The sequence below is a fragment of the Ixodes scapularis genome, unplaced genomic scaffold (assembly GCF_016920785.2).
Source record: "Ixodes scapularis isolate PalLabHiFi unplaced genomic scaffold, ASM1692078v2 PGA_scaffold10__122_contigs__length_95168666, whole genome shotgun sequence".
NCBI lineage: Eukaryota > Metazoa > Arthropoda > Arachnida > Ixodida > Ixodidae > Ixodes > Ixodes scapularis.
Window position 1 is genome coordinate 66,619,502 of NW_024609836.1, and position 71,783 is coordinate 66,691,284.

Consider the following 71,783-nt stretch of genomic DNA (forward strand, 5'->3'; position numbering starts at 1 on the left):
GACAGCTAGCCTTTCCGTCTACGCCCTACCCTTCCAATCGGAGCTCGAGGCTTTGACGTTCCCGCGGTCTCTCGTGTCCTCCTCTCCCTCATTGTCTTTCCGTACCGTATAACTGATGACCACTTAAAAAATCAAAAGCAGAACGTCGAGTCTCCCAAGCATCTCATTATGAATCCGCTGCCATTGAGGATGCGGCATTCGGCAGATAAGACCGCTGGAGTATACAGGGAATGAGCTAAGAATCGGGAAGGTAATAAGCAGTTTCTTGCGTTTCGCAAGCTGCCAACGGCTACTGACAGTTGAAGGACGGCACGGCGCGGCGCGTCCTAAGCGTTTGATTATATCGCTGTGCACGCGATAAGATTGGGTCATTGGCCGATAAGCACGTTGAAGAACAAGTCAAAAACGCCAGAAACGCGAACACATGAAGCCACTCTCTGCTTTTCTGAAGATGTCAGTTACTGTATACTTAGTTTCAGCTTTAAAGGATTGTCGGGTCCATTGTCAATTTTCGTCTTTAAGAAAACAATTAAATCTTATTTTATCTGTGTTTAGGAACACCCTCCGCGCAAGATCCGAATTTTTCATTCTTCTTCACGCAGGAAATTGGATTTTAAACTCTGCCCAAAACGCGTTCTCAAAAAACGGCATTTTTGTTGGCAACATTGGCAACCGCGGAAGGCTCTGAGGTAATATCATATCATGTAAAGAATCTCGTTGGGGCGGCTCCCGACTGCTGTGCTCTAACTTTTTGTATTTTTTACGTTCAACCTTGTTGCTCTGTCAGACTAGATCTTCGGGGATTTAAGAAGTCTTTTGTTGTGCGGTTTGCTAAAACAACCCTCGGACTGCATACAAACGATATCCTGTCGCCGTGTGGAATAGAATCGAGTTGTCCGCGTGCGAATGGGGCCGCGACCTGTCAGGTTCCAAAATGGTCTTGATTTCGCCGCATAAACATATTTTGAAAATACAACTACTCCTCTAGCATCAATGTTTCATGATGTTGCAAGACATTTAAAAGGTCTAAACGTCTAAATTTATGATAGAGCTCACCTTTATTGGTATGCGCTTGAAAGATCATGCATGGCCACTGCCTGACTGACTTGCTTTTCTGCAGATTATATTGCCCATTGATTGGTGGGCCCCTTTATATTTTCTACTACAGAGATTTGTAAACGTCTTTAATTTTTTGTGCTGCTTGGTTCGTTCCATCGGATTCTAGCGTCGGCGCGTATAAACATTAAAAAAAAAAATTATGCGACAGAAAAGCGTTTTAAACAGGACCCGGGTTCGATACTCGGACCAGGCGGATTTTTTCGGTAGCGCACAAGTCACCTAGCTGTGTTTGGAGATTTGAGTTTGTCCTTTGTCCCTCTTGTTCCCCTTCTCCGTGGAATGTTTTCGTTAAATAGGTAAAGAGAAAAAAGTTATCATAAAATAAACTTACAAAGAAAAAAATGTTTAGAGCTATATTTACGGCGCGAACCGAATTTGTAGTTGGTGCCCGAATTGAGCTTTCGGAAAAGTTGCAAACAGCAGTCACATGACTGGTCACAATAGTCACGTGGTGCTTGCGCTGCTTCGACAACTTTATATATGCTCTAAGAGTTACTTATTGATCTTCGTTTCTTTTTATTTCTTTTTGTGTTGCCCTTTTTTCTTTAACAAAACATTTCGGTGTTTCAGAAACAACAAGTATAAGGAAATTGTCATTTCCGTTTTGTACCCATACGACTCAGTCCGGGAGCTCCGTTTCGCCGGCACCGCTGTCCGCAAGCACATCGCTGGCCTCCGAGCTTTCCGCGGGGAGGGTTGCCGTTCTTCGAGGTGTGTTTCGTAGGGTGAAGCCCGAGCAGTTTGATGCGGTCGAAAAGTCTACGCTTCAACTCCGGATTCCTAGCAGAAGACGCAGACTACCACTGCTACCCTCACCAGCACAGACATCCAAGCACACAGCGTGCTCTGAAGTTCAGCGGAAGTCGCACGAGGCCAACGAGGCTTCCGTACGTCTTTCAGCACAGCAGCCAAGCCAAACCAAGCTGCTTACTTCTCCTTCACTGTACCTTCACTCGGAGCGCACAGGCACTAGAGAGAAAAGTTCAAAGGAGGGCCGCTACACTCGCTTGACAAAAAATCGTCTCGAGCCATAGATATACCTCAAAATAAAAATAAATGTTTCGTTGCCTTTTTTTTTTTTTTAATGATATATTTTTGTTTTTTTATTTGGGTTGTTTATTTTTTTTATATTTATTTTATTATTTATAATAAGAATAGGGGGTATTCACTGCACACCATATAGCAGAGCGACTTTTAGAGCGCATGCTCAGAACAAGCTCACTAGGCTGCTAAGACCTCCAATCTCTATGATGCGGAATGCACGTTGCAAAAGGAATGTGGAAGCTCACCGTCAGCACGCGCTCAGCAGTCTCACACACTGCTATGGCCACCAGTGAATACTTCCTATGCACCTTTTTCCACAAAAGCGCAGCCATCTTGAATGTCGTCAGTTCTGGTATGCGTTAAACCATCGTTTTGGTCTCTTTACGCCGCTGAAAGGTGTTCAAGAAAAAATGCGTGATTTTCACACATTCTTGTTTCGCCTCACCTATATTTGTTTAGCTCATTCCAAGTTGAAACTTCTGATTATTTTTTGTCCCCATGCCAGATACGGAACCCACGTGACTGAAAACAAAAGGAAACGCTAAACGTCTATAGTTTCGTTTGTGCTCTTCTAAATATGATTCATGATGTCAAAATTACTGCATGTTTGCGGCTGAAGTTCGTGCTCTTTCCCTTCCATTTTGGGACGAACCCGGACTAAGTTGACAGTTTTTTGTTCTTCGAAAACCAAATCAATAAAATGCAGTTTATCGAACCAACAATCATCATCCGCTAAGCTATAACTTAGGCGTACTATGTGTCTTCCTTACGCCAAGATGCCTACACTTCTGAAAGCAACGATGCCGTTTATTATTCCAATGAATACATTTGAATTCGCATTATCAAAGTCGCATTTCGCTTCAACGTAACATTGCACATGCACAATTTTCATGAAAAGTATATCTACTCCCGACGTTTGCGGATGCGGATCGGACGCGGATAATGAAACTGTTAGCCGCGCAAGGTTCTAGAAAAGGCGACCTGAACACTCTTCGCATGCATGTTATTTTTAGCGCGATAGGCCGAAACTTATCGCGATGACGACTGATATTTTGATACGGAAGCAGTTTAATTATGCCCAGTTATTCGAGAATTCTCAATAAGCAGAGCACACGCCGTGAAGGACGAACAACAAACTCTTCTTTACGACGAAGCTCACGCCGTTTTCCCCTACGAGGTTTGCATGGGCGCGCCGTGTGCGCAGAAAAAAGAATCGAACGAAGACCGCGCGCATGTGCACCGACAGCAGCGCCACCACTCCGGCATGACGTCAGAGCCGAGCGTTCGTTGTATATGTCCTGGAAAAAAAGAAAAAAACGACGCAAAGTTGGATTCTTCATTCGAAGGTTTTTATTCCCAGTACCTCTTCGTTTTCTCGTTTGCAGCGGACGCAGAAGTACGCGTGAATCGGTGTTCATCAAGTTTGGGAAACACAGAGTTTCTCGCATTCAGCCTTGGACGGGAAATGGTTATTTGTATTACACATGTCGTCGTCATGCCTTAGTACGCACTGTTTTAAGTCAAAGTGCCAGTAGCTCTGGTTAGGTTCGAGGCAGACCTTCCTTGAACCCCCAGTTTTGCAGCGGTTGTCCAGTTTCCCTGGAACACGAACGTACCCAGAGCGTTAGTTCGTCAGCTATACTTGCGCAGGGGCGGGTCGACGTGAGAACGCCGGGTTCCGATTGGTGCTCTGATTGGCTGGACGGTGGGTACAGATCCTCGAGGAAGCCATTGCATCGAGTTCTACCCACTATCCTTTTAATCGGAGCAAATCGGAGTTCGGCGTTCTGACGTCAACCCCAACGCCCTGCAAAAAAAAAAAAAAAAAAAAAAGCATGCGACATAGCGTTTTCCGTAGACTTCGCAACACTCTACAAGTCCGAACTACAGTCAAGTGTATACGGCCTCATAAAGCCAATCAAGCAACACCAAAAATGCACCGTCATGGCGCTTGTCATTTTTGGGCGTTTTCTCCATCACCGGCTAAAACCCCCAGGCACAGCGACTGCGTCTGGATTCGACGCTTCGTCTTTTCCGTGATTGCTTTAGCCGGCGATAGCAAGCGTAGACAGACGACTAGCGCCCTGAAAAAAGTGATTAGTCACTGAGCTATGGACGAATGCGCGGGGTGCAGCCCATGCTCAGAAGGCTTTCCACAGCGGGGCAGGCAAAGATGGCATCGGCCAGAAGGCTACTTTTCCCTAGTACACACCCTAAAAAAAGTCTGTGCGCCTATTTTCCCGTGCAACACTCGGAGAACCAATCAGCGCAACTTACGGAGGGAGCTCACCGAATGACGATGCGGAAACATCTGTTTAGACCAAAAAACGCAGTCTGAGTTGTGACGTTAAGCAATGCGAGCGTGACGTTTTGCATTGCTTCATGTCACAACTCAGACTGCGTTTTTTGGTCTAAACATATGTTTCTGCATTGTCATTCGCTGAGCTGCCTCCGTAAGTTGCGCTGATTGGTTCTCCGACTGTTGTGCGGAAAGGCAGACGCACAGACTTCTTTTAGATGCGGAGCATCTCTTGCTCGGGCTATGTCCCGCGGCGTTGTAGTCCGCACTCACACTACGCATGCGCAACTCTCCTCGCTGCGCGTGCGTTCTCTCTCTCTCCAACAGCTGCGCGAAGTGCACGCAGCTACCAGCTGCGTGCACTTCGCGTGCGTTCGCTTCTACTCACACCGCGCGCGCAGGCGCAACTCTTCTCCTCTAGTTTCTTCTCCTTCAAGTTTGAATATAAGCAGCGGTAGCGCGCTGCGCGCGTTCAAGGGGAAGAAGTGGCCGAACAATAAAGAAAAAAAAAATAAGGAAGTGGCCGAGTGGGTTAACGCGTCTCAGCTCGGAGCGTGGAGCGAAAGCTTGCGCTGGGAACCTCCTGGGTTCGAGTCCCCGCCACCCCCGCCCGTTTCGATCTGGATGAGTTTCGTACCGGCACGCGTTCGTGTGATGACTACTGCGTGATGCACGTTAAGAATCCCAGGTTAGCGGTTGTACTGCACTGGCTAAATTTCTCATCTACAGCTAGGAGACCGATTACCCGTTGAGGCGCATCTCCATCAAGGCTGTATAAACATAAAGAGCAAACCAATTTCTGCGCGCGTTCAGTTCACCGCAGTTGGCTCCACTTCACTCCGTTCTTCCGATGAAGTGTGATGGAACGATGCTCCGCACCACCCCATGGTTCCCCTCGGGAAGATGGTGTTTTTATTTAGAGTGCATACAGTCGGCTGCGATTGGACAAGGCGAGAAACGCACTATATAGACCTGCAGCTTCATCGGAGAGTGCACCTACGGCGAAGTTATATGCCTGCACGGTGGCGATGCTTCAAGCTGCTCGGAGGACCTATAATCTTGTTGTCGTTATTTATTTTTTTTTGTTTGTTGTTGTTCTGGTTCTTCTAGTGGTTGCTGTTGCTTTTCTCACTCTCAAATAACTCATTTTTCGGCTAAGCGATGAACACCCGAAGCGGGAGAAAACAGCTCTAAAAAGACGCGGGACAAGAACACGAAAGACACAAACGCAGCGCTGATTAACGATTTCGTTTTTGTTTGTTTTTCATCAAGACATCACGGCATTACACAAGAAACAAAAACCGGATTCATGCGTCAGCGCTGTGCTTGTCTTTTATGTTCTTTTCCTGCGTATTTTTGCGCTCTTTTTTTTTCTATTACCAGTATGCACTGTCTAGCCCAACTTCAAACCCTATTACACTCGAAGCTGCACCTTCCGACGTAAAATATAACCAATATATTTATATTCAAATCTGGCTTCATAAACAAAAAAATATTCTCAAATGTGTGGTCCCAAAAGGAAAGAGTAATTAGTGTTTTAAATTCTAAAGCGAATGGTACAATAGAAAATGCACTCACGATATGGGTTCTCCGTGGTAGCTCTGCCAAAAACCACAACGACCGCCACTAGAAGGAGAGCGAAGAGAAAGAACGTCTTCATGGTTTGCTTCTTACGGGAGGAACTACGGATTGCGAAAAACAATCACGATTTATAGATAACAAATAGACATCCAGGGCAATGAGCAAGTACATAAATTGCTGCGCACAAACTGAAGGATTCCTCGAATTTGCTCGGAATAGACGCGATTTCCACGACATAGGTTTAATTAACTCACGCAGTGCTTAGAAATTTGTGGTTTTTACTGCCTCCCAATTATAACTATAATAAAACTATCAAAAGCTTCTCAGCCGCGCAGTCGAATTCGTTATCGTCGTGCCCCGCTCAAATAAAGAAGACTCGTATGTAACCACTAAAAATATGAATGATAAAATTCAACTCCCACAATATTGCTTTTACGCGTTGAGGTAATAAATTATGTACTTTGAGGTGGTTTCTTGCATTATATTACATTCTGTTTCATATTAACTGCAGCCAACCCTAAGACATAATGGCGCTAGTCGTCTTTTCTTCGTTTGTGTTTTTTTTCTTTTGCTTTTTTTTGCGTTTGTGATTTGTCGAGACGTTCCTGGCAAATGTACAAGGATGAGGAACACCCTCACGATGCACTTCTCACGCAGCTTCGTTCAATTCAGGGTATCAATTCGGCTGTGGTATTAGTCGCAGTGTAACGCAGTCACATCACGTGAATCGGTTTTATTCTAGGGTTACTAATGTAGACCAGTCACGCAAAGAAGAAAGGAGGAAAAAAGGTAGCAACGGCGCGTTTTCCTACCTTCTACTGACGCGCCCCCAAGCGGACACTAGAAGAAGGGAGGAACGAGATTGTTTTTTCCCTTCTCCAGGCAGACGGGAGAAACGTACCGCCCTCCGGCCACATCTTTTTTCGGTTTCGTTTCTTCAAGCATGTCGCGCGCGTTGTTTAATAAATTTTGCTGAGTTGATTGAGCTTCAGCGAAAGCGAAAGCTGTCTCTAATTCCGTCTGCCAGTCCAAACGCGCAGACCATTTCGGTTGCATTGATGTATTTTACCACTAATCTTAACATACGAGCAAACGAGGCCGCTAGAAATTACGACGTTCCAGAGCAGTGCCACCAGCGCTGGCAGTGCTAAGTACACTAGGCTAAGATGGCCGCCTCCGGATTGCGGAACGACGTGTCAACGATGACGACGTTGTGAAAACCGTGGAAACTGCTTCCAAGACGGCCACGTTTTACTGCCGGGGGCCTGGGTACCTTCTGTGCCGAGTTCCGTTCTGTTTATTCCAATTCCGAGTGGCAACCGGACATCAACGTGGTTTTACATTTTCTGCTTCTCAGCAACATAGCAGCACCGTCGCGATGCGGAAGACTCGACCGTCTTTTCCTGAGTCCCAGGTGAAGACGGTCAAAGGCTGAACCAATTAAATTCATTTCCAGTCTAATATTAACTCCGCTAACACACATACACAACACGTCATTGTTAACTGGTCGCTTTCCAGACAGAATGAAAGTAGCACGCGTTTGCGTTGTACATAAGGGTGGTGTACGGAATGACCTCAATGATTACAGGCCGATTTCTGTACTCCCTATTTTTTCGAAAATTTTAGAACAAACACTTAATAACTGCCTGACTACTTTTTTTCACAAAACATAACATAATCTCCAAACAGCAGTCTGGGTTTCAAAAAAGTAAATCGACGGAAATAGCACTCGTAAATATCAATGATAAAATTATTACAAATATTGAAAATAAACAGTTTACCATCTGAATATTTCTTGACTTCTGAAAAGCCTTTGATTTAATCAAACATCAAATACTACTGTCAAAGCTAAACATGTAGGTTGCAAGGGGCATAGCGAACAATTTAATTAATAGTTACTAAAGTTCTCGATTACAATTCACCATTTACAACGGCGTCAAATCAGATATCCGTCAAATAGCATATGGTGTCCCGCAAGGATCAATTTTAGGACCATTACTATTCCTTATTTACATCAATGATATCGTTAATATTTCGCATCGCTCAGAAATGATATTATTCGCAAACGACCCGAATGCATTTTTTTTTATTGTAACCTACAGTATATCGAAAGCACAGCTAATGATTGGTCCAATGGTTTATCAATGTGGCTAGTCACAAAAAGGCTTGAATTGAATATTTTAAAACTAGATATATTGTTTTTAGGGCAAGAAATAACATGCTTAACTACGACATAGTTATAAAGTTTAATTCCTACTAGTTAGAGAAGATTGAATCATTAAAGTTCCTCCGTGTATGGTTTCATGAACACCAGCACTGGACGACTTATAGGTCCAAATTGTCTATAACACTCTCCAGGGCAATTGGCACAATACGAAAATTAAGATATTTATAATCAACATGGCTTAAGTGCCAATTATACTATGCACTTGTTCACCCTCATTTACATTACTGCTCATTGGTTGGGGTACGACAACTGAAAATAACCTTGAAAGACTACTTGTGCTACAGGAAAAAGCGATCCGATCTATCGAGTGTTTAAGTTATAACGATCACACATATGTCTATTAAAAAAAAAAAAGAGACATCACTTGCTTACTATACAACAGTTAATAACGTTAGCCTTACTAAAGTCATCTTTCATTATCTCAAAACTGACACGGAGTAGTTTCACACCCAATTTCCCTTGAGAGAAACTCACTCAAACTTAATAGATCGATGTCACCAAGCGAACTGCGCAGGCGCGCGCATTCCGGAAGTGGTGCCGCCGCCATGCTACTTGTAGTCATCCCTTCCCGGCTACATACGGCTGCACGTACGTACATCATCATAGATTATCATTTGGCACGCCCCGGTATCACCTTGATTCTCTTGCATGTTTTTACTTCATAAGAATGTGTTGTTTGTGATGCCTTACTTTCCTCAGCGAGTGCAGAAAAGCAGTCTCAGTCGTCTTATCGCTTTAGAATCGGTTTGTAGTCTGCTTCATCGTCGTCTGCTTCTTCGTCTTCGTGAAGGCGTGAGCACACTGCCGTTCACGGGGTAATCCCACTGCGGCCGCGGAAAAAACAAAACAAAAAAACAACGGCGCCACTACTCGAGCATTCCGACTCCTCGGACGTCTCAATTACCTTGCAAACAAGTGAACATCTAGTGCAATAGCAAAGAACAAGAAAATTCGAGGGACCATCAGCTCGGTGTAGCACCACGGAACAGCATCAAATGTGATGAAAAACTGAGCTTGGTGGTGCTCAGTCTTGTGCATAACGTTTAATCAGCCATCAAGTAAGAGGAGCTAAATAGAATTTCTCGGTCAGCGATAGGTTTGTAAAAGTTGTTTCATTTTGGTTGACAGCATGTGCGACAGAGTACAGATGAACAGCGGGAGAAGCCTGCACACAAAGAACCGATCTACAGAAAGGCCATGCCTGACGCGCCATAATAATTGGCATCTATCAAAAAGAAGCAACCATGCCAGATACCTGAAAACTTGGGGTGGAGATGATTTTTCGTGCACAGTTTCTATTCAGTTTTATTTTGTTTGCGCAAGATCCGAACGCTAACAGTCGCCCGACGGGGGAAGCTTTTTTCCGCGGTCTCGACTGGTGCTAGTGCAGAATGGACCAGTAACACCAGCCTAATAGACCACCACAAAATGGATAAGGTTCATTTGTTACATTTTTAGCGGTAATTACGTGTTGCACTTCTAAATTGCATTATGTAATCTTTTCGCGTTGGTATGGAAAAAAAAAATGAAGGTTGCTTCCGAAAAAAAGCTGTTTTATATCAAGTGGTGCATATCGGGAATCGCTGCTCTTTTTTAGTGATTGTCCTGATCTTTTGAAGCACAGTCATACTTGAAACATGTCATGGCAATAACAGTTATAACCACCAAAATACACCGAGTAAGAAGTGTATTAAAAACGGCCTCCGCAAAGCAGTGCGGAGGTCCTATTTGAGATAGACCAACGAATAGGCTGCTACGGAGCAAATGGTCAGAAAGGTTCCAGCTTACGGAACACTTCGGCACGCTCTATGTCTCGTGCCCTGTAATCTTACATATTTTAGCTGACGTGCAATAATTAGATATAAATTATGAAGCAAATCGCGAAACAAATCGTAAAACGCTATTTTTCCTGCCGCTCTGTCCGACTCTGTCGACCTTTCTTTGCCATGCTTCTTTCTTGCGGGAAGACATAATATCCGAGGCCTTTTTGCCTGGTGCTGTTATTGCAGCTCCGTGGCATACAACATGTGAAGCCACCGATTGAAAGCCATGAGTCAACACCTGGCTAAAAGTCTCGTGCTAACCCGAGAATTTCCAAACGCCGGGCGTACAATGCGCGCCGACGCGGCCAGAAAACTGGGGAAAACTACAGGTACCAAAATGCACCGCGGCAGCGGTGGCGTCGCGCAACTCCTCGTGAGATCGGTCTATTGGCAACTCCGGCCAAAACTGAAAATGAAATAAATTACTGGTGTCGCTGTAGTGACAGAAAATACGACCCCAACCAAAACATTACGTCCGGTGGACGCCGCATTCTCAACTAATGCCGATAATAAAAATGCGACCCGCCGCGAGCCGCTGTTCCTTAGCGGGCGGCCAGCGGATTGCCGATCGCTAAAGCAACAATGGGCAGTGACGTCAGTATCGTTCTCTTTTTTTCCTCCATTCCGGACGTTGCGCGCAGTGCGCTTCTTTGAGCCGCTACCACCGCTTCTTCGGCTTGTGATTGGCGTGTTTAGCTGTTGCTTTCATCTGTAGCCCGTGTAGCTTCGGTATAGCCTTTTGTTTATTGCTTGTGAGGACTCCAAGACTCGTTTTAGCGAGTCTTGGAGTCCTCACAAGACCTCTTGTCTAGTTAGAGGACTAGACACAGTAACTTTGGTTGCTGTGTCTAGTCCTCTAACTAGACACAGTAACCAAAGTTACCTTTATCTATAAAAACTGTGCAGCTTTTCAAATGCGTCCCAGCTAGGGAACTGCGGCAGGGTGTTCCGGGCTTTGAAAGGACTCCCGATCGTTGAGGCGTTTGCTATGCGTCGCTGCAAAGACAACATATCACCGCCTCCATCAGCGTATCTCTAAAGAAGAGTGACTTTATTTTCCCGGAGTTTTCGCTTTTCGATATGATACGTAACGTGAACCGGTCAGCCTTTGGAATATTCCCCTCGCACTCGCTCCAAAACTCTCTTAACCCTCCGGGCCCTCCCTTCCTCTCTGCTTTCTTTCCCCTTCCCATCTTTCTACGGGGCCCACGGGGGCATTACGCCCGTGGGAAATGCACATCGCTGGCCTCTGGGCTTTCCGCGGGGAAGACTGCTGTTCTTCGAGGCGTGTTTTCGCAGGGTGAAGCCCGAGCCGTTTGATGCGGTCGAGAAGCGTACGCTTGAACTCCGGATTCCTGGCAAAAGACGCACACTACCAGTGCTAACCTCACCAGCACAGAAATCCAAGCACACAGCGTGCGCCGAAGTTGAACGGAAGTCGCACGAGGCCAACGAGGGTTGCGTACATTTTTCAGCCGAGCAGCCAAGCCAAACTCTTCGCATGCATGTTATTTTTAGCGCGAGAGGCCGAAACTTATTGCGATGACGACTGATATTTTGATACGAAAACAGTTAAATTATGCCCAGTTACTCGAGAATTCTCAATAAGCAGAGCACACGCCGTGAAGGACGAACAACAAAGTCTCCTTTACGACGAAGCTCACGCCGATTTCCCCTACCAGGTTTACATGGGCGCCTCGTGTGCGCAGAAAAAAGAATCGTACGAAGACCGTGCGCATGTGCACCGACAGTAGCGCCACCACTCAGGCATGACGTGAGAGCCGAGCGTTCGTCGTATATGTCCTGGAAAAAAAGAAAAAACGATGCAAAGTCGGATTCTTCATTCAAAGGTTTTTATTCCCAGTACCTCTTCGCTCTCTCGTTTGCAACGGACGCAAAAGTACGCGTGAATCGGTGTTCATCACGTTTGGTAAACGCAGATTTTCTCGCATTCAGCCTTGGACGGGAAATGGTTACGTGTATTACACATGTCGTCGTCCCGCCTTAGTACGCACTGTTTTAAGTCAAAGTGCCAGTAGCTCTGCACAGGTTCGACGCAACCCTTCTTCGTACCCCCTGGTTTACAGCGGTAGTCCAGTTTCCCTGGAACATGAACGTATCCAGAGCGTTAGTTCGTCAGCTATACTTGCGCAGGGGGGACGTCGGAACGCCGGGTTCCGATTGGTGCTCTGATTGGCTGGACGGTGGGTACAGATCCTCGAGGAAGCCATTGCATCGAGTTCTACCCACTGTCCTTTTAATCGGAGCAAATCGGAGTTCGGCGTTCTGACGTCAACCCCAACGCCCTGCAAAAAGAAAAAAAAGGGCAAAATTGCGCTGCTTATAATCTCTGCTACACTCTACAAGTCCGACTACAGTCAACTGTATACGACCTCATAAAGCCAATCAAGCAATACCAAAGATGCACCGTCATGGCGCTCGTCATCATTAAACGTTTTCTACATCACCGGCTAAAGCCCTCAGGCACAGCGACTGCGTCTGGATTCGACGCTTCGTCTTTTCCGTGATTGTTTTAGCCGGCGATGGAAAGAGTAGAAAGACGACTAGCGCCCTGTAAAAAGTGATGAGTCACTGAGCTCTGGACGAATGCGCAGGGTATGGTGAACCGCAATGCAGACCAGCAGCCGATGCTCAGAAGGCTTTCCACAGCCGGGCAGCCAAAGATGGCAGCGCGCAGAAGTCGACTTTTCCGTAGTTCTATACAGTCGGCTGCGACTCGACAAGGCGAGAAACGCAATATATAGAGCTGCAGCTTCATCAGAGAGTTTTAGAATGAGGGAGCCCATCGCTTTGGGTCGCCCGAGCAACTTGGGACTTCGGTCTGCAGATACGCCGAAGTTGTATGCATACCTGCGAGGTGGCGACGCTTCAAGCTGCTCGGAGGACCTATAGTCTTGTTGTCGTTATTTTTGTTGTTGTTGTTCTTGTAGTTCTTGTGGTTGCTCTTGTTTTTCTCACTCTCAAATAAATCGTTTTTTCCGCTAAGCAATAAACACTCGAGTGGGAGAAAGCAGCGCTAAAAAGACACGGGACAAGAACACAAAAAACACAAACGCAGCGTTGATTTGCGATTTAGTTTTTGTTTGTTTCTCAGCGATACATCACGGAATTAAACCAGAAAGAAAAAACGGATTCATGACTCAGAGCTGTGCTTGTCTTATGTGTTTTTTTCCTGCGTATTTTTGCGCTGTTTTTTTCCTGTTACCAGTATGCACTGACTTGCTCAACTGCAAACCCTATTACACTCGAAGCTGCACCTTCCGGCGTAAAATCTAACCAATGTATTTATATTCCAATCCGGCTTTATAAACAAAACAATATTCTCAGATGTGTGATCTAAATAGGAAAGAGTTATTAGTATTTAAAATTCTCAGACGAATGGTACAATAGAAAAGGCACTCACAGGATGGGATGCTAATGATTTTTCCGGCAGAAACCACAACGACTGCAACCAGAAGGAGAGCGAAGGGAAAGACCATCTTCATGGTTTGCTTTTTACGGGAGGAACTACGCGTTGCGAAAAGCAATCACGATTTATAGATAACTAATAGACATCCAGGACTATGAGCGAGTACATAAATTGCTGCACACGAATTGATGGATTCCTAGAATTCGGGCGGTATAGACGCGATTTCCACGACATATGTTTTGTTAACCCTCGCAGTACTTAGAAATTTGTGGTTTTTACCGCCTCCCAAATATAACTATGATAAAACTGGTAAAGGCTTCTCAGCCGCGCAGTCGAATTCGTTATCGTCGTGCCCCGCTCAAATAAAGAAGACTTGTTTGTAACCACTAAAAATATGAATGATAAAAATTAATTGCCACAATATTGCTTTTACGCGTTAAGGTAATAAAGTATATACTTTGAGCAGGTTTCTTTCATTATTATATTCGGTTTCATATTAACCGCAGCCAACCCTAAGACCCGATGGAAACATTCGAGCATTGTCAGATGGCGCTAGTTGTGTTTTTTTCGTTTGTGCGTTCTTTTTTTGTGCGTGTGATGGGCCGAACCGTTGCTGGCAAATGTACAAAAATGAGGAAAACCCTCACGATGGACTTCTCACGCAGCTTCATTCAATTCACGGTATCAATTTGGCTGCGGTATTAATCGCAGTGTAACACAGTCACATCACGTGAATCGGTTTTATTGTAGAGTTATGTAGACTAGTCACGCAAACAAAAGGACCGCCTGAGAGAGCACGCGAAGAGATTAAAAAAGCGGTCTCCAACGGTTCAGAGGTTATTCATCACCCGATCGCCAAACGTTAGATAATTACCATGACGGTACGGGAACTGTTGGAGTGTTCTCTCTTGATGTAGTAATTTTTTATTATAGTCTCAATGTGAAAATCCTTCAGGGGTTCGTGTCTGAAGCTCCACACTTGAGATCTTAAGTGCACAGCGAAAATGTCAGATATGGCCCTGATATATTTTATATACCGCCATATATGATAATATAAGCAGTCAAATATGGCCGTATTCCGCCATATATGAGAGCAAATACGGCCGTATTTCGCCATATAAGTGGACAAATACTGCCAGATGTGGTCGTATAAGTACGTAAATACGGCCATATATTGCCATGTACACGTGCAAATATAGGCCCTAATAATGATATATGGGCCCGTTTCGGTCGTGCAAGCAACTAAGTCATATGTACTCGCTAAGACACTAGTTCATTGAACTATATTGCATGAGTGTCATGTAATCGGTTAACTAATGTTAACATCCGTTAAGTGAAGTTTTTCCAAATATTTGGACCAATTAATCAATTGCGCATTTTGAAGATTGAAAGACAAATGCGATTTGGTTGTCTATTTGATGTGTGACAATATGACGAAGTGCGATCGGAAAGTGAGTTAATCAAATAATGGATTTTAGTCGCAGCTCTTAGGCACCCGTTTCCGAGTTAAGCGGTGTCGGCGTCGCTATCGGTGTAACCGCCCCGCTAAATTTAGCGAGAAATTGAAGTGGTACGTATGTCACGTGACGTCAATTTTCCCGCTAATTCTGGCAGTCAACTAATTTTGTGAATGTTTCCCCGCTAAATTGAGCGGGTAAGCAAAAACCGTTAGCTTATCGAAGATGCAAAACGCGCTACTTCGTCGTCCCGAATCCCTTTCCCTTCGAACGGCTGCGAAGCCGTTGCGCCTGGAGTATAATACGCAGCTCTTTCAAAAACCGTTCGCGCAGCATCGCATCCGTTCGTTTGCGAGGATCAGCGATTCATCGTGTGTTGAAAGTTGGAAGCTGTGCTGTCCGTGGTGTCTTTTATGTGAAACTCTTTCGTAAAAAAGTTTGAAATTTAAAAACGCTAACCTAACAGTGTTCACATCATTTTAAATTTAATGGTAAATAATATATATACAATTTTATTTATCTATTTATTTGTGGACATCGTGCACAAAAAAATATACGCGTTTATTTTTTTTCATTTAACATTATAATCTGGGTTGTACACAATCTTGAGTAGTAACGCGTTACTAGTAACGCGTTACCGTAACTTTGTTACTTTTTTGGTAACTTGTAACTGTAACGAGTTACTTTTTAAGAATGTAACTTGTAACTGTAACGAGTTACTTTTTAAGAATGTAACTTGTAACTGTAGTTCTATTACTTTTTCTGAGGTAACGATGAAAGTAGCGACGTTACTTTTGTCGTTACTTTTCAGTTCTTTGTGAATAAGATATCATTGAACGAGTATAACCTAGCTACTCCTTGAACTTTCCAAATTGTCTGCTTCGACATTTTGAGTGTCAGTTGGCCTTGCACAAACTTGAGAATACCTTCTTTCTCGCGAGTCACTATCCGGATATAGCCACGTGTAGATTTTATGAAAAACAAAGAAGAACGTAGTTATCTTAACGCACTTGCTTGCACTTTGTGACCGAACACTTACAGCTTAGGATATTGAAGCACTGTCTATGTTGCCGTTTTTCTTTTTTTCTGCGCACGCTTTTTAATCGAGTGAATCGACCGTGAAACAACAATACACGTGAAGGGAACTTCGTATGTTTCGTATTTTGATTAGCGCCACTACTCTGCACTGCGCATGTTTCGTATTTTGACTTGCGCCACTACTTCGGCGTTGTTTCAACGGTAGAGGCAAAATTTACTGCTGTTTGCGCAGGGCTTGTTTCTGGTTTGCCGGGTACGAGCCGAAATATATCAAAGGAGTCTATGAACCAAGCGCAACCGTCAACGAGCCAGTAATGTGCCAGTGCTACCAGGGATAGGGATGATGATGAGAACAAAGAACTAGCATGGGCGGCGTACAGAGAGTATTATTCTGTGGTGAAGGTGGTTGCTAACTATTTGACCGCAGTATGCAAACTTTGCAACAAGGAGTACTCCGACAACAAGTCTTCGTGTTCAAATCTGAGAAAACACATCCAGTTGAATTTTGGTCTTTATTCTGTTCATATTGACTAATTTTCTAGCTAAATTATTAAGTCTGACTTTACCGCTGTGAAAGCCCGACTGATTCGTGTCTATAGTTTTTTCTTTCAAACACTAGTTTTTCCTTAATTTTTGTGCTATAGAAAAGTAACTCAAAAGTAATGTCATTACTTATTGAAAGTAACTGTAACGAGTTACTCTTTCGTTGCGGTAACTGTAACGGTAACTTCGCTACTTTTTTCTGAAAGTAACTCTAAATGTAACGAATTACTTTTTAAAAGTAACTTACCCATGACTGGTTGTACAGTGTAAAACATAGTACCTTCAAACTCGCATCGTTTTGGGTCACTTTCGAGCTGGACAGCTTGTATTGAAGTTCAAAAGCTGGACTTCGTAGAGCTGTATGTTCACTCGGTAGTGACAGCAGGGTAGACGCTACGCGTGCTTTAGGCCAATCGTGTCTCCGGTTAGGGTCACGTGACTACAGTTTAGAAGCTGGTGATAAAGCAGGACATGGCACCTGCCTGGAGCCCAAGGCCACACATAGCATTCACTGCACTGTCAACCTTCGTAACAAGTGACAAATCCCCTCGTTCTGGCTCCATAAGATAAGCCTTTTGTTCGCACACTCCGGTTTTGGCCTCACCTTCTCTCCTGTTCTCTCTCGCCCTAAGCTGAAAGCGTGTAAGAAGGTACGTGGTCGCGTACGGTGTGACGGATGACGCATTAGCCGTTGGATATCTCGTAATGCGTTTAGCCGGACCTAGTTTGGCGTGTGAATTCGCCCTGCGTGGCTGCTACGGATGTCTGCTTCTTCTTCAAAGCTTCTTCAAAGAAGCCCAAGAATTTTTTGTGATGCGTTTAGTGTTCGATTCTACAAATGACAGCTTGTGCTACATCTTGTTGAATTTTCCTATATTCGAAAAGTGCCAGAAAACAAGGACAACACAAGGAATGGACGAAACGATCTATTCGTCTATTCCTTCTGTTGTCCTTGTTTTCTGGCGCTTTTCGAATCTAAGATGTACCAACTTGCCCAACTCCAGATTCTTGAATTTTGCTTCTCGTTTTTGTGTTTGAGTGGTGGTTTTGCATTGGCCGTACCGACATCTCTCTCGGATTACACAATTCAAGTCCCGTCTCATCAACGTAAGTGCGCTGCAACCTACTTCGCGACAACTCATCGTTTTCCTAAAGGTATTCTTCCAGATTTCCTCTAGAATTAGGCCGTGTCTATCTCCTGGCAGCCGGGAGAATAATTGTGCAGAATGTTTCGGCAATGGTGCGATTGCGCTACAAGCAGAACGTTTCGATATGGCGCCGACAAAGTTTTGACGTGTCGCCAAAAAACAACAACAAAGACTCCTAATTACTCGTTCTAAAATTTGACGAGTGGCTTCACAGTCGCTTGTAGAAAGATTGTTACGATTTTGCGGAATACTGGTAGACAACGCTAGGTTACCGTCATAATCTAAACCCTGGGATGAGGATAAATCAAATAACGGACAACTCTCATTGACTCAGGTTTTATATTATGATGTTTCCTAACCGGTTTGCCTACATACTTTCGCTCCTTGCAAGAGTTACCGTCTCGCGGACGGCACAAACCGATCCCCCGACGGCGGCGTCTCGGCGAGCTTGCACACGGGGCCGCCGCCGACCGATCGCCGTCTGGCCGGGCTCGCGGCGCGACAACCGCCTGTACTAGGCCGGGAGCCCCGAAGGTGCGCTGGAAGCGGGGAAACGGCGTTATTTAACGATAGGCACAGGGCTTCTACTCCACGAATGGTCAAAAGCCCATGCAAAGGCGTGCGCGAACGCAAACAACGGTAGAAAAGTGCAGTTGCTCGCCGCTATGAGTTGCGTGCCGCAAACTCGGTCATCCGCGGACGTATCCCTCTCCTCCCGCTCGTACTTTCTCTAACTTGACGGACACTCTTTCACTGTCTCGCGGTTCACGCCGACGAAACGATCGTCGGGATACCGGGTAATTGCTACAGCCGAGCGCGGCACAGTTTACCATTGCTCTCGCTTTGGAGGGTCGAAGAGTCAACCACCAGCATAATAGATACCGTTTTTTTTTTTTTTTTTTTTTTTTGCAGATTTGTTTTAAAAGAAGCCGTGAAAGCTACACTTATACGGTTTGTGCGAAAGAATTGTACGCCCAGGGGGACGTTATGTAGTTTGCTAATCTTTGCGATAAGTCGGCTAATTAATTAAAATTCATTAATTAACTTTTAATCAGTGAAAATAGACATATCGTTTCAATTAGAAACTTGCTGAGCGTCGTCCAAAACCTCTAAACAAATCATTTTTAGAAATATTTTGAGCGCGTGTGAAGCGCAGCAGTGCGCTGAAGAAAGCACTCATGGACCAGGCACAAGGCTGGGGCTAGATAAGAGACGGAAAAATTGCGCGGGCGCCTTACCGAAACCGCTGGCCTTGTACCTGCTCCACGAGTGGTAACTTTAGTGCGCTTCTCACGCGCTGAAAGACTTTCTGAAAGTGACTGATTTAGGGATTTTGGACGACGCCCAGCAAGCTTCTTATTGGAACCATATGTCTATTTTCACTACTTGAAAAGTTAATTATTGAATTTTAATTAATTGGCCGAGTAATCGCAAAGATTAGCCCCTCACGTAATGTCCCCCTGGGCGTATAACTCACTCGCAGAAACCGTATAAGTGTAGCTTTCATGGCTTTTTTTAAAAACAAATCTGCAAGAATAAAAAGCACCCTGACTTGGGACGCAGATATACCTAGGGTGTGTACTTTCCGGTGTTTATTTGTGAGAAAAATCGGCGGATGTTTTTCGGTGTTTATTTATTTTCAAAACACCGGTGTATTTCGGTGGAACGTCTCACGACGAGGCTAAAATCGGTGATTATCGGTGAAAAAAAAAGCGATTGATCACAGACAGAGAGTTCCAATTTTATTCACATAGTTCATATATTTCTTCTCTAGGAAGCCACTATTTCGCACACTTGGTTATTATAGTAGATACAAACATACTTTCATGCTTGCATCTACACGCAAGGAACGTGCTGCCGTCATGGCAGCACGTTCCTTGCGGTTCGCAACCCGCAATTATGAAAACGCACGCTCTTGTACGACACGGACGTTGGCATTGTCTTCCAGGAACCACAGCAACCTCTGAATACATGGCTTGCACCGACATCACTTGGCCAGACACAATGAGGAAAAGGCACGTGAGAGCCTACCCTCCACTGCGTTAATTTTTCCCCAAAAGGGGGCTATCGGAGACACAATAGGGGAAAGGCCTATGAGAGCTTAGCTTCCACTGCGTTCACTAGACGTTTTTGACCCCCAGAAAGGAGGGCGGACTGACGCCACCTGCAAACCATGTATAAACACTGGAAGAATGCAGGATCCACGAGATAACACGTTTGACGAACCTCTACGGGGAAAGGGTTTCGCTGGGTCGGAAACTAGCAACGGCCGATGTTTTTCGTTTTTAACCAGGGCGAACATGTCCAACCACCGGTGTTTTTCGGTTTTAACCGATTTTATATTTTCGTCACCGACGGATGTTTATCGGTGTTTTTCGGTTAAAACCGGAAAATGCACACCCTAGATATACCCCTATTTGGCAGAACCAGATATGGATATATAAAAAAAATTGGGAAGATCTGGCTAGATAAGGCTTATATAAACTGATGTGCTTGATATGGCCAGATCTGCCCAATTTTTGTATATATCCATATTTATTTTTTTTATATATAAGTCCAGATCTGCCATTTTCGTAAGGGTCGAGGCATTATAGATTTTCAAAATTCCTGTGGAATTTCACTCTCAGCATTTCTTGAGTTGATTCGCCTGTATCGTCAGTCCACCCTAGTCAAACACGAGGGCAAAGTGTTCCTTTAAAAATAAGTGTGTGCATAGGGTCGTGCCTATAGCGCCCATCCTAAGCGAAGTCTTCATGTTTCACGTTGAAACAAAGGTTCAATCCAACCTTGAGCAGAAATTTCCTGAAGCCAGGGTTTATCGCTACGTAGATGATTATCTCATCCTTCATTACACTAATTCAGATACCGCAGCGATTGAAAGCGTTTTCCAGAAGAACTCCTTCGGGCTCACGTTCACAAAAGAGACCCCTTCATCTGAGGGATTACATTTCCTTGATTTGAGATTGGTCCCCACCAGTGTCGGGATCTGCTGGTCCAATCAGCAGAGGTCTGCGAAGCCTGTCTTGCCGTTCAGCAGCTCGCACTCAAAAACGTAAAAACTGGTATTGTCCGAAACCTTATTGCTGCTGCCAAAACCAAGTCGTGTCATCACCTTTCCGCAACTAGTCTGTCTAGTCAAATAGGCCGCCTTCTCGAGGCAGGTTACTCAAACGACTTGATCGAGCTTACCATCAAAAGACTTGTCAGAGGGCTTCAATCCAAAAAGCCGCCTCCAAAGTGCCGCTTCGTGTGCATCCCCTACATTCATAACATTTCGCATCGATTGAAATCAATAGCGCAGAGCTTCAACACCAACGTGGTTTCCTCGTGTAAGTTTAAAATGGCATCTATTTGCAAAAAAGTCAACAGCCCCGGACCGGCGCCCCCTTGCCAAAAGAACCACAAAACCTTTTACGCTCCTTGTCGCAAAGAGTGTGCTTACTCAATTCCCATGTCCTGTGGTGCCCGATACATCGGCCAAACGGGGTGCTGCTTAAACGACCGCCTGATAGAGCACGCGAACGAGGTTAAAAAAGCGGTCTCCAACGGTTCAGAGGTTACTCACCACCCGATCCCCAAACACGCATCGGAATGTACAGTCGGGTGCCAAAGTCTCCAAGACACGCGAGCTGCGACTGAAACGCATTGCTCTGCCACCTGCCGGTGGGTCGCCTGGTTCGAGGTATGGTCGGGAGATTCTAGAAGCCTTCGCCATGTGTCGATCCAATGACAACATCGGTTCTCCTTCCATTGCCCTTTCGGGGAAAGAGATAAGATTTCTTAGTTCGGAGCTTTCTCCCCCCACGTTCCCGACAGCGACGACGTACCCTTGACGCCATAGTGCTCCCCCTTTCCACCCCTTTTTTCACCCCCCCCCCCCTTTTCCTGTATATCAGCAAACTCTTGGGGTTATTAAATGTTGTTGCCAGTTGGAAGTTTGTGTGTGTCCGTCCCCCCTGCGCGGTTTCTTCCTCAAGTTTAATTATCCCTACCAACCCGCTCGTTCTGTCCTTACATCTTTTTTCGATTTCGTGTTTTCGAGCACGTCGCGCGCGTTGTTTAATAAACGTTGCTGAGTTGATTGAGCTTCAGCGAAAGCGAAAGCTGCCTCTGATTCCGTCTCCCAGCCTAAACGCGCAGACCAGTTCAGTTGCATTGATGTATTTTACCACCCCTAATATTATCATACGAGCAAACGAGGCCGTTAGAAACTGCGAAGTTCCGGAGCCAGTGGCGCACCCACGGGGGGGGGGGGGGGGGGGGGGGGAGTTTGAGGGTCATAAACCCCCCCCCCCCCCCCCCCCCCAGAGCTCCGCGAGACTTTTTTTTGCGTATTTTGACGATTTTTTTAAATGTAATCTCCACAACAAGGACCTTTAAAGGTAAAATTAATCGCCCCCTCTCCCCCCTCTTCCCAGCCCGCCGTTGCACTGGTGATGTACACGGCACGAGCGAGTCCTTTCCGTAATATACAATCTTATATTGACAGATGACGCACTAGAGCCAAAAGTATCTATGTGGTGAAACGTGCTCATCTGATGCACCAACCGATGTGTCACAACATTGCATCCCTCAATACACTGTCCTAGCAAGATGCAAAAACCGCCAATGATCGTATTCACACTAACAGTGTCGTGGTGTGTACAGTTTCCCACAGTGGCGCACCCACGGGGGGAGGCGGGGGGGGGGGGGGGGAGGTGGAGCCAAGAAAGCAGGCACCTTGACAAATGTCTGCTTTCTTGGCTCACAGAGAAGCTTGAATTATGCGTAGCTCACCAGTAACATAATCGTATGTACACGACATTTGTCACGCCCGGTCAAAATTTAAAAAAAAGCCTGTATTGATTGCAACCTGTGGATTGTCCGCACGCGTGAAATTTAAGCTTTCAAACACATATAGTCTGTGGCGTATAGTACAAAGAAATACGATACTTTTCTTCAGCACGCAGCTACAACCTGCATTTTCATAAATTGTTCCCAAAGATAATTTTACGCTCGAATCATTAACGTCGTGTATAGCTTGAGCGCCAGACTGGAAATTCACCACCTCTGTTAAAGGTAGCTATACCGTCTTGTTATTTCGCGAGCCCTCATTGAGGATCCGCTCTTGAAAACAACTCTTATACCATGACGTAGCAAATCAATCTCTTTCCCTCAACATGAGACTACAAACATAGCCCCGCAGTTGCAGTTTAAATGTTCAGTTTTCCTGGTAACGCACGCGTCCAACTAAGAGCGAGAAAGATAAACAAACGACAGCCACAAGTCTCAAAACAGAGTCTTTCGCGATTTGATAGGCTTTTTAGAATAAAGGAGGCTATGCTAAACACGAGCATCATGCACGCGAGGGTATCTTTGGCAGGCTTGCAATCACTCGTGCTTACTTCAAGAGCACCGAACGGCTAAACGCCTGCCAGAGGTACTATCGCGAGCATGCTGCATGAGTATGAGGCTTGTCGCTGTCGTTGGTTTCTGTTTGTTGCTCTAGTGGGACTTGGGCATAACTATAAAACCGTCATCTGTATAGCCTCAACGCAAAATATAGCCCAAACATTTATCGCGCATGCGCATTCTAAATTGGTGGAAATGCACCACAAGATACATCCACAGCACAGTTCGTTGCGTTTTCTGTATAAAAAAAAAATAAATGTATAAATAAATAATTTGTAAGATCTGCCATTCAGGAAAAAATTTATTGTGATTAAAAATAAAAAAAAAATGAATGATACCGAAGTAAAATAGCTCATGGCGTCTGAGTTCTTCGCCACAAACCATAACTAATCTAATCAATATTAGAACAATGCGTAAAACCGTCTTCATAAATGGCTTCTAACAAAAGGAACTGATGAAACTTAGGAGCACTTTCGGCTTCTACGTTGTTAAGAAACCTTCGAGCGCTATTATCAAGCGCATAAATTGCTGCGCGCGGCCTGTCGAATTCGTCGAATCCGCGCAAGCATAAAAACGTTTTTCGCGAGATTCTTTTCAAATGTTCAGGTAATAAACCATATACTATGTCGAACACGCCTTTCGACGACTAACTCAGCCACAGCATATTTAGCAGCTTTAATCGAGGCTCTTTGTTGTATATATTTTTTTATTTGCCAAATTATTCAGGCATCCTATTGAAAGCAAAAAGATATGCACCCATAAGAGCAGTCGCCATAATTACCATTCGAAATGCTTATACAAAGAAACATATAAAAACTAGGTAGTTTTATCAACGGAATAAATAACTTTAAGGGGTTCAAGAGAATCCCTTATATTTTACACTTGTTAACCACATGAAAAGCACAAAATATTTCTGGGGTGCTCGCCATGGCTACTTAGTTAAGATCGTTAAGATGTTACTACTTAATGAATTATTAAACTAGGGGAAGAAAACCATGCAATTTCTGTGCAATTCGACAGGAGACGTATGGTAGACAACCATGCCGAGATTTCAAATACAACTGTACGTTGTACATAAAAAGATTGGCGTATAATTGGTCGTAGGGCTGCTTCGTACGGCAGTGTGGGACATACGTTGTATATGTGGTGTTCATTTGTCTTTCTTTTAATAGCAACCGCAGGCCGGACAAATTAACACCCGGCTAATTTTAATTGCCCCGTCCCGTTCTCTGCGCTTTTTTTTTTCGCCACCCTCAATCCCACAGGCTAAATAGTGTCACTGAAAGCTTTAAAAAACAATTTTAGGTACTTCTTGAATGGACCTTAAGTTATTTCACTAAATACCATATACATTGTGTAAACATTTAACGATCCTCAGACGGTCCTCTTTTTTAGCATATTGTTTTTGGCTATTTACTTGCAAAAGAAGGAACTGTTGCAACAATTATAAGTAAGGTGGAGATGGTCTGGTGTTTTCTAAAAAGAAGTCATGTTGTTTACCCACAGTGTGCGAAGGAACGATTGTGATAGCTGTAGCACGGTCACGCACTGCGGGCGGAATTGTGCCGTCACGTACCTGAGGACGGCGTGGTTAATTCTCATAGCCGTCGTGGTTGGCGTCGTGAAGGCCACTGACGGCCGCCACCAGTGCTCCGTGATCGGTGAAGTAAGTGTGTAAGCGCGGTGAAAGTTTCTGAAATCATCCGACATTACGCGTAGCAACTGGATGGGGCCAAAGTGGGATTTCGCATAACGCGAGTAAGGTCTGAAAACAAGTTTTTTTTTTTCAAGCAGACGACACGGAAGACTCCCCTTTTGTCGCGTCATTAGTGGCGGGATGCCGGGGCGGCCGAAAAGAAAGTCCGACTTGCCTGGCCTCGCTCCAAGAGCAGAAAGGTTTTTCCGTAGCGGTGACGACAGGAGACGAGGTCGAAATCACTGCAGTGTCTCCCGTGAAGTAATGGCTTTTAAAAAAGAAATGGTGTGTGTATATGCGCGAGTGTGTGCGTGTGTGTGTTTTCTTTAAATCTCAGTGCATTTTGGGGGTATGTTTTGGACGGACGCTAAACAGGGGGTTATCTGTGAGAAAATCTCATTAAAGTTGAATCAAAAAGAGAGAGTTTTGATCAAATTCAGTCCTGGCTGGTGCAAGAAAAAACTCAAAATTTGTGTTTTGCCGGCTTAATTTGTTTTTCTTTCCTTCTTTTTTTACTTTGCCCACCGTTAGATGTTTATCGGTGTATTTTTGTTTTAAACCGATTTTGAATTTTTGACTTTGGAGGAATATTATGGGGTGTCCCTGAAAAACGCTTACAGGGTTTTTTATTACAGCGAGGTTGCCTTAATATTTTAGCAATACATTAGAAACATGTTATTCATGTGGCTGTCAGTGACATTTTAATGCTATATGAATAACAGGAGTGCCACGAGGTTTTCCTTTAATGTCGTGTTTTTTCGGGTTATTTCTTGTGTGACAACCTGGTTAATCAAATGAACAGCTGGACAGGAACATTATTAAAGTTTCAGAACATTTGGAGGCAAACAGCTAGGGGCATACTGTTCCTGCGCAGGGCTCTTGCTAACTAACAGTTTTCTGTTCCTGTTACTATTTGGGTGCATGCCATAAGGCGGGGTGTAGAAACATGCAGAATATTTGTTAGCAACATTTTACATGCTCGCCTGCCACTTGATATTGACTGTGTTATGACACTCTCTGAAAAATACATATGAAAGTGTTTGTCCTAAAATAAAGTTACACTGCTACCTGTCACTTGTGTGTGTGATATCACAAAACTAAAAGACCCTTTACAAAAAGGCCAAACATTGGTTTGGTTTCTGTTTTAGTTTATTTCAGGTGCACCTGAAACACAGTATTGACGTCTAAAGCAGTTGAACGAACATTCACCCGAGAGACAGCAAGAGGAACTCAAAGTTGGTTGGGCTGGCAGCCCGCGGTTTTTGGGAACCAAAAAAACTGCACATCAGGAGCATGGCACGGACGCCTTGTCTTTTTTTTTTCCAGGATGGGGACAAGGGCGACCCGAACATGACATACAGTAGAGCGGAGGAATGGCAGGTTGGTTGACTTGCATTTAACCCTACCGTTGATAAGTATAGACTTCGATACTATAAGGCTAGCTGGTTTGTATGTAGTCATCGCAACGCATTACCTATGTTGTTGCAGTAAACTTAAAAACATCGTTCATACCTGTATATTGAAGTAGGTTAAAACTTCTTGCAATTTTAAATACTAAAAATCACAGAAGTGACTTATGTCTCTATAATGTGCTCGCAATGACTGGCTGAATTCAACCATACAAAACCGGAAGTTTTTGCTTGTTTTTTCGAAGTAAACAAATATTAATCGTTTTGTTTTCTCGGGTGAAAACATGGCATGAGATTCATGCACCTTTGCAAGCTGGCACACTACCATAGCCTGGGGCCAACTTGGAAGCCGTATCACACCGAGAAGATGGTCCTGGCATTTCAGCATAACTCGGCGATATTCACACTTTGTTACGTAGAAAGTAACGACTCTGTTCCTTTTCCATTTTACCTGGGAGTATGGCGGGGATAGAACTGACTTCTCTTATGCTGTTCGAATGGTTCATAGGATAATATACAGACTATGCACACTAAAGTCCTGCATATTGCAAAGTTTACAAATCACCTACAATTGAGAACAATAGGTTCCACAGATATTTGGGCGTTTTAAATATTCGCACATTTATAGTATTTACAGCCAAGTATAAAAGTTTGAAGTTTTTTATGCTGAGGGCCGTCAGTAATGAGAAAGACTTTTGTGATCTAAATGTGCTTCTGACCCATAGTCGCGAGGCAAACATTTGTGAAGGATCAATTGATAAATAATATCACGAGAGATGACAATGATTTTACTAAGTGACAGGTCAAAAACAATAGATGGCTAAGGGAGCAGTGCAATTTAGAGAGGTGGCTCGGTGAAACATGTGTTGGATTCACAAAACAGCATCTTTCTTCTGGTACAGTCTCCAAAACCGTACGTGAACCCATTCTGTCTATTACCCTAATAGTTTGCATTTAAGGAAGTTTTAGTCGACATAACATTTGGAGTTGATAAATCTTGGAAGCTTGGTGTGTGGCTCCATTCCAGACAAAATTCAAGAAGCACAATGGTGCATATTTGGTTTGCATACTGGTTTACCTCGTCATGTTTTTGCCTTCGATGTCGTCCTGGCAGATGACTGCTGACAGCTGCATTGCTCACACATTGGCTTATCTTATCAAGGAATACATGGCTGGCACTGACGTTACGTTGCCGTCATTGCTGTGTACCATGCACTGTGCCCGTTCCCTTTGCAGCATTTTGGCACCATCGGATCTGTTCTTCTCGACAAGGCTTGCCAAGAACAAATTCGATGGTGCCAAATATGTGTTGCATAAGGTACGAATGCACAAAAATGGTACAGTGCAATATGACGTCGCATGCAAGGCCTGCAAAACAGCGGATATTTAACAATTTAGTATTTTCCGAACCTTTTAATGTTGCCGTCAACTTCAGCTGGCGTCATCGACTACAACACAAAAGCAATTAGTTGGAACACATTGCCTCCACGCAAAGCAAAACGGCGTGGGCATTTAGCAGCACGGTTTCGGCTTGATTTTGAGCTGGAGATGTGTCGTGCATTTCTCTATACCTAAAATATTGTTTTCTATTGTCTTTTTATCCTAGGAGGTAGAAACAACCCTCAGTTTTTGTGGCATGTATGCGGGCCCCAGTTTTAAGAAGACTGACACGCTCTTGTACGTTGGGAGGAGATGGCTGTTTCGGGTCATCGACTTAGGGGAAGAAACTACAACCTATCACGCAGTTGATTGACGTTTGACCTCAAGGTACACAAGAATGCCATTTAATGTTTGCAACATATTGGAATACCTTTGTTTAGGTGTTAGTATTTTAAGACCCAAGTTCATCGCAAAACGTTTTATTGCAACATGCAAGGCATCATTCACAGCCAAAAACCTGTATAAGGAAGCAAACATTAAATGAGTTCCAACTTTATCCTCCGTTTCTGTGTTTTTATGCATCAGTATGCACGCATGGAGCAACCACTTCGAGCATGTTTCTTTTTCAAATTCTCAACAGCAGAAATATATTATTATTGCAGGCACCGGATGCGTTACAATCGATACAGAAAAGCGTGGCTCTTTCGCAGATTTTCACTTGATTGTGTCCGACTGCGTTACGACTGGTTGTTACTGCTTATGATGAGAATAACACATTGACGCTGTCTATTGAGAAGTCTTGGTACACTTCCGATCTGCATATGTGTACTAATTTCTACATGGGAATGAAGTAAATCTGAAAATGTTAATTAACAGATCTTTGTAGATTTAATCTTGCAAATACTCCAAAAAGCCCAGTCTGGTTATACGCGGGTCGGAGGTGTTCTAAGGCTTTTTGACTGATGACACCAGTGCGTCTATCATATGCAGTCACAAACGGTCCTAACGCAGTCGTTCACGGTCAAACGTTAATCTGTGAACAAGTACACCCTTACACCCGTTCACTCTTTTGTAGAGTGCTAGGGCGTAATGCTGGCTTGAACAACCATTGCATAGGTGTTCTTGTGTCCAAAACACCCTTTTCTAGGGGTGTTAGGGTGTGAGTTAGAGACACTGCAAAACACTTTAAGGGTTTAAATTAATTTACAGCGTAGATAGGCAGCCCCTAAAAACTGACACTGTGTTTCATTTTCGTATGCTTAGAGTTCTAAGCAAGAAAGTCTGGTGGTAGTCTATATTCTTTTGGTGATGACGTCAGGGCGCCAGCAATGCCGGCGGCTGCCGATTGCTGTCTCCGTAACTGCCACGAGCAAAAGGAAAAAGAAAAAAAAAAACGGTTGGTTTTTTACTTTTTTTTTTTTACATTTTACGATGGGAGAAAGGAGAAATAAAGGCTTTTGTCTTCCGACCGCTGCTTCCCGTTCTCTCTTTCCAAATACCTTTGCTTGATACGGCCTCCTTTCACATGTGTTCAGACTTTAGGGGAGAGAAAAGGGAACACGGGTGAAAGTTTCCGATCTTCCGTGCGGCGGTTAAGAAAGCGGTCAGGGTGATTTCTGTTGATTTTGCGAGTCTAAATGTAATCGTGTAAGCTCTCGTGGTTAGCAGGAATATCGACATAGACTACGACGTCATTAGCGGGAGGCCTGAAGCGGTGAGTTCATGCTGAAGTGGAAGACGGGCAAGTTGGAGTTCTAAAAACGATTAAAGAAATCCTTGACAAAGACTAAGTTATCAAGGCCTTTATTGCATGCAGCACTTGCAAGAAGGTGTTTCAGTATTCCAGCCATAAGAGAGTCACATCTAACCTGTTAGAGCGAAAATGTCAAAAGTCTTATACAACCTTTCGGGGATACATTGAAGAACCGAAGCATCCTTCATCCGTGACAAGCGCGATGAAGGAGCGTGTCTTGAAGAGCGCCGTGGATATTATTGTGAGGGATGTGAGACCGTTTGACGGGATTGCTTGACGAGGTTTGGAGACGCTGGCACAGTTCTTCTTTCATATTGGAGCTGAATGTGGTAAGGTTCGAAAGGGCATTACATGCTGCCGCACCCGACCACGGTGTCTCGTCCGCGATACTGCATGTATCGCTGACGAAACAAGAAAACTTGTGAAAGCGGAAATTCGTTCCATCCTTGATTTGCAAGGCGCAACGGCAATCCTTGATTTGTGGAAGGATGATTAGCGAAACAGCTGCTACCTTTGTATAAAACTGCACTACAAGAAGCACTGCAAGTAGGTGTAGCGCGTGCTTTGTACTACAGAACTCGACAAAGAGAACAAGACGATAGGAGAAAACCTCCGATCTTCACTACTCCGCTGCCGAGGTTTGACCTTCAAGAAAGACTGTCTTAGAAACTTTGTGTTTGTTACAGACAGAGGCACGAATGTAATCGCGGCACTGAGATCACAGGTGCGCCTAAATTGTGCCACATTCCAAACACTGTTCTTGAAACAACAATTCTTTCTGACCAATGAGATTACACCATTGCTCTTTTAGATTTTCCCCGCGCTTGTCGATCCTTGGTTACATTCTTCAAGCGAACTGGGCTGCAGTGCCGTTAAGATTCCTCGCTCAAAAAAGGCGTCGAAACTAGGTGGAACAGCAAGTTTATCATGCTCTCATCTATTTTTCAGCAGTGGGACAAAATTTTTTGCTGTACTGACAGAGAAATTCAAAACGAGCACCGTCCACGAAATTGAGTAAGGTACTTTGCAGTGTCTCGTAAACTTTTTTCAGCCCTTCAAGATAGCGAGTGATGCCCTGGAGTCATGATCTAAACAAACCCTCTACTTTGTGGACTGGTGGCGAAGGAAACTTCTGAAGCGCCTAGAGAGAAAACAACGATTCTGAGCTTCTGCAGGCGCTCAAAGGTACGTGCTCCCGGCTCCTTCAAGAAAAACTCGAACAGCACAGCTTGCACAAAGTAGCTGTTTCTCCTTCCCAAACTAAAAAGCTTGCGTCTGCTCGACGACTTAGAAAAGCGTTCCGTACACAATGACGTCAGGAAGACGATCGTAGGTGCTAAAGAGGGTCGAGTGACGAAGAAAGACCAAGTCGAAGATGTCGAGGTTATCTTGGCTTAAGTGCTGCTTAAGAGAAGAAGACATCCGAACGACCGGGCTCTTAATCTGATTTAGAGGACACCGACGACGATGTGCCAGACACCGCAAGTGACGAAGTCGACCAATACATCTCCTTCAAGTGGATACAGGAGACTTCATTCGATCTGCTGAAGTGGAGGAACTTGCGCTAACACGAGTTTCCTTACCGCACTCTCGCGGCGCAGTTCGTGCATGTCATTTCAGCAACAAGTGCACCAGCGGAGAGGAACTGGTCATTGGCGGGTCTTTTAATTTAATTTTAGAAAGATTTTGAGCGCGTGAGAAGCAATGTAGTGCGCTAAAGTTACCACTCGTGGACCAGGTACAAGGCTGCGGCTAGATAAGAGACGGAAAAATCGCGCGGGCGCCTTACCGCAACCGCTAGCCTTGTACCCGCTCCACGAGGGTTAACTTTAGTGCACTACGCACGCTTCTCACGCGCTAAAAGTTTTTCTGAAAATGACTGACTTAGGGGTTTTCGATAACGCTCGGCTAGTTTCTAATTGAAACCATATGTCTATTTGCACAAATAAAAAAGTTAATTGACACATTTTAACTAATCAGCCAACTGACCGTTATGATTAGCCCCATATACTATGTCCCCCTGGCCGTATACCTCACCTGAACAAACCGGATAAGTGTAGCTTTCACAGATATTTTAAACAAATCTGTTAATCTTAAAAAAAAAAAAAAACCTGTATACACATATATATATATATATAAATTATTTTCTTCCGCAAATTCTGGGCACAGTGTTGCGGACTTTTAGGATGATCACGTAACTGCGTTCATTTTCCAGCGACGCACAGAGTATCGGGAAGGCTAATCAGTTTTAAATTGTAATAAAAACACAATGACACATGTAATAATAATATAACATCCACCTCGTACTGTGACCCGAAAATATCTTTGTGCAAAGATACGTGAACAACTTAAAAAGTGCTATTTGTCTCTGTTTTTTTCATTCACACTGGATTTTATTACGTTCGGATTGGGATACGAAGTATACGGGTGCGGATTCGATGCGGATAATCAAACTTTTATTCGCGCCAATCTCTAAAAGTGGCGACCCGAACGCTCTAAGCAAGCATGTTCATTTTATCGCGAGAGGCTGAAACTTAATATGACGACTGTCTTTTAGATGCGGAAGCGGTTTAGTTATGCGGAGGTTTTCGAGAATTATCAATAAACAGAGGACGGGCTCCACTTGGCAGGCACGCTGTGAAGGACGAAAAACACGCTGCATTTTTACGGGCAAGCTCACACCGTTTTCTCCCACCAGGTGGACATGGACGACCCATGTGCGCAGAAACCAGATTCGCACGAAGACCGTGCGCATGCGCACCACACTGACAGCAGCGCCTCCACTGAGGCGTAAAGTCAGAGTCGAGCGTTCGTAGCATATCTCCTGAAAAAAAAAAAAGACACGACTCAAAGTTTGATTCTTCATTTAATGTTTTTTTTTTCCCCATTACTTCGTTATCTTGATTGCAAGGGACGCAGAAGTACGCGTGAATCGGTGTTATCAAGTTCGGTGAACGCAGATTCTCTCGCATTCAGCCTTGGAAGGGTGATGGTTCTTCGTATGACAAGTCTGGCCAAAGTCAAATACGCATCGTTTTCCGTCAAAGCGCCAGAAATGGCTTCGAGGTGCAAGGCAAAGCACCGCTGGCGCCAAAAGATGGCAGCGGGGGTCCCCTTTTTCTGAAACATAAATGTGTCCAAAGCGTCGGTTCAGTCGGTATACTTGCGCAGGGGAGGCGGTCACGTCACAACGCCCGGCTCCGATTGGCGCTGCGATTGGATGGACGGTACGTATAGACCTCGAGCAGCTATAGCATCGAGGTCTACCCACTATCTTTTTAATCGGAGCCAATCGGTCCTCGGCGGTCTGACGTCACCAAAACCCGTTGCAAAAAAAAAAAAAAATCAGAAGAATTTGCGCTTTGCGTAAACTCTGCTACACTCTACGAGTCCGACCGTAGTCGGCCGTACACAATCCCATAAAACCAATCAAGCAGCAACGAAAATGCACCGTCATGGCGATCGCGATTTTTGTGCGTTTTGTACATGAGTGGCTAAACTCCTCACTCACATGGACACCGGGATTCGACGCTTCGTTCTTTGCGTGATTGATTTAACCGGCGATGACAAGAGTGTCAAGACTACGAGCGCCATGACGGTGAAATTTCTAGAACCGATTGATTGGCTTCATCGGGTTGTAAAGAACTTTGCATCGCTTTTCACCCGGGTGACAAATGCGGAGTCACTAAGCTGAAGACGCACACGCAGGGTCTGGTAAACCGCAATGCTGAGCACCAACGCACACTCAGAAGGCTTTCCACAGCCCGGCAGACAAAGATGGCAGCGCCCAGAAGGTAACTTATCAAAGGTCTATACAGTAGGCTGCAATTGAACTTGGCCAGAAACGGAGTATCTAGAGTTGCAGCAACAACAGAGAGTTTTAGAATGAGGGAGCCCATCGCTTTGGGAACCCCGAGCAACTTGGGACGTCGGACTGCACATGCGCAGAAGTTCTACGAATACATGGGGGCGACAGCTCAGGCTGTTCGGGAGACCTAAACTCTCGTTGTTGCTGTTCTTGTTGTTGTTCTTGTTGTTGTTGTTGTTGTTTCCAACTCTCAAATAATCAGCTTTGTTGGCGCAAAGCTATAAACACGCGAAGCGGGAAAAAACATAGCAAAAAACACGCGGGACAAGGAAACAAAACACACACACACTGCTCTAATTCACGACTTCATAAGCTTTTTTGTTTTTTTTCTATCGAGACAGAACGGCATCAAAGAAAAAAAACTGAAGTCTTGAGTCAGATCTGTGCTTGTGTCTTTTCTGTTCTTTTCCTGCGTACTTCTCCTATAGTTTTCTCCTGTTACCAACAGGCACCGACTAGCGCATCTTCAAACCATATTACACTCGAAGCTGTGTCTTCCGTGCGCCATAAAAGATAGCCAACCTATTTATGTTCTTTCGAGTTTCATGCAAAAAAATATATATTTTCAATGTGGGATCTAAAAACGAAAGCGCAATTAGTATTTAAAATTCTAAAGCAAATGGTACCACAGAAAAAGCACTCACCGAATACGTCTGAGATAGTTGTGCCACAAACCATAACGACTGCAACCAGAAGGAGAGCGAAGCGAAAGAACGTCTTCATGGTTTGCTTCTCACGAGAAGAACTACGGTTTGAGAAAAAACATTCACGATTTATAGATAATCAATTAACATCCGACGGCTATCAGGAAGTACTAAAATTGCTGCACACGGAGTCATGAATTCCTAGAATCCGCGCGGTATAGACGCGATTTCCACGAGGTATGTTTTACTACCCCACGCAGTATTTCGAAATTTGTCGTTTTTACTGCCTCCCGATTATAACTATGATAAAACTATCAAAAGTTTCCGAGCCGCGCAGTCGAATTCGTTATCGTCGTGACCCTCTCAAAAGTAAGACCCGTATGTAACCACTAAAAAATCTCATAGAATTCAATTGCCGCAATATTGCTTTTACGCGTTAAGGTAATAAATTATATACCTTGAGCTGGTTTCTTGCATTATTACATTCCGTTTTACATTAGCCGCAGCCAACCCTAAGACCCGATGGAGACATTCAAGCTAGAGCACTGCACGGGCCGGACTTTCTAGGCCCGGCCCGACCCGGCCCGGTAGAGGCACGGCCCGGGCCCGGCCCGAGCCCGATAGAATATTTAATTTCTTGGCCCGGTCCGACCCGGCCCGGAAGAGACACTGCCCGGGCCCGGCCCGGGCCCGGCAGAATATTTCCACAGAAGCCTGAACCCGGCCAGAGCCCGAAAAAAAAAATTTAACATAAGTCTGCGCCCGGCCCGAGCCCGACAGATTATATACATGAGCACGAAAAAGTTTGTAGGCTTTAATCTAAAAGCTGTCTAAGCATAAAGCCAGGATATTTGACTTAGATTCAGACCGAGTTATACCCCTGCCAGACGGGCACCTAAAAGGACCTTTACGCCAAAGGACCTTTAGTGTAAATGTCATTTAGGCAGTGCCACACGGCTACTCAAATGACATTTAGCGTAAAGGTCCTTTTCGGGAACCTGAGTTCCCACAACTCCTTTACGGCTGCTAAAGGCCTACTCTCGTCAGCAGCGGTCTACACTAGAGACGCGGATTGAAAATAAAGATCGTACTGATTTCTAAAATAAATATTTTTGTAATTTTATTATTAAAAAAGAGCGTGTTTGACGTATAATCTGTACAGACCTCGCTCTACTAATAGTTTTTTGTACCCATGGCCCCAGCTATCTAGTAGGCGTAATCGTCCCGCTGCTCGCCTGCTCGCATCGTTCGCTTCGGCACTTCGGTTTTCCCCCTTTCGATTTTTCTTACAACCATAGTTATCTAGCTTTTATTTCTCTACTTTATATTTTATCATCCTTTAATAGTGTATTACTAACTGTACTGTATATATTTAATCTTTGTTTTGTATATATATTTCTATATCTCTCGCGTCGTGCGATATGTCGAACGACGGAGGAGCGTCGACGAGTAGGAAGGGGTCGCCGCGCGTCCATTGGAGCGTCGACGCGACCTGGGCGCTGATTCGGCTTTGGGAGGATCGGCTGGAGGACCTCCGTCGCGCCAAGAGGAACGGTGCCGTTTACGCCGAGATCGCGGAAGCGTTGGGGGCCCTCTTTCGAACGACGAGGGACCAAGTCCACAACAAGATCGAGAATCTGTGCAGCACTTATCGGTAAGGAAAACTTCACACGTTTGGTGTAACCTGCTAATCCTACGAACACACACACGCCAAACAGTGCCGATAGGGACGACCGTTCAATTTGCGCGGCGCGCAAAGACAGGGCTCGCCTACCTGCAGTGTTTGTCTCGCGTGCCGTGTTCGGCCACCGCTCCTTTGCGTAGCTCGTACGCGTTTTGAGTAGCCGTCTTCGCCTGCAGCAATGTTCAAAGCTTCACAGCTGACTTGCCATGTTTCATGATCTCCGAGGCTCAAACCACATAAGACATCGGTACTGAAGAGCTAAACTCACCTAGGAGTAAAATCCGTTTAAATCTAGAGGGCGAGTCAAAGGGATCGATGACTTTTTGAAGGGACGGCATAAATCGGTTTCTAAACGTATCAAGCTACAATTTTGCATAAAGGTGGCGGTGAACGTGCATCAAGGGTGCAAAAAAATTCACTGAAGAAACTTGAGTAAACAGTAAGAAATTAAAAACATTAAATTCCTTCCCACGGCGACCCAAAGGTGTCTGATTGGCGCAACAGTCGGACTCGACAGATATCAGCAGTGCTCTCAGCGTCGACAGCAGTGAAGACACCGAGTACCGCATTTTTCAGAGTCGGGTTTAGTGATGACAACTCTTGTTGTGGCTTGTTTTGGTTTTACCCCTCCTTGTTGAGGCGCTTCACACAGCCCAGAGGTTGCCGTCAAAACTCCACCCAGAAGCAGTGGGATCCGTATGCCCTTAAAGCGCATGCTTCGACCCCCTTTGTAGTCTTAGTCCGACACGTTCAGAAACAGATTTTTGAATTTCCTTCAAACAGCCATCAATCCCTTCGACTTCAACTATTTTATATGTATTTGTATGTTGTAAGCAATAACAGACAATGCCACAGAAGGTCTAACCTGACATTGCGATACGATTAGAAAGTAAAACATGCTGATTTTTATGTGCTGGCACTATATACATGGTTATCACTGACATCATACCACTTGCTGTTGTGGCAGCTGGTATATGTGTCCCTTCTGCAGCGTATGTTCCACCCCACTGAGGTTGTTTTTTTGAGCAATAATAAGTAGAACTGGCCACCTGCACAATGCCATGACGTCACATGCAAGCCACGTAAAACAGGTAGCATCATGTGTGCGCCAATCTTCAATCTGAAGGTGGTTTGCAAAGCGATTTCTGTTTATTAGGTGTTGTGAGTGTTGCATGTACATTTACGGAACTACATGAATGTGACACTTACAGCTGCCTTAATTTTTAGGAAACATGCACGGGAAGGCACCACCACGGGATCCGGGAAGCAGACCTGGGCCTACTACTTCGCCATCCACAGGTTCATGGGGTCGCTGCCGCTCAACAACAGCAGCCTGGTCGTAGAGAGCTGCCTGGACCGTGCAACGCCTGCAGTAGTGCAGGTCGGCTGGTGATATCAATCTTTCATAACAAGGTTTCTGTATTATACACCAACTCGTGTTTACAAACAGATCGGCAAGCTCTTATACGAAAAACAAGTCGTCTGCTTCCGACCTACCTGTCAGAGATCCAGCGATTCTGCATGAACTGGGACTCGTCCTTCATCAAATAGAAGAGGAAATACCTCAAAGGCTACACTAGCGCTTCCGAAGAATGGCTACTGTCCTTTATGTGCCCTCGTTGGAGGTTCCTAGACGGGCCATCGGCAATGCAATGGTGACGATACCGAAAGTGGAGCAGGCGACCGCAGGTCTCTCACTTGTCGGGTAAGTTAGTCCTCGTGTTGTTACTTTGGGGAGCTAAGGCTGCTGTATAGAGCAGCTCTATACTTCGTTTCACGATAACTTGGCGAACTGTGGAGGCTGCAGCTTCCGCGACCCAATAAGAGTGTCTGAGGAAGGCACGTGACAACACTCCATAATCGAGGCCACGGAGCTAAGCCTCGTTACCACCACAACAACAGCATTGTCCGTGACAAAAAGTTGTTCTAGGCTTCTTTTACTGTTAGTAGTGTTGCAGTGAGACCCTTCTGTCCGCCACACTACATGACACGGAAGATGAAGACATGTTACTTTTTTTTCAATGATACTTAATAAGGATCAACCCTTTCCCAGGAACAATATGGCTTTTGAATGATATGTGAACGATTGCAGCCGTGTAATCCACCACTTCCGCTCAAACATCGCACTGTGCCGTGGCATTAGCACCCACCACAGATTCGCTAGTAAATTGAACGTATGGTTGTCTCATAAACAGTTTCCAAAGAGCTCACTACTCTAGCGGATGGCAATGTTGCGCCGGTGAATGTTCATCTGAAGTTGGTTGGTTTCACAGCAGACGACTTTTGATCAGCAGATGACAGCCAGTTCCTCCAGGTCTTGATTTTGGAGCAGTGACACAAACGCTCCCGTGACATAGAGTCACATGCCTCGCTCCAACGCTGTTTTTGGGTCGCAGGAGCCGTAGCCTCCACAGTTTGCCAAGTTATCGTGAAACAGAATATAGGCAAAACCAGTGGTGTAATTGGTAGACTTCTGACCAAAGGTGGTGGCCAGGTAGTTCTTCAGCGAGCAGTTGGTGGATGGGTGTCAGTTCATTGAATATAGTTAAGGAAGGAGTTGAAGAAGCCAAAGATGACAGCAGATTCCTCATGCCCGTGCGTCCGAAAGTGATGGTACATCTGTTCAATGATGCAACATGCCTCACACCGATGCACTTGTGGAATCACGAGGGTGTAGCTTCCAAAGTTTGCCAAGTTGTTGTGAGATGGATTATAATACCTGAATTGCGGTTTAATATGAATATCTGATTGTATGGAAATTTTCTCAGTTGCTTGCAGGCTTGCAGGATGGAGGTGCAGAGGATGGCGAGATGTTCGAGGAGCCACCTATGGACGTGGGAGACGACTCACATGATGTCGGAGCCGCTGGAGTCGGCTTCGAGGCTTCAGATTTGAGCGGGCACAGAGGAGAAAGCTTGGCCGCAAGCTCAAGGAGGGCGAGCACCGCGAGCACCAGCTGCGCTGCAAGCACCTCTGCAAGCAACGGCGTGTCCGTGCCAGCGAGGGCGCCTCCAAAAAAAAGGGCTCAGCACCCTAATACTGCCCTCATTAGGGCAGCAATTGAGGAGCAGAAGCTCCTCCGTTTGAGCTTTGAAGCCGCTCGAGCAAAGGAATTCGAGCTCCGGGAGCGGGAGCTCGTTCAGAAAGAACTTGTGTTGCAAGCGCAAGAACGTGCTTTGAAGCAACAAGAACGTGCTGCGAAGGCGCAGGAAGACCTGACTGCGGCGATGATCGCTTTTCTAAATAAAGCACCAAAGTAAGCGGATGGAGCACATTTGTGTTGTACTTTGGAGTAATTATTCATCTAGCTATGGTATTTGATATGTCTTTATTGTTAACATGCACAATTCTAAGTGTTCTACTACGCATTAATATTCATACTACCCCCCCCACCCCCCCACCCACACACAAAAGAAAAATGTTATGGAAAGTGACACTCCTGTGTCTCGCTGTTATAGTGACTGACAGGGCAAAAAGGGTAGCCACCTCGGTGGCTCCGAGGCGAGGGTGGTGGCCTACGGATCCCATGTGGCGGGTTCGAATCCCGGCCGAGGTGCCCGCAATCTGACGGAGGCTTATTGCAGAGGAGGCGCCGTGTAACCAAGCTTTCAGTATAGTCAAAAGATCCCCAGGTGGTCCAAATTAATCCTCAATCCTCCGCTGTGGCGTGCCAGATGCCCATCGTTGGTTTGGCATGTAAAGCCCCCAAATTTGACTTGGAGCGAGAAGCGTGAATCTTTCCGAAACTCCAGCATCTCCAGTTAATATTGGGGAGGAGATCAGACCCTGACACCCCAAGTGACTAACTTTAGAACTACACAGATGGGGACGAGAAATAACAATTAGCCAGCGCTTGGCTGACGAAACCGAACGCTGCGTCAGCGTTTGGCTGGGACAAGGCCTTCGCATGACCTTTGGTTAGTAGATCCCTGACCCGCCCCAAGCGGCAAACAGCCCGAAGCTTGACGAGAGTATGGGTCACGTCGCAACTACGTCTCGTTCGCTGGCGGCCACAGCTGTGTGTGCGCGACTGCAGAGTGCGATAGAGAGCTTCCACAGTAATTTGCAATGTGAATACAACTACAAGATTGCCTGTATTAGCAGCCTACTAATGTAATTTCTCGCGACACCATTGGTTGCCGGTCTTAGCAGCTTGTTAATGTGAGCTCGTTCTGAGCATGACCACTGAAGCAGGCAATGGAGCAGACGATGGTGCTCATCCGGGCTACCTAAAGGGTGCTGAGAGGATCTACTATTGATTATGTTTAGAGGAGCAAACACGCAGGCCTTGATCTCCTCACCAATAGTACCTAGCAAGTTCCACATCTACTACTGATAGGCCAGACAGGAATGCAGAGTGGACACAAGTACTATGTTAGTGACTCAAAAGAAAGTTTCAACTCTCTTTTGAGAAGCCTTCGGCCTGGAACTTGTGCCCAAACCGTGTCTCGTGCTACCCTGCCAGATGGGGCATCAAAGTTGAAACGTGCACACCTCTACCGTCTTGATTCAGACATAAAAAAAAAAGATAAAAACTGAAAAATGGTTGAAATGTTCAAATAAATACTGCGGTTTAACTTCATTTGAGACAACGGGAGGAGGCATCGAAAGAAGTCAGCTCTAAAGCCAAATTTTTTTGGCCCTGAGAAGGGCCTTTGCTGGGGCTCAAAAGGGCCTTTTCTTCTGTGGTGGTGAAGGGGTCTTTGCTCTGCTGGTCCTCAAAAGGGCCTTCGTTCCGGTGGAACTCGAAAGGGCCTTTGCTTCGCTCTTCACTCTAGTGCTGGTGAAGGTAGGCAGCAATGGAGTCCCGGACACTCGAACCATTGCCTGCCACGGCATCCGTGTTGCAGACTGGCTGCTCGTAGAGGCGGGCCTCCGTGCCAACTTCGGTGAGCCACTGGGACTCCACGCCGTCGTTGAAGTGCTCGCAGATGTTATTCAACGTGCAGCAAGCCCGTATAACGAAGCGGGCGTTGTCCACGTCGCACTCCAGCCGCTTCATGATGAAGCGGAACCGTGCCTTGATCCTGCCGAAGGCGTTCTCCACGACCCTACGTGCAGACGACAGTTGCCGGTTGAACTTCTCCTGCGGAGACTGTCCCGCGACATTCTTGCGTGCGTATGGCTTCAGCATGTTGCACGTCAGAGGAAAGGCTTGGTCGCAGAGAACCAGAGGCGGCACGGCAGTCCCGTTGATGGTGACCATTGGTGTTGTAAACGTTGGCCCTTCCAGAATTTTGGCCAGTGCCGACCTCCGAAAGACATGCGCGTCGTGGCACCGCCCTGGCGTCCCCACGTTGACGTACCGGAACCGGTACCGGTGGTCTACAAGGGCCAGGAGAATGATGCTGTATCTGGAGAAAAAAATACAATGCATGCGTCAGTTTTTCACACATAATACGTGAGGCTTCGGGTTTTCCTAAAGCTGTAGATTCAAAAAGAAAATTTTTACACATTATCAGAGCTAGCACGGCACATTATTTAAAATGACAAGCTAACAATCACCTGCTAGCATCTCGTGTTTCGGTAATGTTTCGTCATTTCCACCTCATTAAACGCGGAATACATTTTAGCGCTGAAAACATAAGGACACAAAGACGAGAATCGGACGCCACAGTGCGATTCTCGTCTTTGTGTCCTTGTGCTTTGAGCGCTAAAATGTATTCCAAGTTCCAAAACGAAATAGCCCAACAATCTACTCTACTGAGATCCATTAAACGCAGCTATTTTTGTTTTGTTTTGTTTTAATTAGTGTACTTACCAGCCCTTGTAGTTGTAGTAGTCGCTGGCGTTGACCTTAGGTGGCGACACGGGGAAGTGGCAGCCGTCCAGCGCGGCTATGCCCTGCGGAAATTCCAGGGCAGCCTGGAACTCGCGGACGTGGTCGGGGAGTTCGGCGGCGGTCATCACCTTGAGCCAGTCGCGCTCCAGCTCGGAAACGACGATGTGGCAGAACTCTTTGTAATTATCGTTGACCGTTGACCGCCCCAGGCCGAACAAGTGGGCGACGGTCCTGTCTTCCGCGCTGGAACACAGCTTGTAGAGCGCAGCTCCAACTCGTTTCTCGACCGATATAGTGGGGCGCATAGGGGTGACCTGGCGCTCCATGTGGGGCCGACAAACGTCCACGATGTACCGAAAGGTCGCCGGCATCACCCGGAAAGCCTGCTTGAAGTGGCTCTCCGGCAGGTTCGGTAGCGTCTCCTCAAACCATCGTTCACCCCGAAAGTACGCTTGGACGCTCCGCGGCATGGTCGTTTCTCCTGCTGTCGCTGCAGCGATGACCAGGCTGTTTGCAAGAAGCCTTTCCTCGAGGAAATCAGCTTCTCGTCGGGCAGACTGAACGTCGGAGCTGATCGACGTCAAAGCCTCCGTGATCGACGACAAAGAACTATTCAGCGATGCTAAACCACTTTCATGGTGGTTGCGCAGGCACACCAGGAACGCGACACGAGACGCAGGGTCCATCGTAGCCGGATCAACATCGGGAGGAAGATCCATCGAAGGAACAAACTGGGGCAACTGCGTTGAAACTCGAGCGCGAGCACGACGCCGAACTGAACAGGGCAAAAGCGTAAAGAACGGGAAGGAGTGCGCGCACTGAGCAACAGGACCAAGCAAGGGAACCTGGCAACGCCCCTCCGAGCGAGCGGGCGACGCTCAGGGTTGCCGCTAATTGCCAAAAAACCACTGTGCATGGGCATAAAGCAGACATTGTTGTAATCACTCGACTAAACTCGTCATTTTGTTTTTTCTAATATTTTGTTTGCTTTAGAAAAACTTTAAAAAATTATTTATATCGCGGAAATATTATCTTTCAGGCGTGAACGTGCTTTATGCGTTTGAACGAGCTGCGGGAGTTCAATCGCTGTAAACATCCTCCAAATGACATTTACTTGTGCTGTCTGTCACGGCAGAACGTAAAGGTCATTTGAAAATCCTGAAGGCCTTTGGCGTAAAGGTCCTTTTAGGTGCCCGTCTGGCAGGGGTATTATTGACATTGTTGTTTTTATTTTTTGACACGATAAATATTTTGACTTTGATGATGTATTTTTGAGAATATGGGCGAAATATGTACTTCATAAGTGATTTAGAGAAAAAAAAAGTGGGCAATATTTTATTTGGTGCATTTCTTGAAGAGATATTGGACTTTTTATTGTTTAATTCCTTTCATAGACAACTTTCTTCTCTACATGTTTTTGTGAAGAAACACTGAGAATCCCACTAGTGCATCCTCAAAAGGCTGTATTAGGATAAAATCATCTATGGCAGTTAGCTTATCTTTGGTGGCATCGTAAGGCCTCCTGCACAAAGTGCAAAGTCAAGCTGACGTTTTTCTTCTCTTTTTTTTTTTTTTTTAGTGTGAAAGGCAGAGGAAAAGACATTCATGTTGTACCCTGAGATTGGAATGCCCTCGTCTTCTTGACCGCACTTTGCTACTATGCTGGTGGAATCCATACGTTTCCTTTTATCCACGTGAATACTTTCCAAGTGCAAGACGTCTTTCTTTTTGGAACGGCGCCACGTTATTTTGCATTTCGCTTGTTTATAAAACGTCTTCTTTTTTTTCTCTCTCTCTTTTGAACGGCGCCATAGTTATTTTGCATTTCGCTTGAACCTAAAAGATCAATCAGAACACTTTTTGTTATCAAACATTTAGAAATTGCGGCGAACGACTGCCCAGCCAGGGCCCGGGCCGGCCCGGGCCGCCACGGCCCGAAAAATATTTTGTTCAAGCCCGAGCCCGGCCCGGGTCTGAGAAAAAGGCGTGCTACCCGACCCGAGCCCGGCCCGCCGCCCGGGCCGGGCTCGGGCTTTCGGGCTGGCCCGGGCCCGTGCAGTGCTCTAATTCAAGCATTGTCATACGACGCTCGTCGCCTTTTGTGGTTTTGAGTGTTTGCTACTCTGCGTTGTTAAGTGTTTTTTTTTTTTTCTTTTTGTGCATGATTTCTTGAGTTATTGGTGGCGAATATACAAAACTGATGAACGACCTCACGATGAACTTCTCAAGCAGCTTCATTTTATTCGCGGTATCAAGTTCACTGTGGGATTAATCGCAGTGTAACGCAGTCACATCACGTGAATCGGTTTTATTCTAGGCTTACTTATGTAGACTAGTCACGCAAAGAAAAAAGGAGGAAAAAAGGTAGCAACGATGCGTTTACCTCACTTCTATTGACTCCCTCCAAGAGGACTTTAGAAGAAGGGAGGAACCGAGATTGGTTTTTCCCTTCTCATTTCCTCACCTCATGTCGCGCGCGTTGTTTACTGAAGGTTGCTGAGTTGATTGAGCTTCAGCGAAAGCGGAAGCTGCATCTAATTCCTTCCCCTAGTCCAAAATTGCAGAAAATTGTAGTCGCATTGATGTATTTTACCCCTGATTTCATCATACGATCAAACGAAGCCTTTAGAAACTGCGAAGTTCCGGAGCAGTGCCACCAGCGCTGGCAGCGCTATACGTACACTGGGCTGAGATGGCCGCTTCCGGATTGCGGATCGTCGTGTCATTGACGGCGTTATCAAAAACCTCGGAAACTGCGTCCAAGACGGGCAGGTCTTGGATGCAGTTTCCGATGCCGGCGTTGGCAATCGGCATTGGAAAACAGTTCTGTTTTACAATGCCTAGTGCCAACCGGCAATCATTGTGTTTCTGTATTTTGGCGGTCAGCAACAGCAGCAGAGTCGCGATGGCAGTGTTTTGCGTGGTGAACGGAAGACGGGAGTTCCGCACACGTCGAACATTTGAAGAAATTGAAGAAAAGTTCGGCAAATGTGCGGAAAAAAATTCGGCAAACGTGCGCGCACGCGCGAGAACGCGACGCCGTCAAGGATTGCAAATGGCCGCCGTGCGGTCGTGCGGTTACCATCGTACGTTCTAGTACTACCAGCGGTTACGACGAAGTGCGTAGAACGCGACATGGTACCTGTGTTTATGAGGCTTTGAGGGGGTCCTCATCAATATGTTCTGCCTCAAGAACAAAAAATGGACCAGTAATTGACTCAGCTCGCTACACAAGTCACGAATGACGCGGCACATTCTGGATAAGGTGATTTTTATTTGATTTTTCCAGTGATTCAACGAGGTAGTTGCAACATTGACTGACAAGTATTTAAAGCCCTCCTCGTAAATCTAGCAATCTTCTTTTCGGCTTATAAGAAGTTTGTGCCAAAGCAAAATAATATTGCTTTTAATGAGTGTCATTACGCGGTTTTTATTTATCCGCAAAAATCTAAACAAAAAACAATCATGCTCGACATTCCACATCCGACGTTCCCAATTCTTCCCATTTTTTTAAACGACCGTATGCGTCCTAACATCATAAAACGTCATTTTAAAAGTAAAAAACGAGAGCATAGTTGTAACCCGAGACTGGGGATACGGACAAGGGACAAAACACAGAACGACAGGGACGAAGTCTCAAACGCAGCTGATACGAATTCGGAAATAGCTAAACATTTGAATGAATGTGCCGACTGCACTCCAGCCTGGGGAGACGTAAAGATTGTAGAAAAAGAAAACAACGACATGAAAAGATTAGTGAGAGAGACCATTAGAATAAAGACGTCTCCCGAATGCATCAGTCACACGTCCATCCACTTAAGTTCGGAAGCCGAAAACTTTTTGCGGCTGACTGGTTTGAGAGAACCGGGATGACCTCGGGGTTTCACGGTGTGTGTGGGGGGACAAGGGTTCTGTCGGCGTCTTTGCGACTGTGTTTGGGAGAGCCGGAGTGACCTCGGGATGTCGCGGTGTGGGCTGTTGACACGGGATCTGTCGGCAACTTGGAGTTGGCGCCATCAAAATTGTTTTTGACTGGAATGTACGGGGGCTTGGGAAAAGGAAGAGGGAAGGGGTGGAGTTTTGGGAAAAGGAAGGGAAAGAGAGGGGGACGAGGGTGGCGAGTGACATATATGTTTGTCCTGTGAAATAAAGTTTGTAGCTGCGTTTGAGACTTCGTCCCTGTCGTTCTGTGTTTTGTCCCTTGTCCGTATCCCCAGTCTCGGGTTACAACTATGCTCAATTTACACCAGCTAGCCTGCACCCTCACCATTGCTAAAAAACGAGACTTCGCGAATATCGGACGCACACGTTTATGCAAATCTGGAGTCAAGTAACTCGAACCGAAAAACATGCGTATACTTACGATAATATTGTTATATCTTCTGGTGAAGGCTCAGCAGCCGTTGCATTCATTTTCGCGCACGAAACGGCGACTCGCAAAGAAAGTAGGAACACAGTGTTACCGCCTTTATTTTAACAATGTACAGATTTGCAGGCTTGCGCTGGGGGATGAAGCCTCAAAACCGAAACCCGCGAATCGTGGTTCCACTCACTACTACCCAACCGCGTTGTCTTACCATTTCTGCAAAAAGTCCCAGTATAATTGGCAGCAAGCATGCAAAAATAACAGCAACACAAATATCATGTAGAATATCACCTTATTTAGTGATAACTGTAATAAAAAAAAAAAACTTGTTCTAGTCCGGAGAAACGGATTATCAACTTTTAATTCTGAAAACGACTGGAAGAAAACTTATTCGTCACCACACAATGCATAGAAATAGCAATAAACTCCTTTATGCTTAGCCTATTTGGACATCAAGGGAGCGTGCGTTAATGTGAGCCGGAAAAACTCTAGGTTCTGCTGAGGGAGTACCATTTAAATGCAAATTTGGTTAAGTTTGTTCAGCAGGTGTACAGAGATAATAAGGCGATTATAACCTGGGAAACAAAAACTACACAAACTTCAGCAATAAAAAGAGGCCTCTGGCAGGGCTGTCCACCGTCACCTCTACTCTTCATGATATATCTCAGTGAAATGAAAATACAAATTAGAGCAGAGCAATTTAGGTTTGGAAGTGAGTTATATACAGGGAGTGAGAAATATATTACAGGTTATACCAGGGGACTGATATACGCGGACGAAATCGTATTTATGGCAGATAACCCGGATACATTACAGGAACGAGCTGGACTATGTGGGCAGGAAGGGGACACCTTCGGGATGAGAATTACTAGTGACAAGTCTGAAGTAGCTGTGGTTAACGACAAAAAATGGAAACCCTTGAATATACAAGACATTGTAATAGACCAAGTAAAAAAATGCAAAGATCTGGACGTCTGGCTCAACGAGGAAAGGAATTATTTAGAGAAACATGAAGAAAATACAATTAGAAATGGGAAAATAAATTAATCTTTTATAAAGCTCAAGGCACTATGAAACTATAATAGATATGTAGTGGTCAGAGGTATCTTGAAAGGGGTGATGGTACCAGGACTGTCTTTTGGCAAGGAGGTACTGTGCATAAATTAAGAGGTTCAATCAGGATTCGAAATTCAAAGAAACGTGGGCAGATTGGCATTTGCAGCACATATAAAAGACACCAAATGAGTGAGTGCAGGGGGACTTGGGTTGGTCGTCTTTTGAGAGCAGGGAGGCACTTAGTAAGTTGAAATTGGATCAAAGGTTGACCAAAATGGATAATACGCGGTGGGCACGGAAGGTATTCAAGTATTTATACATGAAAAGTTTGAGCACGAGATGGACAAACCGAACTTGAAAGCTTACAATTAAATACCTACACATTAGTGGTGCGACTGAGCAGACTACTTCAGTTGAAAAACGAGCGAGAAAACAGAACGAAAAATGTTGGATGTAAGAATGAAGGAAAACCTAGCTCTAACAATGGACAGGTGAACAAAAAGTGAAAGCCGTTTACAACTCCCTGTAACACCGAATTAGAGCGCAGCTCTTGAGGAGGAGGACGGTAGGGTACTGGGGGGGGGGGGGGGGTGGAGTGACCTGGGGGGTCACGTGACGATGCCGATGATGTCATCAGTGACGTCACTGATGACGATGCGGACTCCGATGACGTCATCAGCGATGATGACGATGCGGATGTCGGTGACGTCATCCGTGATGATGACGATGACGATGCGGATGCCGGTGACGTCATGAGTGACAATGACGTCCTCGGGGAGGTCACGTGACCTCGGCGGGGGGTCACGTGACCCTGGGGGGTGGTCACGTGACCTCGGGGGGGGGGGTGTCACGGGACTTCGGGGGGGGGGGGGGGTCACGAGACTTCGGGGTCACGTGACTTTGGGTGTCACGTGACCTCTGGGGGTCACGTGACCTTGGGGTGACCTTGGGGGTCACGTGACCTTGGGATGACTTTGGGATGACCTTGGGGGGCCGCGTGACCTTGGGGTGACCTTGGTTACGCCGACGGCGACGCCGACGCCGACGCCGCTCAAGCCGGGAACGGGCCCCTAAGAGCTGCGCTCTAAAAAAAAAAAGAAAGAGATGAGAAAGAAAAATGTGTTTTACAGTTCACTTGGAACTCTTTACAGTTTGAGGCGAGAACGGTGGTTTTGAGGACGAGGACGGATAGAGGATAGGGTCAAATTTCAGAACACAGAACGTATTATGTTCCGCCTACAATAATGATCGCGACACACTCGAGCACGCTGTATATATTTCGTTTCAGCTTAAAGTGAAACGTAACCGACGCCACGAGCTAACGGCATCAATCGAGCAGCGTCAAATGCGCAAGTGACCTAGGCCTTTTCTATTCATCATCGATTCCGCGACGTTAGAACACGTTACCGAAATCTGCCGAACAACATGGCGGTGCGCTCTTGACGCTTTCCGATAGGTCGCATCATCTTGCAGCGTCGGCCGCGTCTCGACTTAAGCTAAAACAAACTATACAGTCACTGACATCTTAGGAACAGCCGGGAATGGCATGTTGTGCTCACACATCTCGCGTTGTTCACTCGTTCTTCGGCGTTTTTATCGGCTAATGACCCAATCTTATCGGGAACGCAACGCTATAATCCAACGTTCCGGACGCGCCACGAAGTGCCGTTCTTGAACTGTCCGTAACCGTTGGCACATAACGAAACGCAAGGCACAGCTTATTACTTTCCCAGTTCATGACCTCTTTATTCGTATACTTCGGCGTTCTTTTCGGCTAAATGCCTCGTTCTCAACTGCTGCCGATCCGTAATGAGATGCTTGGTATACGCACGACGTACTGCGTTTGATTCTTTAAGCGGTCATAAGCTATACGGAAAAAAAAGAGGGGACGTCAAGGGTCCATGCTCCGTTTAGAAGGTTAGGGGGTAGACGGAAAAGGCTAGCTGCCTTTGTCGCTTCTCTCTGTTCGACCGCGTTCGATAACCGAACGCTGATGTCCGGCGCTTAAGAGCAAGATGCTACGCGCGGACCAGACGACGCTCTCGTTCGCTCTGATCGGAGGGAGACAGCGGGTCTACCCACTAATCCTTCCAATCAGAGCCCGGCACTTCCATGACGTCACAGCACGCTTTTATATCCCCCTCTCCCCGAATTTATCTCCGTATAGCCATACTTTTTTGTTTAAAGGGGCAGTGCAATGATTTTAACACTGAACGAATGTGCAGCTTGTATTTTTTATATTGTTTACTTCGGCATAAGTGAGAGAAAAAGTGCCACCATACCCCAAAATACCTCTATTTCGCTGCGTAATCGCACATTAAAAAACGCTTTTTTTCCCAGCCTGCGGCCACATGGTGGCCGCAAATGAAACCTGTGGTGTGACGTCATTTGGAGTGGTTTTTGTAAGTGACAGTGTTAGGTACTTGTAAGCTTGATTTAAGGTTAAGTTTAAAAAATCTTGTTGTTTAGGCATGCAGAAACGCTTCAAAAGCCTAATATTGCCGCTGAAAGATTTGTGGCGCCATCTACCGCAAGTCAACCAAACCTGCCGTCGTCGTCATCCGTCGACGCCCGAGGCGCCTACGGCGGCTACACGAGCAACCCGGACGTTTTGTCTTTCCCTCGCTCGACGGAGTGCGTTGGTCGTGGTCCGTAGTATCGTGGTATCGTTATTGTTCCTGGTGTCTCGACTTCGACTGCCCGCCGCGTCGACTGCCCGCCGCACAAGTCCAACTGACTTACTATACGCAAGCATCTTGCGCTCGATGTCGCTCAGGCCGTCCGCCCATGCTGCCATGTTGGTCGGGAATCGACGGGAGAGCGGCGAGCCTGGCGAGCCGGCGAGCGCTGGGGAAACGAAAGCCAGAAGCACCCAACCGGAAACCAACGCCACTCCGAATGACGTCACAGGCGAAGCTGCTGCCGCTTCAATGTTGAGTTGAGGGCTGCCAGAGATACCAATTTCTTTTATTTTTTTATTGAAAACTAGGGCAAGCAGGAACGAATACGCCTCGCAAGTGGGCTCATTTTCGTCTTCTGCGCATGAGAAAGGAAGTAGCGGTGACGTCAGAACGCCGAGCCCTGATTGGCTGATCGCGACCCCCTATCTCAGCGTCGTCTGCTCCTTTGCAACGTCGTCTGCGTCTGTCTTACCTTTCCTGCGACTTTCGGAAGTGCAGGTCTTTACGAGCGAGCTCGACTTCGCCTTTCAGAGAGGGCAGACGAAATAACTCGAGCGGTACGTTGTATTTGTCTAAACACTAGCAGACGCGCATCAAGGAGGGAAGTCAAAGGACTCACTGGCGAGGTGTCCCGAGGCGCAGAGGTTTGTTTGCTAAGAACCGAGAGTGAGCGTGTTAGTGTCCGCAAGTTCCCTCCCAAATACTTTTTTCCTCCTTTCGTGTGCGGCGAGACCCCTCATTCTTTAACGGCGTCGGCGGGTTGGCGCAGTTAACGTCGTCTGCTTTACGTCTGCTAGTCGAAGCGATGACTGCTTTACCTTTCCTGCGTCTGTCGGAGATTCACCGCTTTTTCACCGGGGAGAGTCACCGTTGCCTCGGGAAACAAGGAGATAACAAGAGGAAGAAATTGACCTCTTAAATTAAAATTGAGGGCAGCGATCAAAGTATATAATACGGAAGGATTCACAAGGGTCGCGCGGGCATCTTCCATTCAGCACACCAGCCGGTCGTGGGCAGACGGTCGCCGAGTCGCCGAGTGCCTGCTAGGCCTAACTGCGGAACTCGCTTGGTCGCGTTCGGTGGAATCGTGGCCGTTGGAGCTTTTCCCGGGTGTTTGTGGATCCAGCGTTCTTGTTCGTCGTGGTCTGTTTCAAGTACTTTTTACTTTTTTTCTTGCTGCTTGAAGTCGGGACGAGTGAGAAGCGCACGTAGAAAAATAAACGTCCGAGGATCGTCGCGACCGCGACACTGTCGGCCATGCTGATTTCATCGTAAGAAGTGCGTAAGACAGCTTCGGAGCTGTCGTAGGATTTCGTCGTAACCTGCGCCAAACTTACGAAAATTTCGTTTCGTGAATACGAATTTGTTCTTAAGTTTTGTCTTACGCACATTTTTGGCGTAAGATCCTTTCGTGAATACTTCCGAAAGTCGCAGGAAAGGTAAGACAGACGCAGACGACGTTGCGAGCAGACGGCATTGCAAAGGAGAAGACGACGCTCAGATAAGGGGTCGCGATCAGCCAATCAGGGCTCGGCGTTCTGACGTCACCGCTACCCCCTGCGCAGGAAGCAGACGAACTTGCCCTCCGCATAGTTTTCGGTCCTTCGTTTTATATGTGGCCGGGATCAATTCCCACAATTAATTAGCAAAAGTCCGCAAATTGTTGCACCACCCCTTTAACGCGAGGCGATGTCGAATTTCCGTCGAGTCGCTTTTATACGCCTCGCAAGTGGGCTCATTTTCGTCTCCTGCGCATGAGAAAGCAAGTAGCGGTGACGTCAGAACGCCGAGCCCTGATTGGCTGATCGCGACCCCCTATCTCAGGGTCGTCTGCTCCTTCGCAACGTCGTCTGCTCGCAACATCGTCTGCGTCTGTCTTACCTTTCCTGCGACTTTACGTGCGAGCTCGACTTCGCCTTTCACAGAGGACAGACGAAATAACTCGAGCGGTACGTTGTTTTTGTCTAACAACTAGCAGACGCGCATCAAGGAGGGAAGTCAAAGGACTCACTGGCGAGGTGTCCCGAGGCGCCGAGGTTTGTTTACTAAGAACCGGGAGTGAGCGTGTTAGTGTCCGCAAGTTCCCTCCCAAATACTTTTTTCCTCCTTTCGTGTGCGGCGAGACCCCTCATTCTTTAACGGCGTCGGCGGGTTGGCGCAGTTAACGTCGTCTGCTTTACATCTGCTAGTCAAAGCGATGGCTGCTTTACTTTTCCTGCGTCTGTCGGAGATTCACCGCTTTTTCACCGGCGAGAGTCACCGTTGCCTCGGGAAACAAGGAGATAACAAGAGGAAGAAATTGATCTCTTAATCCAAAACTGAGGTCAGCGATCAAAGTATAATACGGGAAGGGTTCACAAGGGTCGCGCGGGCATATTCCATTAAGCACACCAGCCGGTCGTGGGCAGACGGTCGCCGAGTCCCGGAGTGCCTGCTAGGCCTAACTGCCGTGCTCGCTCGGTCGCGTTCGGTGGAATCGTGGCCGTTGGAGCTTTTCCCGGGTGTTTGTGGATCCAGCGCTCTTGTTCGTCGTGGTCTGTTTCAAGTACTTTTTACTTTTTTCTTGCTGCTTGAAGTCGGGACGCGTGAAAAGCGTACGTAGAAAAATAAACGTCCGTGGGTCGTCGCGACCGCGACGCTGTCGGTCATGCTGATTTGATCGTAAGAAGTGCGTCAGACAGCTTCGGAGCTGTCGTAGGATTTCGTCGTAACCTGCGCAAAACTTACGAAAATTTCCTTTCGTGAATACGAATTTGTTCTTAAGTTCTGTCTTACGCACATTTTTGGCGTAAGATCGTTTCGTGAATCTGGCCTCTGCACTCCCGAAAGTCGCAGGAAAGGTAAGACAGACGCAGACGACGTTGCGAGCAGACGACGTTGCAAAGGAGCAGACGACGCTCAGATAGGGGGTCGCGATCAGCCAATCAGGGCTCGGCGTTCTGACGTCACCGCTACCCCCTGCGCAACAAGCAGACGAACTTGCCCTCCGCATTCCTTGCATTTTGTTTTTGCGGCTTCCAGTTTTCCGCGGTGGGGACGCGTACGCTAACCAGCCTCACCGAAATACGGTGGTGACATATTCTCACGCAAAGGGCCTTGATTGGATAATCGTTGCCAGTTTCGTGGCAAATACTGGTCGTAAATTTCGTGCAGTGTCTTCCGTCAAAGAACCAGAAGGTGTGCGGAGAATTGAAGCCGTCGATCAGCGGGAATCAAGGTGAAAAATAATAGCCGTAATTAAAAAAAAAACAATCCACTGACAGCAAACTGTGTAGCAACTCAAATTTATATTAGAGTTGCTGCACAGAGTCCTGTTGTACGTGTGCCTTCTTTGTTGTCTTTGTCAAGTTTGCGCTATTTTAATCATGTCTAGTAAGAACCAACTAGCCCAAACCAAAGTCGTGTTAGATTGGAGCTACGGCTTATACGAGCGCGTGGTAAAGTCTCGAGTTTGTTTTTCAACCTTTTAAACATCGTTTATATTGCAAACACTGCAGCATGTTCTTTTCCTTTTCTCTTTTTTCTTCTTCTTTTTTTTTGTGACGAGTTCACATTAATTAGGTACTCCTATAATCGCTGGGAAGATGTCGGGAAAAAAAACATAAGAAAAGGGGGAGCGAACTCCACATCTCGCGCGAGGAGCAGACGAAGCTCTTGCTTTCTCTGATTGGAGGAAAACAGTGGGTACAGAGGAAGCCAGCTAGACTTTGCGTGTACCCACTATTCTTCCAATGAGGGCGTTGCATTCTGATATCCCCTCGCGCTCACATCTCCTCCTCTTCTTCACTTTGTCACCCTACTAAAGTACCGGGTCAGATAGAGACAATCAAAAACTCTCTTTCTTGGGCCGCAGAAATTGATATGTATACGCTTCCAGAAGGCTGACACTCCCTATCATTGTGACGACAGCGCTGATGATGGAATGCGAAGGTATGACAACGGGACGTTGCATGAGCTGAGAGATAAAAATAAAAGTCATTTTCTTTTTTGAACCAATAAGTGGCATTGTGAGCGCCTCTGGCATTGGTTGTACTTAAAACAACTTGGCCTCAAGAAAGAAAAAGGCAATGTCTTTCTTGCTGACAATTCTGGTGATATGTGAGACAGCACGCACTCAGGCCGTATGAAGTACTATCGAATGTACTAAATGTGCCGTACATATGGCATAATGTTGATGTTCATGACGCTTGCCATACCATAGATGAAGTCGATGTTCCTGTCGCGTTAAGGCGCTTAAGGAGTTGGTCATCGCTTTCATCTTTTCATTAAAAATAATTAGCCGTCAAACTTCCTTTCCTTTTCAGTTTTTTTTTTTTTTTTTTTACACACTAAATGCTATCTATGTTTTTTTTCTTCTTTTTTTTTGTTTTTTTTTAGGTAAATATGGCAGGTTAACTCTCGATAAATATTGCATTCTATTTCATTGATATTTATACTTTCCGATCCTATATTTTGGGAAAGCTTATCATTGGCTTATTTGCTTTTTCCAGCGTTTACCCCTTTGGTTTAGTTTACTTCTCTGATTATTAAGGGTCCCATATTTATTGCACATAAGGCTTCTTTGACTATAAACTACAGTCAAACCGTCAGTTAATGTAACATGCATACGACGACAGTCTGCATGCTACATCGACACGCAACTCAAGAAACGCAAGTGGTGGCTTATTGTCTTCATACTAGAACAAAGCATAAAAACGTCTTCATAGCTGTCTTCTCACGAAAGGAACTGCTGATACTTAGGAGCACTCTCGGCTTCTACTTTGTTAAGAAAACTTCGAGCGCTATTATCAAGCCCATAAATTGTTTTGCGTGGCATGATGAATTCGTAGAATCTGCGCTAGCATAGAAATGTTTTCCTCGAGGTTATTTCCAAATGTTCGGGTAATAAAACATATATTATTTTAGGCACGCCTTTTGACGACTAACTCAGCCACAGCACATTAATCGGATGTATTTTAGGTTCTTTGTCGTATATTCTCTCTTGCGAAATTATTCAAGCATTACGCCGAAACGAACGCATATGATTTCATACGAGCAATCTTTATTTTTACCATTCGAAAGTCTCATACAAAGGAACATCGGAAAACTATAGTTTTATCAACGGACTGAAAAAATTAAGTGGTTAAGGACCCCCCCCCCCCCCCCATCCACCTTGCCTTTTATACTTATTGTACGCAGGCAATGCACAAATATTCTTGAGGCTGTGCGCAACGGCAACTTAATTAGTATATTACTAATTCAATAATTCTTGAAATAGGCGGAAGAAAACTACGCAGTTGTGTGCAATCTGAGAGTAGAAGTATGGTAGGCAACCATGGTCAGACTTTAAATACAACCGTACGTTGCACATTAAGAAAATGTCATAAAATGGGCCATATGGCTCTCTCGTACGGCACTATGGAATATGGGTTGTATGGGTGTGCGTGCGTTTTTCTTTCGGTAGGCACCGCAGGCCGGCCCAATTAACCGCCGGCCTGCTTATAATCACTCCGTCCCGATCTCCGCGCTTCTTTTCGTCAACCTCAGTCCCACAGCCTATACAAATATTTCCGCTGAAAGCTTTAAAAAACCTTTATGTTAGCTACTTCATAAGAGACCTTTAAGGTGTATGAATAAATACCATGTACTCCAAAACACAAATTGAATGATTTTTAGGCGGCCCTGTTCATTCGCATTTTGCTGCTGTTTTATTTTTTTTTTTTTTTGCGAAAGATTGTATTGTTGCAGCACTAACAAGTATAATGTAGATGTTCAGGTATTGGAAAGTTCACATTTTATCTCTTTTCAGGGGCCATATTGCACGTTTAATGCCGCCATCCGCACCATCTGGACTCTGAAAGACGAAATAAAACAGAAGTTGATCGCACTACTTCTAGACGGCGCCCGCATCGCGGGGAGTGACACATCTGGCGGTCTCCGCTACATTTTTTATGAAGAAAATAAACTCCCCAAACGTGGTCACCGTCGGTCAGAAGAACGTTCTCCTTCCTGTCGCGCGTTTGCTGCTCGCGCTTGCGCGGTGTTAGTCCGATCGCTGCGCTATTTGGTTGCGTAGCGGGTGGCACTCGTAGCTTCTCCGAAGTAGGATGCCTCGATCTCTGCCCGTGTTATAGTAGAATCGTCCTGTATTTGTGCTTAGTGCCACGTATCAGACACAAAGATGATCGTGCTGTAAAATGTTGCCACTCAAGACAGAGTCCCTGGTGTCGGTCGCACCCGATCTGTGGGGGCGGTTGCAAACATTGCTAGTTTTTGACGTAGGCTTTGCTGCTTTGGAGTTGTAGGATACTTACTGTCGCATATTCTTTCTCTATATATACAGTAAAATCAAAATGTTGGTCGCTTTGTTTAGACGTTTCGTTCTATAGTTTTGATTGGTACCTAAAGTGGCGTACGGCAGCGCCTTTTCTGAATCGTACTTTGCCGCGACCGATTGAGAGTCCGGTTGGCATTTTAGAATGGTCGGTACTACACGCGGATTCAAGTATTCTGGCAGCGACGGAAATATTTTTTTTTGGCCCCGAAGTGTGTCCAATAGACTACTTCCAATAATCCCTGCGAGCAACACTGCGCGCGTTGCACTCTGGGAACTAGTTGGCCAGGGAGGAGAGCGGCATGGTTTCGGTTTCGATCGACAAGTCGAGAAGGGATCATACACAGAGCGGGGATTATAAACAGCCGTCATCCCATGTTTTCTGGTCCCGAGCGCATCGTTTTGGGTCTCTAAAACTAACCTAAATGGCCAGATCTCAAAACTTCAGCACAAACACGAACCATACGTAAAGCTAAACAAGCATGTGTCAAGACAATTGTCTTGACACATGCTTGTTTATATTTGTCCTTACGCCTTTCTGTTAGCGTTTTGAGGCACGTGGAAGAGCCAGTGCTGGGAATCTCGACGCTGGAAGCTCTGGGATCTTGCTTGTGTACGAGTCAACACGCTGTAACAGCCAATAAGTTCGCATACACCGAGCTTGGAACTTTACATTAGTGTTACTGGTCAGCAAGATTGTTACTTGTGTTATGCGTCCATTGACGAAATTACATTTTTTTCAATCACTGTTTTTTAATACGCCCGAGTACGCGAGGTAAAACTGGGAGAGGCCGTTGAAAAGCTAAACTCAAACACTTTTTTTCCCTTTATAGCTTTACTGACCCGCAGCACTACACGAAGTGGGTTCGACTAAGTCAATATCGCATGAAGTTATCCTGAAATCATGTTGGCACATTCAAACATACAAACAATTTTGAAGAGAGCAACACTCAAGCCCTTGGTGTAAGATTGTCGCACAGTTCGGGGGACGGCACGTATACGCCGTGAACCCCTATGTGGTGCGCCATATGAACTAAAGAATTACAAGCGCATATGGTGGTTGCTAATGGCCATAAAATTTGTTATATGTTTGCTTTCTTCCTGACTCAGTATGCCGAGATAACTTCAGAACCACCATTCAGGCACAAATCTTGGGCGTCGGTAAACGCTCACCCAAAAAGGCTTCGCGAGGAGTAGGGGACACTTGTTAGGGACTCCGTCATAGCTAGCCGATATCAGCGTTTGTGAAAACTTAATCTCCAGTCGGTATACATTTTAGTGAGAAGGATATGATGACACGAGGAGGACTTCATAGTAACTTTAGGGCAGTAGTGAGTGCGAATTTATTGCGTTTCCTTAAAATTTCATGCGCCAACACTGGGTTCAACTGAGAGTATCCTGTGAGGATGCGGCTTGTTTTTTGCTCAATGAAGTAACACAAAGCGGACGTTAGGCAAACAAAAATTTCTGTAGGGCTCAAAATGACCAAATTTCAATTTTGACTCACTGGTACTAGACAGTATTATTAAAAGGGAGCTCAAAGTTACGATCGTGCGGTCATATACAAAGATGGTCTATGGCCGTCGATGGGAAATTATATGGCAGACCATCACCCCTATGGCCATCTATGGTCGGCTTTAGAAATCCATAAATACAGCTACAGTCAGCTATAGAAACATCTATGGCCCTGTGTCTAAAGACTGGGAGCCAATAAAATTTATTTGCCCACCTATAGAAAATTATTTGGCCCCGCGTCTAAAGACTGGGAAACAATAAATGTTCTTTAGCCGCCTATAGCATATTCTGTGGCCTCGGCTCTAAAGACTGGGAACCAATACAGTTTCTTTACAGGCCTATAGAAAATCACTACCGGCACTACTTTTTTAGGAAAAACGCTCCAGGCTAGAATATTAAACCAATACTACATTTCTGTAATACCGGTGGCAAAGCATGACCCAAGATATGTTCTCTGCTGTTGCGACAAGTCGTGAAAACCAGAAATATTTTGTTTTTGAAAAATCCATTCAAATACTTCTCCAACAATTAAAATTGATTATTACTCCCCAAAAGTGGCAATACATTACACTGGCACCGAACGCTGCAATCAAGAAATAGCTTTACTGCAATCTTCTCAATCGAAACCAAAACTGAGTGGCCAACTAGTTCCCAGAGTTCACTGCGTGACCTTTCGCCACGATCGGGAGCTTCGAGTTTTGGAAGAAGTTTGTTGGGCAGTAGCAATTATTTTGGAAATTGTTCTGAAGGTGCGTGAACGTCAGGTGATAAAATACCTCCGTTAGACTCGCCTTAGCCTAATCATTGTTGCCAATGACTTTTGTTTGTTCTAACTTTCAACACACGACATGGTCCCCTCTATTGATAAACTTAGCTGGACTGAAGCCACGGATCGTGCGGTCTTTAGGTAACTTGCTTCGTATATGTGAAAATCACTGTTGTATATTTTCCGCACTCGGTGCTTTGCAAGGATCACTGAGGTCAAAAGGGTTGTTATGTTGGCGTTGCGTGTGGCGGCGTTTTGTGCGCTGACTCGCTCTTGCAGTCTCTGTGCACTGCATTGTTCAAATGGAACGTTCCAAGTCACATTTCTGATCGATATGATACCTTCACATTGATACCGTGTCAAATATACTTTTCTAATTTCAACTGGTTCCTCCTCGACCTGTGCCTACCTTCAAATTCGAGAGTACAGTCGGACTTTGCGCACTAACAGCACTCTCAAGAATAAAGAGTGTAAAAGGGTGTATCGTTACGCCCTTTCTCCCATATAATACACCATGCCCTTAACACAATATTAAAAAAGTTAATTACGCAAAAATAATTGACAACTTAATTATCCCGGACTTTAATCATTTTCCTAAATGGGCCTCAGGCCCAGGATCAAAACTTCACAAGCCTTTTTTCGTTGCCATGAGTAGTTTTCGCAGGAGCGATTTGGTCTGCGTTCTCTGAAACACCCTGTATATATTTTTTTACAACAACATGGGTTTAAATTATTAATACGTCGACGTGGCGACCCGAACGCTCTCAGCAAGTATGTTATGTTTAGCGCGCGGTGCCGACACTTCTTTTGATGACGATTGATATTTTGATACTGAAACGGTTCAATTATACCCAGTTATACTTAAATTTTCAGTAAACAGATCACGCGCTATACTTGGCAGGCACGCTGTGAAGGTCAAGCATCAAGCCGTTTTTTTATGACAAAGCTCACGCCGTTTTCCTCCACCAGGTGGACATGAGCGCCCTGCCTGCGCATGAGCACAATACCGACAACAGCGCCACCGCTGTGCCGTGACGTCAGAGCCGAGCGTTCTGTGTAGAGGTCCGGCGAGAAAAAGAGACACGACGCGGAGTCGGATCCTCCATTCAAATATTTTTATTCCCTGTATTTCATCGTTCCCTCGCTTGCTGGGACGAAGAAGCACGCGTGAATCAGTGTTCGCCAAGTTCAGTTAACGCAGATCCTCTCGCATTCAGCCTGCGACGCGTGAACGTTTTTCGAATTACACATCCTTCTGTCCCACACTAGTACGCATTCTTTTCCGTCAAAAGCGCCAGTACTTGCGTGGAGGTTCCCAGCATTTCATTTTGTTCATCGCTTGCGAGCAGCGGACGTCTTTTACCCCTGGAACATAAACGTAAACGGAGCGTAAGTTCACCCTGTATATTTGTGGAGGGGCGGCGGTGACGTCAGAACGTCAGGTTCCGATTGGCGGATGGATAGTGGGTATAGACCTGAAGGCAGCTATGGCATCGAGGTCTACCCACTAGGAGATCCGCGTTCAGACGTCAACGGAACCAATGAAGCAGACAAACTTCCGCTCCAAATACGATCCGATGAAGCCAATCAGGCAGCATAAAAAATGCACCGTCATCGCGCTGGTCATCTTCCTGCGTTTTCTATATCTCCGCATAAACTCATCAACCACAGCGACTGCGTCGGAGTTGAGCGATTCGTTCCTCGCGTGATTGCTTTAGTAGGCGACGGAAAGCGCATGAAGGCTACGAGCGCCGTGACGGTGTAATCTCTGGCCCAAATTTATTGGCTCCACCGGATTGTATATATTTTTCGCATCGATTATCACCCGTGTAAAAAAATACTGAGTCACTGAGCTGTGGACGCGTGCGCAGGGTCTGATATACCGCAATGCAGAGCAACAGCGCATGCTTAGAAGGCGTTCCACAGCCCATTCAGCAGACAAAGATGGTAGCGTGCAGGAGGCGACTGTTTGCAAAGATGTGTACACAGTCGGCGGCGATTGGACTTGGCGAGAAATGGAGTGTAGAGATGCAGCCATAGAGTAATATACACAAGGTAAAGAGCGGACACTGCCATAGGCCCCAGCGGCCCAGATAGACCTGTGACAGGTAGCGCTCCTAGCGGGCGGTATTAAGCATAATCTCATTCCGTTTCCGGTCAAGTTAGTTTCGATTTCGGTTCGGGCGTTTCTGCTCCGGTTCTCCGGTACTCCTCTCTCTTTCCTCCCCGCCTCGCTCGGCTCTCGAAACTCCCGAAGCCGCTGCTTTTTTTTTTTTTTTTTTTTTAATACTGACGCACTTTTGCTTTATTTTTTACGATAGAGTCCGTGCAAAATGTGTCAAACAATATTTCAACTTACTTCACAAAGCAGAAGTATATATATTTCTTGTTCTTTTTTTTATTGTAAAGTATTGAAGTTACACAATCGCCGCATTGACTCCTGACTGGTGGAGCTTTTTAGGGTCACCAACAATAAGTGGTTCGAACACATTTTATTGGACCACATTCATGTATACAAGATCTACTTCAGGAGCTCTGTATGTTTTATACGAAAGAGATCGATACTCACAAAAATAAATGATTATGAAGGACTTCAGCATATCGTACACTTCGTAATAGATTCTTAGCGGAACCAAGTTAACAAAACCTTTCCACGGAGAACATGCTGTATGATACATTCACTTTCACGCCGACTCGGGTACGGGAAGTAAGTGCAATAATAAATAAGACATCGCTATCATTACCAGTCATAAAAGTATAATAACAGTGCGAAGCACACGCCGGATAGTACAAATTCCCGATTTCCGGCAAATATAAAAAAAACACCAATTTGCCTAGCCTCAAACTCACTGCGGGCGAGCCATTACCAAACAATGAGAACTCAATTCGAAATCTGACAAGATTCAACGTCCCTAAACATCCTCCGAAATTGTTCAGAAAAAAGCGGCTAAAAAACTATGGACAGTGGATACAAAAGTGGATACATTTTCTTTCAAATATTTTTAGCCTCTATACACAATTTTCTGTCGAAATTTTGTAGAAAGTGGACAAATATTTTTGTTAGGGAGCCGTGATACACATTCGCTGGAAAAAAGGGAAACAAATGTTTGGAGAGCAAGCTGCAGCGCCCACTTGATAAGCACTTTTTGTTTTTGGTTTGGCAACCGCCTCTGTTAATACACTATTAACAGTTAAACCTGTCTCGTTGCTTACTAGCCACCGAAGAGTGCAACCGAACTTTGTCCAAATTACGGTTAAGAAATCAAACATGTCAACACAAGCGTAATCTGCAAAACAATCTTAAAAACCTTTTGTGGTACTCCTCTGGGCAAAGGATAAAACCACCCAGACCTTAAAGTGTGCTATACAAGGCGGCACACACTCCTCGAACATGTGTCACACTCTCTATTATGGGAAGAAAGTGATTTTCTAGTTGCTGAATGAAATGAAAGGCAGCCTGTGATGGTACTACTAAGTCTCCGAAGAATTTTCCAGGCACGTGGTATGCTTTAGGAACAAGACAGTATTGGTGAGGCTTGGTCAAGTTGTTAGACTCATCCGATAGCAGCTGAGAACAGCCATAGCTGTAAGTTGTCTGTTCAAGCAAAAGCTTTATCAAATAGCCCCAAACGTAATCAAAAAGTGGACGAGTCATCAATTATGTTAGACCTGATGTCTGATGCCAGCTCAGAAATATCCTCTAGTGGCGGGAAGTTATCAATTGGAAGACATTCCACAATGTCTGAAATTAAACTTTCATGGTGCGAAGATATTTGCAACTCCTTTAGAAGGTCAGCCTTGTCATCATCTACGTTTTCATTGTCCGACAGTTTGTACAGTTTCTTTATCGAGAGGTTTTTTAGTCCTGAGGTGAACTGATGCACATTTGGGTTTGCGTTGCAGCCCAGCATTTGTCGTATATAGCTCCAAAAACGTTCTCAAGTGTGTCTTGCTGCAGGCGTCAGTAAGTAAGTCATGGCTGCTTGAAAGCAGTAGTGTATGTCATGGCTGCTTGAAAGCTCATCCCAGAGCATGAGGACACTTTTTATAGTAACTTGCCACCCAATGATGGCTTATGGCTGCCTCCTACTTTGGAACTGCCATGCTGAAATCCATCCGAGTTACTGGTGGAGAAAATCAAGTATTTCAGATTCTCCCTTCAGAATGGCATGACGCAACTTCTGCCCTGTCTTCTTGAATTTATTAGCTATTTAGACAATCAAAAAGTATGCATATCCTATCACAGAAATAAGCCTTAGCCATGGCTGCCTCAGGAAGTTCCTTGGCATAAACAAGGGATATGATTGCAAGAAAGAGTGAGGCACTCAGTACCTGTGGGGCACAATTTTCTACCATGTTACAGAAAGGTTCTTGAAACAATGTGTCTCTCAGTAAGTTTCGGAGCCAATTGCAAGCTCATCTCATGAATAGAACAATAAAGTTCAACAATTGAAAACCACTCAAGGACCTCATTTCCAATGCAAAGTTTGTGGGCTTGGAGATTTCTCTTGCTTTTTTAGGGAAGGTGCGGAACATCAAAGACAAAGTAAACGTGTTCGTTGTCAACTTCAAAAAATGGCTTATCAACACACACACCAAGCTTACGTTTGAAGCCCCCTAACCACAGACCACAGCCTTTACTGTGAAGCAAACAGTCTTAAGCTCCCGAATGAGAGAAATGAGGAGACTGCGTTAAACAGAAGACGATGTTGGAGTGTGCACAACAGTGTATGCAAGGGGCTAAACGCACCTCCTGGAACTTTCAGACAGCATAACAACCACGGCTCTATCTGGAATGTTAGAGGTTCGTTCAACACCGTCATCTGTAAACCCATGGACAATGCCGTGTGCAGGGTCGTTAGTTAAATTATTCTTTTTTTTTTAAACAATCTCATCGAAAATCAACATGCACACACGTTCAAGTGCAGCCAGACAGCCCGGCAGAAACAACAGCGCGAGAAGCTCGAACCGATCGGCTCCACGAATTCACGCCGAGCATGCGAGCACGCGGGCGGTCATGCGTCACCTTGATTGATGCAAAGTCGACCGAACATGATGCAGCAGAAAGCACAGATGGACGGCACGCACGGCACAGACGAACGACGCAGGGACGAGCAGAGGCCATGCAGAATGATGCAGAGGCGACAGCGTGCAGGCAGGCAGGCCATGGCAGGCGCCATTCATCACGTGGTTTTTGTGACGTATTTGATTTAAACTATTTAGTCGTTTTAAATACTTTAAATAATTTTAAAGCATTGCCATTTAAAAAATAAATACTTTTCACAGAAAGAGTTTTAATTAATTTTAACCAAATTGCAGAAAAGCGCCACGTAGCGGAGGGTATTAAACGCACTATCTGGGCCGCGAATCGGCTCCTGTGTCCTCTCTTTACGTTTACTATATTACTCTATGATGCAGCTTCAACAGAGAGTTTTAGAATAAGGGAGTCCCTCGCTTTGGGGCACCCAAGCAACTTAAGACGTCCGACTGCACATGTGCCGAAGTTCTACACATGCATGGTGGCGACGCTTCAAGGCGCTCGGAGGACCTAAACTATTGTTGTTCTTGTTGCTGTTTTTCTATCTCTCAAATACTCCGTTTTGCCGCTATACCATAAACACTCGAAGCGGGAGAAAGCAGCACCAGAATGACGCGGCACAAAGACACGAAAGACCCAAACACAGCGCTGATTCACGATTTCGTTTTCTTTTTTTTTTTTTTTCCTCGAGACCTGAAGGCATTCAACAAAAAAAAAAAAAGAAAGCAAAGTAGTGAGTCGGCGTTGTGTTTGTGTCTTTTGTTTTCTTTTCCTGCGTCTTGTTTGTGCTGTTTTCCCCTCTTACTAAATAAAATGTGCCGACTAGCTTAACTTCAAACCCTGCCAAACTCGAAGCTGTACCTTCCGGCGTAAAATATAGCGAACATAATTATATTGCAACCGAGTTACAAAACAAAAATATTTTCCGATGTGTGAGCTAAAAAGGAAAAATCTGTTAGTATCGAACATTTTAAAGGGAATTGTACCATAGAAAATGCACCCACCGAATGGGTTGTCCTTGATAGTTCTGCCAGAAACCGCAACGACCGCCACAAGAAAAAGAGCGAACAGAAAGAAAGTCTTCATGGTTTGCTTCTCGCAGGAGATACTACGTATTCAAAATAATATTCACGATTTATAGTTACTTAATAAACATCCGAGGGGGGGCTGTTAGCAAGTACTCAAATTGCTCCACACGGTCGGATGAATTCTTAGAATCCGCGTGACATAGACGCGATTTTCAACGATATATTTTTCTTTTAACTCACACGCCATTTAGGAATTTCTGGTTTTTACTGCTTCCCCATTCCAATTATGATATACTAGGAAAGGTGTGTCAGCCGCACAGTTTAAGTTCTTATTGTCGTTACCCCGCTCATAAAAAGAAGACTCATGTATAACCACCAAAAATCTGAATAATTAAAATGAATTGCCGCAATATTCATTTTATGTGATAAGGAAATACATTACGTACCCTAACTAGGTTCTTTCATCACAATATACTCCGTTTCACATTAACCGCAGTCCACCCTAGGACCCGATGAAGCCAGTTAAGTCATTAATGACGCTCGCCATCTTTGTGCGTTTGCAACCGGCTACACCAACCACGCGCAGTGAATGCGGCGTCATCTTGAATCGGGTTTATCGTATATGCTTGCTTATGCAGACATTAAAGTTGGTAACCGGAATAGCTGGAAATTCATGGCAGCCATGGCCAACACTGTGAGACATACCTTGGATTAAGAAGTTGCCAAAGAAATATGAAAAAAAAAACATCTAAATTATTTGCGTTCTACGATACCCAGCCGATTGCGGGACTCGAGAATATTACACTCTTTTGGCGAAAAAAAGAAGAAATTGACAATTGTGCGAATAAAAACCACAAAGTTCAATGCAAACAGAAATCGAAAGTCCAGAAAAAAAAAGTGTACACGTCCAAAATTTAAATTACTGCTTATTAAAATTTTAAGAATGGCAAGTAAAATATTCCTGGCGAACATCGCCATGTCTTTTGTTGTTGAGCCTCCATTCGTGCATGCGCCCAGGCATTGATGTCCTAGAAAGTAAGAGACGAAATTTCGAGCAAAGGGCGAGGACAAGAAAAAGACGAACACGGCCCTACTTATCACTCGAGCTTTATTTGTGTTGCCATCTAGTACAAATACTACCGACGCCAAAAAAAACAGGATCCAGGTAAGAAATAAGACACAAAAATTACATGTCGAAAATCCGCTTACAGCTTACGTGTCATCAACAGCATCGACAGAGGTTCCTCCCACTCGTTCAAGAAAATAGAATTCTTTATTTGACAAGGGCAATGAGGGTGCTCTAACAGATTGTAGCCGTGATCAATGGTTGCTATAGAAGGGAAAGTGTTACGGGCGCCTTATGCCTGCATTCTAGTGAGGTTCCATCTCAAACCATGCCGCGCGTTTTCGAGTGGCACGGAGGAAAGCAGGCGGAAAGGTGGAAACGCTCGCAGACGACCATCGCGATCGTCACCTTCTCTCAGCCCTTATTTCGAACGCGACCCAAACACAGCGTGACCCTAATCGAGCAGTCGGAAAGTCTCTGTATTGTAAGCTCTAAAATGTTTGTGAACCGTTGACTCGCCTGAAGGCTGCGACGCCCCTAGCCGCCCCCAAACGTCTCATTGCGGAATTTTGATCGCTGAAATTTCATCGTGGATTTCAGGCACACTACTTAACAGGTGAAACGTGCGCAATTTATGTAGTTGACGAACAAAAATACAGACATACACGTTTTGATAAAACGTAAAAAGATTGGTTTGTGTATAACTATAAGTGATGGGCCGACTCAGCCCAACATTACATACAGCAAAATTCCACACATGGCAAACTTTTTAAGAAAAGTTCGGCAAAGATGCGGCGAAAATTCGGCAAACGCGTGCGCACGTTTGCCGAATTCGCCAAGAACGCGACGGGGCCCCAGATTGCAAACGGCCGCCGTGCGGTCGTGCGGTTAACATTGTAGTTTGTAGTACTACAAGCGGTTACGGCGAAGTGCGGAGTGGGCGACATACTATCTGCGAGGAGTGATGCAGTACATTCTGGATAACATGATTTTTATTTAACTTTCTAGCGATGCAACGAGGTAGTTGCAACACTGACTGACACGTACTTTAAAGCACTCCTCATAATAATAGCAAACATATTCGGGACTTCCAAGTAGTTTGTACCAAAACAAAATAATATCTTTTTTCTAATTAGGATTATTTCGCGGTTTTTATTTATCTGCATAAAACTGGACACAGAACTATCATGCTCGTCGTTGCACATCCGATATTTGTTACCCTTCTCATCTTCCTAAATGATCGTCTGTGTCCTAATATCACAAACCGGAATTTCTGAACCTAGTGTAGGTTAATGCACAAGTAAAGTATGACGGAAAAAATAACGTGGTGAACGAAACAACTGATACTCAACAATAGCCTACTGCATTATGTCCCACCAGAGCAACAACGAGAAACAGACGACAGCGACAAGAATCAAACCAAAGACTTTAGCGATTTGTAAGCTTTGTATAATAAAAAAGACTATTCTCAAACACAAGCATCATGCTCGCCAGGGTACTTCGGCAGGCTTGCAGTCACTCGTGCTTACTTCACGAGCACTGAACAACTAAACGCCTGCCAAAGGTACCATCGCGAGCATGCAGCATGCGTTTGAGACTTGTCGCTGCCTTTGTTTTTGTTTGTCGTTGTAGTGGGACTCCAGCATAAGTGCAAGACCATCACGTGCATACCCTCAACGCAAAATATCGAGCACACATTTATCGCCCATGCGCATTCTACGTGAATGCAAATATGTTCCAAAAGCCGGGATTCATGATTAAAAACAAATACCTCCGACTTGCGTAGCAATACCAACAATTTATCAGACGTTTCGTCTCCTATGCGGGAGACATCATCAGTGCGGCCTGGCATTCTACGTGGGCGGAAATGCATCAAGGGATACATCCACAGCACTGCTCATTGCGATTGCTGTATGTTAAAGAAATAATAGATAAATAAGCAATATGTAAGATCTGCCATTTAGAATAAAAAAGTATTGTAATCAAAAATAAAAAAACGAATGGTCAAAAAGAACAATAGCTCATAGCGTCTGGGCTTATTGTCAAAAACCATAACGGGCATAATCAAAATTAGAACAAAAGGTAAAAACGTCTTCATAGCTGGACTATCACAAAAGAAACTGGTGATAACTCGGAGCATTCTCGGCTTCTACGTTGCTAAAAAAACGTCGATCGCTATTATCAAGCACATAAGTTGTTGCGCGGCGCCTGATGAATTCGTCGAATCCGTGTTCACATAAAAATGTTTTCCGCCAGATTCTTTTCAAATGTTCGGCTAATAAAGCACATACTATGTTGAGCTCGCCATTTGACGACTGACTCAGCCACTACACGTTAATCAGTTTTCTTTTAGGCTCTGTGTTGTTTACTTTTTTTTTCCAAATTATTCATGCATCATACCGAAAACAAAAAAGCATGCACCCATACATGCAATCATCATTATTACAATTCGAAATACTTATACAAAAAATATCGGAAAACTACGTAGTTTTATCAACAGACAACAGAATTTTAAGTGGTTCGAAAACAACGTCCATTACATTTTACACTTATTATACGCACGAAACACACAAGAAATATAATTGCGCTGAGCGCGACGGCCACTTACATAAGCTGTTACTACTTAAAGAATTATTAAAACAGGCGGAAGAAAACCGTGCAATTTGTGTGCTATCTGACAGGAGAAGTATGGTAAAAAAAAAAAAAATGTCCAGACTTTCGAATACAACTGTGTGTTGTACATTAAGAAAATGGCATATAATGGGTCATAGGGCTCCTATGGCCCATTAAAATCAGGCCTTCGAAACCGCCGGCCTGAATTTATTGACTCCGTCCCGATCTCTGCGCTTGTTCTTGGCCACCCTCAATTCCAAAGCCTAGATGTTATTACTGAAAGCTTTAAAAAAAAAACCTTATTTCATGTACTTCTTCAAGGGACGTCAAGTTATTTCAATAAATGCCATATACTCTGGGAAAAAGTTAACGATAATCAGACGACCCTGTTTATTAGCATTTTGTTTTTCCATTTTTTCTTGCAAAAAGAGTAATTGTTGCAACAATAATAACTAAGCTGTAGATATTAAGGTGTTTAATTTAAGCAGTCGTATTTTTCGTCCACAAAGCGCAAAGAACCAATAGCTATAGCTGTAGCATGGTCGCGCAAGGCCAGTGGAACGGCGCCGTCACGTACCTGAGGACGGCGTGGTTAATTCTCATAGCAGTCGTGGTTTGCGTCGTGGATGCCACTGACGGCCGCCACCAGAGTTCGGCGATCGGTGAAGTAAGTGCGCAAGCGCGGTGAAAGTTTCTAAAACCATCCGACATTACGAGAAGCAACTGGAGTGGACCGAAGTGGGATTTCGCTAAACGCGAGTAAAGTTTGAAAACAAGTCTTTCAAGCACACGACACGGAAGGCTCCCCTTTCGTTGCGTAATTACGGGCGGCCGCCGGGAAAACCTGACTTCCCTGGCCTCGCGCCAAGAGTGGAAAGAAGGGTTTTTCCGTAGCGGTATCGACAAGAGACGAGGTCGAAATCTCTGCAGTGTGGCCCGTAAAGCAATCGCTTTAAAAAAGAAGTGGAATGTGTGCGTGTCTCTCTGTCTGTCTGTCTGTCTGCTTGTCTGTCTGTGCGTGCGTGCGTGCGTGCGTGTGTGTGTGTGTGTGTGTGTGTTTGTGTGTGTGTGTTTGTGTGTGTGTGTGTGTGTGCGTGTGTGTGTGTGTGTGTGTGTGTGTGTGTGTGTGTGTGTGTTTCAAATGTCGGTGCATTTCGGTGATATGTTTCGGGCGGACGCTGAACTCGAGCATTATCTGTGGAAACAATCTCATTAAAGTAGAATAAAAAGTGAGTTCTGATCAAATTCAGTCCTGACTGATAGAAGAAGTTTAAGGATTTGTGATTTGCCACCTTAAATTTTTTTTTTTTTTTACTTTTTACGTTGTTAGATGTTTATCGGTGTTTTGTTGTTGTTTTTTTTTTTTTTGTTTTGTTTTTTTAACAGATTTTGTATTTTTGATTTTGACAAATTATGACAGGGTGTCCCCGAAAAAAAATTCACCGTTTTTTTTTTTTCAGCACAAAAATAAGATACGCATCGGCGAACGCTCATTCTCCATCCGAAGGTAGCACTAAAGGTTCGAACCAGGTTCCAAATTTTCAGCGCGAACCGGTATTTCATTGGAAAGATTTTCATTATTCTCTGAAAATATCAATGGAAAAATGGTGGCCGACAGATGATTCTAATACATTTTGCTATATTGTGCCACAACCCGAAAACGGACTGACTCGAGACCTGTCATCGCCTGTCCCACTTGGGGAGCGTCCCTTGGGCGCGTGCATTAGGTGACATTCCCACGCATGGGAAATGTATTTCTGTGTATTTGTCGCATCATGTAGTTAGTTGCAAGGTAAAAAAATACAGATATATTATGCAAAGCTTGGCTATGAAACAACTACATGGTAGGGTTAATGGCTTGCTCCTTTTATATGGCGTCGACTTCCATGTTACGAATAGCGTCAACTCACTTAATAATAATATTATAAGTCCTAACGGTATTTTCTTGATTTTTTTAAAATCTCTTTACTGGCGCAGAATATGTCGTTATTTCGTTGACAGCGAGATAAACTACTATTTGAGATCAAGCAAGAGAAATGCAGTTTTCTTTAGAAGCAAGGGATTGCTAACAATCACGTATACTGTACGAGTTCAATGGCCCTTAGAAGGGACTGTAACAATCAGTTTGCTCACGCGTTGAGTTATGATTTACTAGAGGTGCCCATAGGTGGTGCTTTTGTTCTGTAAAATGTTTTTAAGAAAAGACATACCTGAGCAAAAAGTGAATAAATAAATAAATGAATATTCTTTATGTAAGGCACCCCCTCTGCTAACAACAGGAGTCTGACTGCTACCGCAGCCGAAAGATGGCGGAACTGGCCTACAAACAGTGTTTCCTCGTATGTAGCTGAAAGTTATAGCCGAAATGACCTGCCAAACTATGTTCCTCATTTGCTTCGTGTCCGTGTAATTTAATAAAAAGTGATGCAGGCCAACGAGCGCCGGTTTTGACTTATCGAGCTTGTCTTAAGGCTGCCGCTTCCGCCTGTCAGACTCATGTAATTAGCGGACGGATGCCTTACGCCGGTGAAAAGCGTCCAAATTGTTAACTTTTACTGAGACAAGTTTGTCCTTTGAACTTTTGATAGAAAAAATGTGCACATCTTCTGCACTGCCTAGCAGACTATTTTAAGATGCAGTGTAATTCTCGGCCTTGTGTTGTGCTGTCTATGACCGGAAGTCATGTGACATCCCTAATGAAAAATACACCAGGCAATCCTGGTGTGACATCAAAGAATCCCGATGTGACACCAGAATATCTGTTGTGCCCACCAGCGATGCTGATGTATCGAGCACACCAGCCTGGCGTGCCCACCAGAAGTGCTGGTGTACCCGCACATCAGCCTGATGGGTACACCAAAGGAGTCTGGTGTCACATCACAAGGACTCATGCGCCGACCAGTCAGCCTGGTGTGCACACCACGCAGTTTGATGTGACACCAGAGTTGCGTTTTTGTTGACTTCTCCCCCCGGTCCGCGCGCGTGTTTTCTATTAGTTTGTGTGCCGCTCCACTCCGTCCCCCGACGGGGTGCCTCGTTTCCCCCTTCTTGGTGGTCGCCGGAGACCCCGCGGCGGGCACCTTTGTGCTCAAGAAGTGTCCCCTTCGTCCCGAGCACTTTCCCGGGCGGCCTTGAGCAGCTTGGGGCGCTCGCCGGCTCGCCTCTTTGAGGGTTTTTCTTTCCCTCTCCGCCGGTATTCTTGTTTAAGTTTGAGAAAGTAAAGAAGTCTTCTTTGTGAGTCGAAGCCGAAAAGATGTGTTGGTGCGCTTTCCTTACTTCCGACGAGCTTGGTTTGGTAGCAAAGCAACAAAGGAAGCTAGTAATTATTACAGTTTTTGGGGCCGAAATGCCTACTACGAGCGAGGAGGGCGTCGACCGCCTGAAGCGAAAGAGGATTACCCTGCGAGCCCCCACAACAAAGACCATCAACGAGACTGGCGTCTGCTGGCCACGGATCCAACCGACATCGGTGAGCTCGAAGGAACATTTGATATTCTTCTACTTAGAGAGGCTTCCCTGAAAAAGCTGGACAAGGAAATCGAGCTATCTGTCGAATATGATGCCTTAGAAGAGGAAATTTCTGGTGCGGAGGGGTACGCGGAACGTATCAGCGTAACTAAGACACGAGTCAACCGCAAGCTGAAAGGCCAAGAATTTCGGAACGACAGGGCGTCCGGTTCTTCGACGCAGGGCAGTGGCTCCGGACAAACTCCAGTTGATCACGGCCAACTCCCTACAACAGTAAAGCTTTAGAAGCTTTACTGTTGTGCTTTTTTTTTTGCTTTTTTGAATAAAGTAATTATGGCAGCAGCGTTGTTGTCAAACTTCTCATTGTACGCTTTTTTTGTGAGTAAAGCAACACCCAGTCAACAGGTGGTCTGGTATCATATTACAACAAAACCTGATGTCCGGCCAGAACACCAGATTTCTGGTGTAACATCAGAACACCAGATTTCTGGTGTCATACCCACACATCAGATTTCTGATGTCACAACAGAACACCAGGTTTCTGGTGTCACACCAGA

General features: G+C 45.3%; 3 protein-coding genes and 1 long non-coding RNA gene across 4 annotated transcripts; 2 read left to right on the top strand and 2 right to left on the bottom strand.

Moving 5' to 3' along the window:
- Window positions 1-25,966: 25,966 nt before the first annotated feature.
- On the top strand, window positions 25,967-28,141 carry LOC120844944. The gene is made up of 2 exons (XR_005716508.1): window positions 25,967-26,176; window positions 27,812-28,141. It is a non-coding gene; the product is annotated as an uncharacterized LOC120844944 (long non-coding RNA).
- A 5,684-nt stretch (window positions 28,142-33,825) lies between these two features.
- On the top strand, window positions 33,826-38,794 carry LOC120844941. The gene is made up of 4 exons (XM_040216963.3): window positions 33,826-33,956; window positions 35,283-35,504; window positions 36,762-36,915; window positions 38,303-38,794. The coding sequence occupies exons 1-4, from the start codon at window positions 33,826-33,828 to the stop codon at window positions 38,792-38,794; spliced, it is 999 nt and encodes a 332-aa protein (XP_040072897.3).
- Window positions 38,795-40,107: 1,313 nt separating this feature from the next.
- On the bottom strand, window positions 40,108-41,012 carry LOC121047783. Its single transcript, XM_040503330.2, has 2 exons — window positions 40,987-41,012; window positions 40,108-40,888 (listed from the first exon to the last, which is right to left on the bottom strand). The coding sequence occupies exons 1-2, from the start codon at window positions 41,010-41,012 to the stop codon at window positions 40,309-40,311; spliced, it is 606 nt and encodes a 201-aa protein (XP_040359264.1). The 3' UTR covers window positions 40,108-40,308.
- Window positions 41,013-41,291: 279 nt separating this feature from the next.
- LOC120844940 lies at window positions 41,292-42,118 on the bottom strand. The gene has a single exon (XM_040216962.3). The coding sequence runs from the start codon at window positions 42,033-42,035 to the stop codon at window positions 41,292-41,294; it is 744 nt and encodes a 247-aa protein (XP_040072896.1). The 5' UTR covers window positions 42,036-42,118.
- Between the last annotated feature and the right edge of the window lie 29,665 nt (window positions 42,119-71,783).

Bases quoted from the DNA above. Each gene is read 5' to 3' on its own strand.
- LOC120844941 (XM_040216963.3), top strand. From the start codon at position 33,826: ATGGTACCACAGAAAAAGCACTCACCGAATACGTCTGAGATAGTTGTG. The intron at 33,957-35,282 runs GTTTGAGAAAAA...TATGTCGAACGA, and splicing joins TTCTCACGAGAAGAACTACG to CGGAGGAGCGTCGACGAGTA. The intron at 36,916-38,302 runs GTCGGCTGGTGA...AAATTTTCTCAG, and splicing joins CAACGCCTGCAGTAGTGCAG to TTGCTTGCAGGCTTGCAGGA.
- LOC121047783 (XM_040503330.2), bottom strand. From the start codon at position 41,012: ATGTGCCGTGCTAGCTCTGATAATGT. The intron at 40,889-40,986 runs GTAAAAATTTTC...TTTTTTCTCCAG, and splicing joins CGTGCTAGCTCTGATAATGT to ATACAGCATCATTCTCCTGG.
- LOC120844940 (XM_040216962.3), bottom strand. From the start codon at position 42,035: ATGGATCTTCCTCCCGATGTTGATCCGGCTACGATGGACCCTGCGTCT.